This window comes from Panicum virgatum, chromosome 1K, assembly GCF_016808335.1.
Source record: "Panicum virgatum strain AP13 chromosome 1K, P.virgatum_v5, whole genome shotgun sequence".
In the NCBI taxonomy this organism is placed as follows: domain Eukaryota; kingdom Viridiplantae; phylum Streptophyta; class Magnoliopsida; order Poales; family Poaceae; genus Panicum; species Panicum virgatum.
This window is the reverse complement of record NC_053136.1, coordinates 39103624-39175712: the sequence shown is the minus strand read 5'-3', so window position 1 is coordinate 39175712 and position 72089 is coordinate 39103624. Positions and strand designations below refer to the sequence as shown.

The 72089-nt window shown below is 48.8% G+C and overlaps 1 protein-coding gene and 1 pseudogene across 1 annotated transcript; both read left to right on the top strand.

Moving 5' to 3' along the window:
• The first annotated feature begins 9191 nt into the window (after positions 1-9191).
• Positions 9192-14052, top strand: LOC120706800 (annotated as a pseudogene).
• Positions 14053-54172: 40120 nt separating this feature from the next.
• On the top strand, positions 54173-58048 carry LOC120706793 (serine/threonine-protein kinase Nek6-like). Its single transcript, XM_039991522.1, has 13 exons — positions 54173-54512; positions 54648-54714; positions 55037-55102; positions 55237-55283; positions 55390-55435; positions 55566-55646; positions 55763-55805; positions 55891-55937; positions 56292-56373; positions 56478-56527; positions 56649-56722; positions 56798-56849; positions 56927-58048. Exons 1-13 carry the CDS (start codon positions 54427-54429, stop codon positions 57779-57781), a joined length of 1596 nt encoding a protein of 531 aa, XP_039847456.1. The 5' UTR covers positions 54173-54426; the 3' UTR covers positions 57782-58048.
• The last annotated feature ends 14041 nt before the right edge of the window (positions 58049-72089 follow it).

Genomic DNA, 72089 nt, shown 5'->3' with positions numbered 1-72089 from the left:
ATACTATGTAGGGGCCATCCCACTTGGATTGAAGTTTGCCGCATCATTGGAGTGGCTGTGCCGGAGGTATGAGTTGTATTGGTTGCGAAGGTCTGCTTGATTCAGGTGCCATCATTTGGCATCTTTCGCAGGTTTTGACTATCTGTTCGGCGTCTTTCAACGCAGATGGCCAAAAGAAACCTTGCCTGAAGGCTTTGGCGACCAGAGGTCTTATGCCGATATGAGATCTGCAAAACCCAGAGTGTATTTCCTTCGATAGCTCCTGACCTTCGGCCGCTGTTATGCATTTGAGCCAGGGGGCTACTACACCAGATTTGTAGAGCTCGCCTTCTGACAATGTGTAGCTTCTTGCCCTTTGGAACAATCTTTTTTCTTCATTTTCGTCCGAAGGTTCGAAATGTCCCCGAAGATATGCCATGATTGGTGATCGCTAATCTTCGCTTGCTATGGCGTTGATCTGTTTTGCTTTTTCTTGTTTTGTGGAGGGCTTCGTAATTTTCTCGTAGAAAACATCCGGAGGTAGTGGCTTTTTGCGAGCAGCAGCCTTTGCTAGCTTGTCTCCTTCTTCATTCTAGCTTCTTGGGATGTGAATGGCTGTGAAGCCTTTAAAATATTTTTCCATGGCTCTTACAACATCTAAGTACATCTTCATTTCTGGCTTCTTTGCTTCGGACTCTTTTTCCACATGGTCGGTGATGACCTTCGAGTCAGATTTGATAACAAAATTTGGATGACCCAAAGCTTTCATCTTTCTGAGGAATAACAGCAGTGCTTCGTACTCTGTGGTGTTGTTTGTGCAGGGGTCTGGATCACTGAATTCCAGACGCGCGGCATAGCTTCGCACCCGAAGGTGACTGGATGATTGCTGCGACGCCGACTCCTTCGTTACACCATGCGCCATCACAGTGTACTGTCCAGGGCTGAACTGGGGCTTCTTCCTCGAGGGTTGGGGAGGTCCAATCCACAACAAAGTCTGGCAGGACCTGGGATTTGATGGCTGTTTTTTTCTCAAAGTCAATGTAATGTTCCGAAAGTTCTGAGGCCCACTTGCTTATTCGTGCCGAAGCTTCTCTGTTGTGGAAGAGGTCATGCAGTGGTTGATCAGTGATTGCCACAATTTTGTGACCTTCGAAGTAGTGTCTCAATTTTCTTGATGCCATGACAACAGCATAAGCAATTTTCTCTAGTTCAGAATAGAATAGCTTAGAACCTGAAAGTGCCTCTGAGGCGAAGTATACAGGCAGCTGTTTTTGTCGACCTTCGACTGTTCTTTCCACCACCAGGGCTACACTAACAGCCGTTTGGGAAGCGGATGTGTAGAGTAGGAGTTTCTTCGGGGTTAGGTGAGGTCATTTTGGTCAGGTTTTCCAAATAATTTTTCAATGTTCTGAATGGTTTCTTTTGTTCTTCCCCCCCACTCAAATTTACTGGAGCTTCGGAGAGTTTTGAAGAACGGTAAGCTTCGGTCCGCTGAGCGAGGGATGAATTTGTTCAGTGCTACGATTTTGCATGTCAGTTTCTGCACATCTCTTACAGATTGTGGTTCTTCCGTGTTTCGGAGTGCTCTAACTTTGTCTGGGTTCGCCTCTATGCCTTTTGTTGAAACAAGGCATCCTAGGACTTTGCCTTTGTCTACTCCGAAAATGTATTTTTCTAGGTTCAGGCTGAGATTTGCCTTTCGAAGGTTGGAGAAGGTTTCGGCCAGATCTGCCACATGATTCTTTCTTTCTGCACTGGTGACCACTATGTCGTCGACATAGGCCAGTATATTTCTTCTGAATTGAGGGCCCAGAACTTTCGAGGACATTCGCGAGAATGATTGACCGGCGTTTTTCAAGCCTTCGGGCATTCTGACAAAACAGTATATTCTGAAAGGGGTTGTGAAGCTTGTTTTTTCTTCATCTTCTTTCTTCATCCAGGTTTGATGGTACCCGGAGAAGCAGTCTAAGAGTGACATTAGTTGGCTGTTAGATGCATCATCAACAACTTTGTCGATTCTTGGTAAGGGGAAGTCGTCCTTCGGACAGGCTTTCTTTAGATCAGTGAAATCTATGCACATTCTCCATTTGCCATTTTTTTTACTGGCATGGTGTTGGCCAGCCAAGTGGGGTACTTCACTTCTCTTATGACCTTCGCATCGAGAAGCCTTTGGACTTCTGCCTTCACTGCTGCGACTTTGTCATCAGACATCTTGCGGAGCTTCTGCTTTTTGGGCTTTATCTTCGGATCAATGTCCAGCTTGTGTTCTATGATGTCTCGGCTGACGCCGCGAAGGTCGCTGGCTGACCAAGCGAAGACATCCTTGTTTTTGTTTAAGAACTCCAAGAGTTCGCACTCTTCTTCTGGTTTGAGGGCCGCGCTTATTGTTACTTGCCTATCAGGTAAGTGCTTGTCAAGTGACACTTTTTTTACTTCGCAGTCTTGCTGGAATGTTTCTTCTTTGTCCCTCATTGGCTCTTTGAGTGGCGGGGGTTTTCTGTCAGCTTCGACCAGATGGACATTTCTTTGTCCGGGAGCGACACCCCGTTCAATCTCTCTAGCCAATTGTTGGTTGCCTTGGACTGTGATTACACCTTTAATTGTAGGCAGTTTCATGCACAGGTAGAGCTGATGGACGATTGCTTCAAACTTGTTGATGAGGCCACGACCGAAGATTGCATTATAGGGGTAGTTCATTTCCACAACATCAAAGGTTACAGGTTCAGTCCTTGGGTTTGAGAGATCCCCGAAGGATACTGGAAGAGTTATCTTTCCTAGGGCATTTACTCATTTGCCCCCGAAGCCGATGAGCGGGACATCCGCTGGCTGCAGAAGGTTGCGGTCGATGTTCATGCGGTCGAAGGTGCTTGAAAAGATGATGTCTGCGGAGCTTCCCGTATCGACTAGGATTTTTCCGATGGTCCAGCCTTGTATATTGGCATCGATGACTAATGCATCTGTATGGGGAAAGCTGAGTAGGTTTACATCTTCTACAGAGAACACTATGGGCATATGAGACCATTGCGTTTTCTGGACGGGTCCATCCACCATGATGGAATGGACTTGTCGAAAGTAGTTTCTTCTCTGCCTTTTGTTCTCAAACTCTAGGGATGACCCCCCTGATATTGGCATTATCATGCCGAAGGTTGGTAGTGCCGCAGGCTGGGCTTTTTGGGTAGTTTGGTTTTCTTGCTTGAGTGGTGGACCTGGCGGAGGTGGGGGCAACTCTTCTTGGGTTAGTTGTGTTGTGGGCGGAGGAGGCAGCCTTGGGTGGTTTTGCTGCGGAGGTTGCCAGTTGATTAGATAAGGGTTATAGCCGAAGGTTGGCATTGCTTGGAAAGGATTGTTGAAAGTTGGCTGCGGAGGTTGGAATTGTTGTGTCTGCTGGATGGGCCAGCTGGTGTGCCCCACAAGTTTGGCTTTCTTTTCAGCTTCCATTCTTTCAAGCGTTCTTTTCTTTTCGGGGCATTGATTGGTTCTGTGGCCAGCATCTTCCCCATGAAAGTGATAGTATAATTTCTGCGGGCCTTGCGGAGGTCCGCGTCCTCGGCCTCTCCCTTTTCCACAGCCTCTGTTGGACCTACCCCTTTGGTTGTGTTCTTTGAGTTGTTACTGTCTTGTTCCTTCGTGGGTTGAGTGGAAGGTGGGATTATGTAAGGGTCAAATTCTTTTGGCTGATCCGTGTCTTGCAAAGGTTCCACGGGTAGCCCGTACTGATTTTGCAGATTGGTGTTTGTTTGATTGTTTTGCTGCCAGCTCAGCTGTTGCCTCATCAACTTTCTTTGTTCCACATGCCTTTTGTGATTTGCGTCGGACTTTGCATATTTCTCTACCTCTGCGTACAGCTCTGATAGGCTTCTTGGTGGTTCTCTGTCAAGGTGAGATGCCAATTGGCTTGGGAGGAGACCTTCGATGAATTTTGCTATTGCATCTTTCTCAGAAAAGTTTGGAGTCTGTGCTTTTTTCTGCACAAATCTCCGAAGGTACTCGGGTAATGGTTCTCTGTCCATTTCTATGCAGCTAAATTGCTGCAAGGTGTTGATGGATAATCTTTTGAAGACTTGAAAGTCTTGTTTGAGTCTTTCCTTAAGTTGCACCCAGCTTTGAATTGAGAGGGGTTGAATGTAAGAGTACCAGTTTGCAACTAGACCTTCGCATGCCATGACGAAGGACAAAGCCATGACGGGATCATCTCTGCCAGCTGAGGCAATTGTAGCTTCGTAAGTCATTATGATTTGTGCAGGGTCGACTGACCCATCATATTTTGGCAGTTGGACTGGCTTGTAGCTGTATGGCTAGGATGTTCTCTGCAAGGCAATTGACAGTGGTGATGTTGGGTCAAATGGAGGGTTTGGTTGGAAGTGTTGATCTTGGTGTATGTTGTTTGCTTGGCGAAGGTCTTGATCTTCGTGGTGTCTAGATGTTTCGGCTGCTGCTTGTGTGTTTGGTAACTCTTGCAGTTGCCCAACTTCTTCCTGCATTTTCTGGATTTCTGCTTGCATTTCTGCGACTCTGTGTTTGGCTTCAGCTAGTTTTTGGGTTTGCTCAGCTGCCCTCTTTCTGGTCGACAGTTGGTTGGCTAAGTGAGCTTTCTTCATTTCTAGGGCTCGAAGCTCAAGGTTGAGTTCATCATGCAAGTTTTGTTCCAGCTGGTAATCTTCGAGCTGGGGGGGGGTTGTTCAGTGTTTCAGCTTCGGTTGTTGTTGCTGCTGAGGCTGCTGCTGCCTTTTTGCTTGCTGCTTTTTTGCCTGCTGCGGCGGCCTTTCTTGCCTCGATGGCACGTTCTGCTTGGATGCGCTTCTCCTTCTCTAGCAATTGGGCGGAAGTTAGTTCATCACATGAGGATTGTCCGATGGGGACTTCGTGAAGGTTAGGACCTTCGGCGTCTGAGGCACGTTGGTGGTTTTCTTTCTTTGTGGAGCCATCGTAAGGTGATTTTCGAGCTAAGAACACAGGTGGGCGCGTCTGTTGGGATCCGAAACTTGATCACCAAACAGAAAGGGGAAAAGTAAGCTTCGGACTAGCATTTCAACACAAAGGAATGATATGCACAATCGTAATTGTACTATATTTTCGCCAAGTGTTCAACCCCGTACAATGGTGGGTGGGGGGTATTTATACCCCAACCTTATTACAGTATTCTAGGAATACCCCTCCGGTTACTACGAAAGTCAAGAGATTACATCAGAGATTACTCCGAATTGGACACTCCTACTCGAGTCATATGCACCATGGCGCTTGGCAACCTTTGGCAAGAACCTTCGGCGGGCTTCGTGACGTTCCGCCTCTGTCGTTTGTCGCCTCCATGTCGCCCGCTGAGTCCCGAAGGTTCCAGACGTCACCTTCGGGTGCATGACCTTGACGGGTTCCTCAAACCTTCGCCGACCAGGAGTGATTATCGTCCCTTGACGAGTTCCTCGAACCTTCGCCAACCGGGAGCAATTGTTGTCCCTGCTCTCACTGATCAAAGGAGAAAAAATGATTCTTTGTGGTTAGCGAAGGTTACCATTTTCTACGAACCTTCGGGTTCCGCCACCTTCGCGAGGGGGCGATCCCCAACAGACAGAATACAATAGTTAGGTCCAGGATTGCCAAAAAAAGGACTCACACAGCCATACCACCCACAGTTTCGTATGGCTGCACTAAGGTGATAGAGCATAGTATGCGGCCTCAAACGAAAACTAAACAATTTCACAAATCAAATTGTACCACAGAAGCAAACAGAGTTTAGTATTTTTCAGCACCATTCTTCCATCGAACTCTCCATCATGAGAAACCAACTCTCAATGTGTCCGTGGCATGTCTGTCAAACGGTGCCGGTTTCTTTTGATTTTGCAAGGCTGTACCAAAACGTTTCCTATTGGTGGTTGGGCTCCTGTACCGGACTAAACAAAACACTTCTATTGTAGGAATGAGCCACAAAATGAAAATGGGGACATGTGCCGCATAGTGTTTTGGTGCTTGCTGGTGGTCCCGTCTGAAAAGTGCTTTTTTTGTTTTTGACGATGCTAGCTAGTGTTAGTATTGATCTCCACCAGTTGGCCTAACGGCAAACTGGGCCCTTGACTCGTGTCCTGATCGGGGACGCCCAGCCCAATAGACGGCTGGTGGGCCCCCATCGCGCAGTGCCATATATAGAGGAGGTGGGGACTGCGGCACATGCTACGAGGTTCACCGCTGCCACTGTTCCCACCGTCCTAACCCTAATCCGATCTAGAGTGGGGGCGCTGCAGCGGCGGGAAGCCCACTGACGCCACCGTCCTCGCCATAGCGAGGATGTCCTCGTCGCCGGACGTCACTGCGCGCCACCTGCGCCGCTCTGTACGACTCCGTGCGACCCACTGCGTCAGCGGCCTTCAACGACCACGACAACTGGACCTAATGCCTTAGCTAACATTTCCATGAACCATATCTAGTTCTGTTTGGTTTCTTCATCAAACAAACCAAAAGCTAAAAGGAACATCCAGTTGTGCTCATCTAATGCTTGAGCTGCAGGCATCTGTCCATTCTACTATCCATTCAAATATGTGGAATCAATACTAATATATGGCCTACATCCAAATAAGAATCCATCTATGCTAGCCTTGAAGGCACAAAAGAATCTAGTGAAATGCAATTTGCCATCAACTGTGACTGTATCTGTTTCTACAACACTGTCTGGTGCTCTCATCTCTACCTCAGACTTGAATCTGTACAACCAATCATAAGAGTCAGCCCACTTGCCAAAGAGTTTGTCACATGCTCTTTGCCAACCATTTCAGGCAGTTTGGTAGTTGATTTTGATCCTATACTTGTCTTCAAGCTCATCCCTCACAGCAACAGCACCTAGATCAGGTTTCCTCTTTAGCAGAGGTATTGCCCTCTCTGCTACCCAAGCCGTTGAAGCCATCCTGCCTAAAACCCTACTTCTTGAAGCACAATTGTGGACACCTGTGTTAATTTGAATCTAAAAAAAATATCTATTACAAACATGTTCATGCTACGAGAAATAAAGGCAAACAAAACATCGAAACTGGACTGTAAAATTAATAGTTAGTTCAAAATAGTACCCTGAAACTCTTATCATCCTGAGTCCTAGCTCTAATTTTCCATGGGCATCCTGCTGACTTGCAAAATCCCCTAAACCTGGTTGTGTCCGATTTCTCTGTGCCAAGCTCAAATTCATTCACAATAGCATGGTGTCTAACTGCCAACCTCAAGTCAGACATACAAAGATAATGTGTACCTAATGACATATCAGGATTGTCCCTATCCCAATCATACACAGGCTCAGTAGGATCTTTGTCATCAATAGGAATAACAGCTTCATCCATAGCTCTCTGAAGGTCACTGTCCATGGCAGGAATTGGAATTTCTTCTGTACCACCTTCCCCACCCCTCCCATTAGCATCTCTGAATCCCATTGCCTCATACACCACTTCCTCATCAGCTATGGCATTTACATCACCATCCTTATCCTCCTCTTCAGTAATTATGGTCAGTAAAGACCAATCTATTGGAGCTATCTCCTCAAGTGGTTGTGGTGGAGGCTGTGATGGAGAGGTGCAGGTATCAACAACACCTTCTGCATTTGGTTCAGAAGAAGAACCATTCACATTGGTGACACCAGACCTAGAAGTATTAACTGTATTGTCAACCTTAGATGGACCTGATGAAGCATTTACCTCATATCCCTGTTTGGTTACTACCTCCATAGTAATATGTGCCACCCTTTCATCTCATTTCTCCTGCATCATTACCTGACATTGCTCATCCTTTCGGATTCTCCATTCTGACCCAGTATCTGTGTCCAAAACCCATAGTGCCAATGTCTGCGAAGGACCCCATATTATTTTGGTGCCAGCATCCTCATAGAACTGAGATAAACTGTACCCAGTGCTCCTATCATGCCACAATTCATGCTCCTGAGCAACCATCTCTTCCAGACCATACTCAACATCCGCCGTGTACGAACCAACGTGAAGAACTACTCTAAACGCATTGCTAGGAAGAATCCTGGCACGAATGTAAACATTGCAGAGTTAGACAAAAAAAATTGCAGAGTTAGAAAATTGTCTAGTCTAGACATACCAAGGGGGGCAACTGTCAGGTTCCATGCTCACAACTCTGGATCGAGTGCGTTCTACATCACCCGCCTATGTTGGGGACACCACACGGACGATATCAGCCGACCAAAGCCAAATCGCCCACAATGACTACTGCAACCCTAACCCTAGCTCACCAAATTGACATTTTGCAGGTGCGGGAAAGGGGGATGGGAGGGGACACTAACCTTCCTGGCTGCGCTGGGCCGTCAAGTACCTGCAAACCCCTCTTCTTCCAACCACCAGGAGCTCCCGTGGTCGCCGTCTCCTGTGGTCGCCGTCGCCGCCGCGCGAGCGCCGCTTGGATTTGGTGCGCGCTTGAGGGAAAGGGGGGGATGCGGACTGATGGCCCGAGCCCGTCCACCAGTGATGTATGGGAGGGCAGGGGCACGGTGGTCTTTTCCCGTGCCCAGTCCATGCTGGCATGCCGATGTGGCGTGCCACGAAGGCCAAAATGGCAAAAATAAAGCTCATGTTACTGTTGCGATGACAAATATGTTAGAGCCGATGTAATGATGGCAACTGGACCAGCGCCATTGGCAAGGATGGCAAAATTTTAAATTTCCCATGATACACAGGAGCGAACAAACTTTTTAGTGGTACATATATAAACACCAACTTCTTTAATGATACACAGATAAAAGAGTCATATTTATACTAGTGGACATGTTTGCATATACTAGTAATAGATATGTTTGCATACAAAACGCCCCTGGTAGAGGCAGATCATCGCTCCCAAACTCTTGGCTCCCAAACTCTTTGACCATGCGACGTGGCCACGTCAACGTGGATTTGGCACGACCTCGCTGACAGCAGGCCCGGGCAGAGTGGGCCCCACCTGCATACTGCGAGAGGCCCCCGGAGCCGCAGTAAAATAACCGAGGTTCCACAGTACTGTAATGAACCGGTCATTACTCCACATCACTGTTCATGAGGCTTCTGTTCCTCGGAAATACTGTTCACCGGGTGCTATAGTAGCAGATCCTGGCCATTTATCTTTGATCAACGGTCCAGATTGCTTCAAAAGTCGCTGGGGTTCGCTCCATTCCAAGTTTCCAACACCTCCAAGTCACAAAAAAGAGACAGAAAAAAAAGATTCCAACCCCTCCCGCTCCCGTGGCCGTGGCCATGGCGGCCGCCTTCGCCGCCACCACCTCCACCTCCTACTCCGCCTTCGCCGCCACCTCCTTCGCCGACCCCACTGCCCCCTCCCGCGCTCGCGGCATCCGCCTCTCGCTCCGTGCGGCCCCGCCCCTCGCCGCCCCGTCGTCTCGGCCGTCTCCGCCCCCCGGTCCTCTCCCGCCGCCTCGTCCCTCGAGCGCCTCCACTTCGTCAAGTACCAGGGCCTCGGCAACGACTTCATCATGGTGCGCTTCGCTTCTCTGCTTCCTTCGGCTTCCGCACCGCGATGCGCGCTGCTGCTACGAATTCGGGGGCGGCTACCGCACCGCGATGCGTGCTTATCTGGGTTGGGGGATAACCTACCTTCTGATACGAATTCGGGGGCAATCTCTGCTTTCTCGGATGCTGTGAAATCGCTAGGTTTTTCTGGGTTTGCCTGCTGATTGTTGTGTGCATTTTAGGTGGACAACAGGGATTCGTCGGTGCCCATGGTGACGCCGAAGCAGGCGGCCATGTTGTGCGACCGGAACTTCGGCATCGGCGCGGACGGAGTCATCTTCGTCATGCCAGCGGTCAATGGCGCTGGCTACACCATGAGGATGTTCAACTCTGATGGCAGCGAGCCGGAGTTGCCGGAGGTGCGTGTCTGTGTGCGTGTATGTGTGTGCCCCGTTTCATCCTGATGCTGAATGCGTGGTAACAAATGTTTCACTTCAGTGTCGTGGTCACTGTTATTCCTAGTGATTCTTCTGCGCAGATAAGTTGAGCTAAGCTTATAGCACAATGCCGGCCGAGTATTACCAGTCTCTACTGTAAAATGGGTGAAGATATTTTTCAGTCTTGTTCTTGTGAGCTTTGGCTGCACAAGGAAAAATGTAGATGCGTAGCTGTAAGTTTATTCAGTTTGTTGAAATGCTAGGCATAGGCAAATTTAGACTTAATAAAACTTTGTTTGCTCGGGTCCTACAGTGCACCTAACTAGTGTCTGGGAACTCTACTAATCTAGTCTATGATTAGAGTTTATTGCAGAAACAGTTACCTAATGTACCTATACCCTATCCACTGTTTTGCAGACCTACCAAAATTATGCTACATGTCTCACTCCCTAGCATGGACTGGGGTTGTGTTTTTAATCAATTATGACTTTTGGCTGCCTTTTGCTTTACTTTCTCACTCGACCAACTGTCAAATGGACTAAAGAATCCTTTGTCTTCTTTCAAATGTCAATTCTGTGGACAATCAGAAAATTGTTTAATGGACCTTGTTAGTGCTGAATTGTTTTCATACAATATCTGTTGATCCCTTATTTCTTATGCTTTCAGATGTGTGGTAATGGTGCCCGTTGCTTTGTTCGGTTTATAGACGAGCTTGAAAATCTGCAGGGAACAAATAGGTAAAACCATTAACGCATGGAGATTGCAGCATTGTTGTGATGCAATTAAATGCAAATTCTACCTGTGGATTTAATCACATTATAACTGAAATACAAAAAAATAAATAAATAATGTCTTGTGTTAATCTGAATCTCATAATTTTTAGCCGAGCCTTAGTCTGATACAAATATAGTTAACAAAAATACTAGACATATGATGACGCGAAATGTGTTCTTTGTTATTATCCCTAATTATAGTTTTCTTTAATGTTTCAGCTCCAAGATGCATACTGGCACTGGACTCATCATCCCTGAAATACAAAATGATGGGCAGGTGAATGTTTTTCTAGTTCTTTTAGCCATTTCATATCTACATATGTTACTGAACCTTGGTTGTGCATGAGCAAAGGTAGTCTCTCCTTAGTCTCTAGCTGCCTGCTAAGGTTCATTACCTGATCTGCGACCGATTTTTGGATATTTAAAACCTATTGCATTTTGCATACACTTCTCAGTGTGTTATCACTTATCAATATAAAATATTATGGCACTGCAATCGAAGAACTAGATAAATGGGCTGTTTCAGTCAAAGAGCACTAGTTTTAACCATGTAGCAAGCTCCACTTTTCGTAGCAGCCAAATTGGCGACCAAAACTCAGGAAATCCATCAAAGAACATGTGCATTACAGGTGTGACACTGTAAGAATTGTTGTCAGCGATAAAGTCTTGGGCATCAACCGGTAGCCAAAAAAGGTCATCTAACTTAAATGCAGCAAGCTAAAACTAAATTGCCGATCTCTAGCCAAAAGAGATCTCCTAGCTTCATTCCAGCAAACTAAAACTAAATTCAGTACAAATGTACAATAAACCACATGACCCTACTTAAAAGTACTTATAAGAGGAATTCCTGCTTCTGGTTGCAATCTTATATATTTTCAGGACCTTGCTTTCTTACTGGACATCTTTAAGCTATTGAAGTCCATTATCTTGGGCTTTCTTGGCTTTAATTATCTCAAGTGTATTAGCTTTCTATTTACTTCTGTTTTTCAAGTTCAAACGATTGATGCACTCATTCTTGTTGAACATGACTCCAACGTGTCACCCTCCAAGTCTGATTTATATTTCAGACATAATTTGGCACACTTTTATTTTTCAGGTAAGGGTTGATATGGGTGAGCCCATCCTTTCTGGACCAGAGATCCCCACGAAACTGCCAGCTACCAGGAACAAAGCTGTTGTCCAAGCTGAATTAGAAGTTGAGGGTTCAACATGGCATGTAACTTGTGTTAGCATGGGTAATCCTCACTGTGTCACATTTGGTTCGAAGGAGTTCAAGGTAACCAACTTGTAAATTCATGTTCCGTTCATGTCAAACTGCTTTCTTGTCAAAACAGATAATTTTATTATTTATTACCATATTGAATCCATGCGTTTTGCGAATCCATCTGTGAGATAGTTTTCCCTATTGAAATAATTTAATCTTTTTAAAACCTCTGTACAAACTGTCTTTCTTAGCACCCAATGTGAGTTTCATGTTTCTTGAGTCATTGGCTCAACATACGTCATTATATTTTCTACATTGAACTTGCGGAATTAGAACTTGCCAGCTACTGAAAGCACTAGTCTCCGTGATCCTTTTGTTCATTGCCCTGAAACCCCCCGCAGGTCGAGTTTTTTTTCATTGCCCTGATCAACAAGATATGTTGTTTTTACTTGCAAAATAAGGTGACAGTTTATATGATGGATACATCCATGTTAAGATGCTTCAATAGGGTTCTGCTATTTTGTTAATGTTAGATCTGACCCCCGCAACTAGCAACCCTAAGTCCCTGATTGTTTGTGAATTAGGCCACATGTGAAGGTTGAAACTGTACTTTTAAGAATTGTAATTTCATTAGTTTAACCAAGCTGCCACATAACTATAGATTCTTGTCTTGGCTGGAGTCCAACAGGTCTTGCAGGTTGATGATTTAGAACTTACTGAAATTGGCCCTAAATTTGAGCACCATGAGATGTTTCCTGCTCGCACCAACACCGGTAACTTCTCATTTCTTGTATTAACATGTGTTCTATGCATACACCCTTGCATTTGAATTATGTTTAAGTAACATTCTTTTTGCAGAGTTTGTAGAGGTTTTGTCTCGCTCACACCTTAAAATGCGGGTTTGGGAGCGTGGTGCTGGTATAATTGATCTTCCCTTAAGCTCCTGATCTGTAGCATATGCTGTTTACCTGGGAGTTAGAATATTTTTCCCATGTATATATGTTTGAATTCTACTGATGTTGTGTATGTGTCATCAGTACCACATTGTAAATTCATAATGCAAATAGCTCTAATGTATTTCTAAGTTTCAGTGATCTCTTTTATATTCATGCATTTATCACTTGTAGTGGATATGCAAAGCTAACCTATGATTTTGAATGTAGGAGCAACTCTTGCTTGTGGTACTGGTGCTTGCGCGGTTGTTGTTGCCGCTGTTCTCGAGGGCCGAGCTGAGCGTGTCAGTATCTTTTTTTTTTGTTCGGCAATTTCACTTTCATAGTTACCACAACCTGTGTTATATATTCTCTCCATTTTTTTTGGGTGATGCAGAAATGTATAGTTGATGTGCCTGGTGGATCATTGGAGATTGAGTGGAGGGAGGATGACAATCATGTTTACATGACTGCTCATGTTTACATGACTGCTCCTGCAGAGGCCGTTATTGCTCAGGTGAGTCCGACAGTCATGTTTACATGACTTCTCACGTTTGATTGCATAGCGAGCTACTTTCGCGGGCCACAGTGCCCTCGCAGCAATGTGCACGGTATAAAGATTTGAACACTTAGCTAGGTGCTCTTAGTTAATGACCTACTAAGTCAACCGTTTTCCAGTCTGACCCAGGACAATCGTATTCAGCAGGGGGAGTCCGCTTGTCCTCCAGGGCGCGGCGACTATGCCTTCCACCACAAAGCGGAAAAGATTCACTGCAGGGAGGCGGCTCGCAACGACAGCAATTGTCGTCCCGTTTGGCTGGAGGTGTTGGAGCTGATCGCCAGCCCCAACCTCATTGTGCCTCTTGCGGTGATCAAGATGGTGGCGACGGCTCTTTCACGTGGATGGATTAAGATCAAGCCCATCAGCTCCAACCTCATCGTGGTCCTCGCAGTGATCCCGATGTTGGTGATGGCTGTTTCACGTGGATGGGTTAAGATCGAGCCCATCAACGTGACCGAGATCCTCAAGTACTACAACGGTGGCGGCCGCCATGAATGAGATGAGGAGTATCTCCATCTCATCCTACGTATATATATGTATGTATGTATGTATATAGGATCACTCTATTTAGCACCCTGGGTACTAAATAGCTATAAAAAGCACATGTATGCCAGCTAGCACCCCATGTATCCTCTGTAATGCTTAATATTGTTTTTTTGTCTGTAAACTATGATTATAGAAGTTGTAATTGAGAAACCGATTTCACAAATAGATTGCTGATATTTTTACGCACAAATCAAGATCTACTGTAATTTTTTTAAAAAATTGTTTTTGCTACTATATCATATGGTTTTTACGATTCTAACAAAGGCCTTTTAGTGAGTGGCGAAGCTATGTGTAGCTGTTGGGGTCGTCGGACCCCGATGAGTTCTGCAAATTTCTATGTATAATACTGTTATATACGTACTGGACCCCATCGTCTCAGTGGAGCCGACCCCGGCGGCAAGCTCGGCTGGCTCCGCGCCTGCTTTTAGTCATATTGCAAGAAGACATGTTCCAAGACACTATATATGAAAATAATTTGTTATATATACATTTAGAATGACCGGATGCTTGAAACGCCACGCCTAGGCAGATTGAAACTTCAAACAAACTTTGTTAGCTTGGTTCCATGATTAAGTCAGGGCCGTACCTAAGATAGATATGAAGGCCTCTAGGTGAAATGCAAACCGAGGCTCTATAGTTTGGAAAAAAGTCTAAATTACTTCCATCAGCTATAAACAAAGTTCGGATAACCCCTAAACTATCGTTTGGTTCATTTTACCTCTCAAAATATGCCCTTTAGTTCAAATTACCCCTAATACAATTTGTCTTTTAAATTTCTCCATGCATAGGTGGAGTTTTAAGTTGAAATTCTACAAGATGATAGTACACATCATAAAACATGCTAGAAAAATACATCATAATTTTTTTTATTATTTTGACTGGTTAGAATAATTAATAATAAATTAATCATTGGAGTTCAAAATTATATGAAAAATAATGATGAAAAAAATATATTTTTAAAATATTCATTGTGATATCCGCTACTATCCTGCAAAATTTGAAATTAAAATTTAACTTGTGTATAGAGAAATAAAAGGGACAAATTGTATTATGGGGTAAAATGAACTAAATAACATAGTTTAGGGGGTAAACTGAACCAAGTTATAGTTTAGGGAAGTAATTTAGACTTTTTCTATTATTTTTGGAAGGAAAAATAAATGACATGATTGCTCGATGAAAAATAAATGACATCGTTGCATTAGAAATACCAATATGATAGCTGTCCTATACTCTCCTGCAGGTGCAGGTACAAGAAGTTGCCATGCATGGACGTTTCACGTTCGTGACTGAAAATCTGAAATGTCCAACCACGTTGCCTTCTCTCATCAGCGTCTGACGTCTCAAAAGCATCTCAATCCTCACCTTCTGGCCACAAGCGTCGAGTTCATCATGCAGCCTATTTGACATTGGGGTGCAAAAATTTGCTAGAAAGCAGTTTATATAAAGAAAAAAAAACTTGACCTGCGGGGGTAAGACCGCCCCCACGGCATTGTTTGAAAGGTAGAAGACCTTCTCACAGCAGGTCAAGAAAACCCCCGAACCCCTGCCTCACCCGTACACGAGGCCCGTCGCCTTGTGAGTTAGGCCGGGCTCCACAGTGCTTTGAATATGGAGCAAGCGAGGGGGTTTTTTTAACCAGTAGGCGAAAATTCGCCCCTTCCGGGAATCGAACCCACAACCTCCGGAGTGCCGCCGGACTGCCGGCGGACTGCCGGAACCAACTGGCCCGACATCCTTTGGCCAGTTTATATAAAGAGAGAGAAAGAAAGAAAGCACGGTCGTTCAGAAAAGGAAGAGGGGGAGGAAACTCAAGTAGCACTAATGATGATGATGCGTTAGCATCGCGTACCGAACCTGATGCTGCAGCCTGCAGGTAAGTGATAATTTAGACGACCGGTGTACGGTTGAGCAAGATGCATGGCCATCATCCATCAACTAGGATTAATCGAAACAAAGCCCATTTAGTTTGTGCTGGATGGGCCCGAGTCAAAAGCTACAGGTAAAGCCTACACATCAAGCGAAATTACAGAAGCGAGGCCAATAACTAACTACATGCCATGCATGATTGGGCAATTCAATCAGCAGACCTGACCCGGCCGCGGCTGATAGAGCGGTTTGGCTATGTTTCGTGTCATGCTATTTAAATGTATGGTATATATATATATATATATATATATATATATATATATATATATATATATATATATATATATATTGTTGTTATAAAAAGGGCACGTAACGGACATCCTACTGACAGTGTGTGAACGTTTGTAGCATCCGGTCCTGTCCCAATGATTTGTTGCTGGCAGATCAGATTAGAGATTCAGAGTTGTTGGAAGCCTAGTCTAGTAATAATAAGTCGATATTTATATAGTACACATCAGGGGAGGAGCATTATCCAGGTAACCGATGCGTGTTGAAAGTTGGATTACAATACATACAAGTAGTACACAAGAGAAACATCCAACTTGCTAGCTTCCATACATACGGTAACAGAGTAGGTGAAACTAAATCCAAAGTGTCAAAGCTTAACAAATGGGGAGGATTCTCCATACCCGTCGGGAGCATGGTACTCCTGAAAGGATCACGAACCCACCTGCTGCGCTCCAAGTGACTTGCTAATATACTGCTCGAGGGCATACCCACTTCAGCGCGACTCGCTGCTCGAACTCATCCGTGATCAGAATTTGCTCCCGATGCCTCCCAAATCTAGATGAATGAACGACCTATGGCATACACGCACTGCTACGATTGTTTTCTTCAACTCAAAGAGAACACACGGACTCTTGAGGCCTACCAATTGCTACAGGTGTAGTGAAAACTAGACTCAAAGAGGAGTGGGTGTGGTAATAATTGAATGAAGACAAGAAGGAAAAATCTATGACCTATAATTGCGCTGCTGGTTCATATGTTTTTCGTGGCAAATTAACGTGCACAGTTGCATATTCAAGATTTATATAGTCTCTTTATTTCGATGTACTTCGAACAGTCTTAATGGGAGATTTCATATATATTTATACTATTTCCAAGAATACCATATAAGCAAGAGGGCTTTGGTTTATAGTTGACATAGCTCCATACAATGTATTGTTTCATTCATGCCTTTTGTTTCCTAGGCTACACCCAATAGATTAGTGTTTCGTCTTTTCTCTTCATTAATTCTTTGCCACATCATCAAAAACACTAAAAGGTCACAACGTTTAATAAGATTTGAAACTCCCATTAAAATTTAAAAAGAACAATTATGGAACTTTATTATACATTTTCTGATGACATAACTATCCATACAGGGTACTGTTTTGCAATGCATGATCCTCCTGTCTCTACCCCCAAAGCTAAGGGTGAGTCTCTAGGTCCATTTCCTACGCATATAAACCAAGTAAAACCAGAGTTTTAGTGAGAGAATTAATTGAAAAACCTCTGAGACAGATGCTTCATCTGGTTCTTTGAAACATGAACATCTGTAATACGTGTCCTTTCAAAAATTAGCATGACCTAGAGAAATTAAAATCGGCTACAACAATACAACGACAAACGTGAAACAGAAGCTTGGTTTGCACACTCCTACCACTGCTTTCAAGTGTGTAGAAGCATTTAGCAGTGGTCATTTTCGTGTACTCCCTCCATACCCATAAAACAAGTCGTTTAAGACAGGATTGTGTGCTTACCAAGGAGTGATGAATTAGGTGGTATTTTTCCCCGTCTGCACATATTAAATACGGTTGCAGGTGCATTCCATATGAGAACGTTTCCTAGCTCAAACGGCTAGTGCATTGAGGTGTGAATGCTGAGGTTGAAAAGTAGGGCAGGAGCACTGCCAAATCATATTTGAAGAAGATGAAATTCAAGTCTTACAAAGTTGTGATTACATAAAACAGGAGATACACTACTCGTGAAGAGAGCTAAAAACATAAGTGATCTAAGATACATCAGGGGCTCCGCAAGCCCTGAACCGAAGGTTGGCCTCTTCCTTGATGTGCTGCATCACTGCTATAGGCTCTGCTTGCTTCCCTTCAAATATTCTTCTATTTCGTTCCCTTCCACACGTGGCTCAAATGTCAAACGCAATTATCTCTAGCTTGCAGAAGAAGCAGATGTTGTGTGGTCCAGCATTGACCAAAAAGTCGACATCCAATGCCGACATGTAGTGATGATACCCAAAAGAAGGCTTAAATATTATATAGTTCATGAGTAACTATTGTTACACAGCAGGGTGCATTATCCACTATCCAGGTGACCGATACGTACGTGTTGAAATTTGGATTGTTACAGCATACCACTCCTTCTGTTTTTATTTACATATCGTATTAGGTTTTGTCCTAAGTTAAATTTGACAAACTTTGACCAAATTTATAAAAAAGATAATAACATTTTTAATACCAAATTTGTTTAATTGGGAAACACTCCATCTGCTCCTTGTTCATCCATGGTACGGGGTGTGTCCAGCAGTGAAGCGAGATGATGGATCGAGATCACCCAATCGATTCTGCAGTCCATGGAAGCCGTCAACAGTCGCCCACAAGGTGATCACAAGACTCAAGGAAAGAAAACTGAAGAGGCTTGATAAATTAATACTAGCTCCCATACGGTCAAACATGCATTTCGAAATTCCGATGCTTCCAAGACCTAAATTAAGTTATGGACACATGCACGCACTATCCTTGTTCTCTCACCCAGCAGAAAATGGGGCTGCATGGAAGCGAAAATGTCGCCTTTGCGAAGTACTCGGAGTAACAATTAACAAATTATTCGCTTATATATGAGGCACATGAAATAAAACTTGAGGCTATCATTGGCTACCAGAGTAGGTGAAACTTAATTCAAAGTGCCGAAGACTAATAAATGGACCATTTAGCTGTGTGTTGGTCTGCTAGCATGCTAGCATAGTAGCAGCATCCAATCCTCCTCCTGAAATGATCGCGAACCTCCCAGCTGGGCTCCCACGAAGAAGATACAAGTCATACCACACAAAGCAAAAGAAGCGACAACCAAAGCCCATCGTGTGGTCGACAACAAGTTAGATCTAGCTTCAACCCCTAGCCCCAGGGATGTAGATCATCTTGCACTCCATCGAGTGTTTGGATGGCTCGGTTTATTCAGCTTGATCATCTTGTACTGCAGGTAAGGGGAGCTGCCCCTCGCTGCGACTCTTACGGAGTAGAATCCTTGTTCAAAGTTTACTCTGATAGGTCGACTCCAGCCCAACACTTGGGCCATAGAGTGTGACTCACTCACTGATTGAGCACATCATTGATCAAAGTTTGCTTCCGATGCCTCCCAAATCTAGATAAATGAACCTATATATGGCGGGCATACCCACGCTGCTACGATTATTTTCTCCAACTCAAAAGAACAAGAACATGGACTACTGCATTGAGGTGTGAGGGTGAGGGTGTATATATAGATGGAGGCGCATATATATATTAGGCACATGATTGAGGACGGCCTCTTCAGGCCTACCAATTGCTAATGGTACGGTTTAGTACTGAAAATAATTAGACTCAAAGAGGAGTGGATGGTAATTAAATGAAGATGGGAAAGGAAAACCTGATGAGTTATAAATGGTCTGGTATACTAATTTATATGAATTTCGTGGAACTTGCACGGGTTGCATAAATATACGCATATCCATCTTGGAAGCAGCTAGACAGTCTTTTCTTTTTTAATATACGCATATAAATCTTATGATGTTAAACTAGAATTACAATTAATAAGACTATATATATGTAGTTCTTGTACTCTGCTAGTCTATGTACATATTATTTTTTTTGCATGATCACATATTTCTCTAGTCCATGTGTCCCATTCATTAGGCTTACATAATCACTAACAAAAAATTTGCACAAAAAAGAAGGAAAGGTACTACTCCTTCTATTTTAGAATTTAAGATCTACAAATATGAATAAATGCATTATCAAGATATATGTTGCGGTGGATTTAATTAGTTATAGAAATTTTACTTAGAACAAAACTTATATTAGTTGTCTCGCATTTTGAAATGAGTAACAAACAAATGACAATATTCTTTCTCAAGTTTGCAGTTGCTTATCATACACATAACTCATCTTGTTCCTTTTTAAAAAAATGGAATAATTTATAATATGGCATTTTGAGCAATGCCACTAGCATATAATCGAGCACTCCTACTACCCACTACTTATGGTCAAAATGGATTCGAGGTGCCTTCCAAACCTTCATTAATCTATGCTATGAGTTGCCCATAAGTATGGATTAATCTATACTTCCAAACCAAGAAGTATGGGTTTCTCTACTCGCCCATTGCCACGGTATACTGTATGAGTAGCTTTATTTAAATATATGGACGAGAATGTGAATGAAGAAAAACTGTGAGTCAAATTCAAAATCCTTTAAAACTAGGAAGGCCACCCGCGTATTTGCGCGGCTAGATGTTACCATCTGCGTTGTCCATCCATGACTGTGTGTCTAGCAAGCGATCGAGATCACCTGATTATGTAGAGATCACCCAGAAGCTGGTCATCACAAGGATGAATGAAACAAACCGAAGAGGCTTGATAGCTTCCATACATACGGTAACAGAGTAGGTGAAACTAAATCCAAAGTGTCAAAGCTTAACAAATGGGGAGGATTCTCCATACTCGTCGGGAGCATGGTACTACAGAAAGGATCACGAACCCACCTGACAGCCCCAGCAGGCGGCGTGGTCGTCGTTGTACGGTGTACCGTCTTCCAGATGTGGCGTGGCGGCGTTGCGTGGGCCCTGCAGGCCAGGGTCTTGCATATATATATGTGCGCCAGCGGTAGTGGGGCACGTGGCGGTCCCGGCCCCCCCCATGGGTGGAGTGCTAGCGCGTGCGCTAAGGGGGTCCGGGAGTCACGTGGAGGTCCCGGACCCCTCGGGGGGGAGGTCCGGGCCTCCGGCTGATAGTGCTGAGCATCCCCCCTTGGGGGACACGTGGCAACGCCGGACCCCTTCCCGAGCAGGGGACGGGTTCGGGGCCGTTGGTGTGGTGAGGTGGAGTCCGGACAGCAGGAGTTGGTAGAATAGTAACGGGAGCCGTGCCGAGCATGTCTCGTACTACATCACAGATTCCCACAGTGTTGCCACAGCGTCCGGGATGGCGGAGCAGTGACCGGAGTTGGCGGACGGGACTCCGGTCACAGCCACTGTGGGGAATGACGGCCTGACGCCGTCTGTCCTGGGCGCTGTGGAGGAGTAGTTGGCATTTAATGCCTCCGTATGACGGGTGGGTGAGCGGAAGGGCCGTTTGTCCCTTTCATCGAGAGGTGGCCTTGAGCGAGACAGAGATGATTCGCCCCGCTCGAGGGTAGGTTCGCTACCCTCGAGCGAGGCGGAGACGATTCGCCTCCCCGAGGGTAGGCTCGCTACCCTCGAGTGAGACGGAGATCACCCCGCGGGTCCGAGGGGGGTGCGGATGGGCCGCGTGCTGGGCTTCTTTGAGTCATTTCCTTTCTTCCAGATTGGAAGGAGGCCGTAGTTCTTCGTGGGCTTAGTTGCCTAATATGTGTTTGTGTTTTTAGGGTGACTTTAGTACCCCGATTAGGGTGCCCCTAATTGTGGTCCCCGACAGTAGCCCCCGAGGCTTTGGTCGAGTCAGGGGATTCGGCCAAAGGGTATTTTGGCGATTTTACCCCTTGACGTGATCGATCGGTGCTGCGCTCCCTCCAGGCGCACCCGGGTGCTGGCCCAGCGGATGTGACAACTCGTCGGTCGGGGTAGTGCGCCTACGGAGAGAGTACTCCGAGGCGCGCGCCCCTTTTTGTTTTGTTCCGGGGACGAGACGCGTCAGCGTGCTGAGCGGGCCAGGGCCACGATGGCACCTGTTGCTCTGCAGCCGGTGCTTTTTCCGCGCTGTCCCGCGCTCAGGGTCTCGGCCCCGCTTTCCCTAGTCGCCTTGCGACGTGCCGTTCGAGGGCAGTCGGCTAGCGTCGATGCTGCGCCGCTCAGCGTCCAAGGGCTCACTTTGCTTTGTCCTGTCATGTCTCAGCACGGTAACCGAGGGTATCTTTTGCTCGTGGGGGGCTGCGCCGTCACGGGCGGTCCAAGCGTTCGCCCTTCGACAGGCTTGAAGCTTGGCGCCCGACGCAGCTATAAATAGGGGTCGTGGGACTCCCTTTCCTCTCCAACTTCCCTGCTCTTACTTCTATCATCACCTAAGTCTCGTAATGTTTTCCTTTGCCTTTTACGACCGGCCTCCAGATGGGGTGGCCTGGCTTTTTTAGGTTTTGATGCTAGAAGAATGATTGCGAGCGGCGGGGGAAAGCCAGATAGGGCGTGCGCACTACCCCTTAGCTTCAGTGGGATTAGCAGAAGAGCATTGGGCCCGTGGGGTCCTGCTTCTGTGATGTCCCTTAGCCTGAAGGGGGGTTGAGACGCCTGACCATGGCATTGGTGCTAGGTTTGGTGGCTGTTCTTCGCACCGCCCCTCCTGGCGATAGTGTCGCTCTCGGGGAGATGGTGCGGAGGATGCTGTCCGCCAGCTTGACCACCCGCAGGGTCTTTGGTGGAGGAGATGCTAGAAGAAAGCTTGCGAGGAGGGCATCCCGCTGGACCCGTGCGGTCTGGGGGCTGCCCCTCGCAATCCCGAGCAGCCTGGCCGTCGCGCCGGCCAAGGACTCAGTGCTCTTCATGGGCGCTCGCTCCTCCCCAAGACAGGGAAAATTGCCACGCAGGTGGCAATGCGTTTGTACTTTTCGACGGCTTTAAGCCAGTAACCCTTTGTGTAACCTTTGTTCACAAAGATCAATGTAGTCTCCTTCTCCTTCGCGGAGAGGACGACCGAAAGTGTATGGGTGGGTACCACCCCTGCAGGGGATTTTGGTTCTCGAATGTGTGAAGTTTCCTCCGTGGGGGCGCGCCAGCACACCCGCGGGTGTAGCCTCCGAGGCCTTGGAGGAGTGTTTGCACTCGTCCAAGGGCTATAAACGTCGCCCCGCTTGGTTGCTTCACTGAGGTGGCTGTCCAGCATCTTTTTCAGCCGACATCGGCACTCCTTTCAGCCGGCCTCGGTGTTTTTCATGCTGGCACAGCGACCCAGTGTCCGGCTGAACCATTTGTCAGGCGCGCATCAATAGTGGGGGTTTTGGTCAAACACATGGAATTTCGTAATCGACGGTCGTCGACCCATTCGAGAGTGCGGCCTGAGCCGCGGTGTGCGAGGAGCCCCCGAGCACCGTCCTGCGCAAAGGCGTTCGGGGAACCCTCGAATTTTGTTACGGCCCTCGTTGCCCTTCCGCAGGGAGGAGGGGTGAAGCGCACCATGCTACCCATGCCCGGGCCGCAAGCTATGGCTGCTTCAGTGAGCTGTTACCAGGAAGTTCAAGTGGGCGTCCGTGCCCCATTCGATAAGGGTCGGCTCATGGTCCGTGGACACGTCACATAAAGCGCTCACAAAGGTTCGCTAGGCGGGGCTCGGACCCATTCGATAGGGTCCGTGGGCTCGATTCTCTCCCTCGATGGGATCCCCCTGCTAGGCACCCTGGACTGGCCTTGAACACTGCGTAGGACATCTCGAACTCCGTGTTCGAGGGTAGCTTGTACGGCACGTCCATGAAGTCCCTGACTCTGGTGATCTAGGGCGCCTGTCGAACCCTCGACAGGCCAGGCTTCGAACCCCTGATCAGTGAGGCCTCGGAATAACGTTCCCTCGAGGGTGAAGAGCCTCCGAAAGGAATATTCTGTCATGGTTCGCCAGCGGCGCGGAGTCGCTGGTCGTGTGCGTGGGTCTTCCGCTGGTCATGGGCGACGTGGCCTGGTTCGTGTGGTGCAGCGCGGGCACGCCTTTTTAGGCGGCTACCTCGGGTAGACGAAGCGGCGCGGCCGGCTGCTGACGGATGGAACAGTCCAATAGTTATTGCCGAGTGCGCGCGTGGGAGACTCCGTGGTCATGGGGCCCAGCCGTCAACGATGGCAAAATCTACTGCATTGAATGCGGCGGATTCGGGCCATGGTGGCATATCCGCGCGTCGTGGTGAAACAAAATCGAGAAGGGGGGATTGTTTGGGCTCACCTGGCCATTTGCCTTCATCTCCCTTGCCTTCTCCACCTCCCCTGCATCCTGAGCCCACAGTCGAGAGCGAGAGGAGGAAGAAGGAGAGAGCGAGAGCACACCTTAGGCACCACATAGCTTGCTTTCCTACATCACCCCGTAATTCGAAGCAATGTCGGATGTCCGGGAGCCGTTGCCGTGGGGGAAATCCACCGCCACAGAAGCGGTTCTAGAGCAGCTGGTCGCCAACCGGCTGCTACCGATGAACATCAGCTCGGAGCGGCCGGCATGGATTCCCCCGCAGCCGGAGGAGACCAAGCCGAATCCCCCCGAGGGCTGCGTCGTGAGCCTCGTGCGTCTCCACGAGCGGGGATTCGGCATCCCTGTCAGTAGATTCATGCGGGCGTTGTGCGAGTACTACGGAGCGGAGCTGCACAACTTCGGCCCTAACTCCATCTCGCAGGCGGCAGTCTTCGTCGCTGTCTGTGAGGGATACCTGGGCATTGAAGCCCATTGGGATATGTGGATCCACTTGTTCTGCGGCGAGTTCTTTGTCGAGAACGTGCGGGGCCAGCCGAAGAGGTTCGCACGCTCCGGCGACCTGATGCTCCATTTGCGCCCAAGCCGGAAGAACCTGTACATCCCCAACAAGATGACGACGAACAACGCCGGGTGGACTCGAGGGTGGTTCTACCTGCGCAACTTCGTCAATAGGCTCCTGGCGTTCACCAATAAGGTGCTTCGAGAGAGATCAGCGAAGTGGGACTGGGGGGTATTGCCCCCAGTGCACCAAGCCAGGCTCGGAGTGCTCACCGAGGCGCTGGTGCACCTGGCGAGGAAGGGGTTGACGGCGGCTGCCGTCATCACGAACTTTCACCGGCAGAGGGTGATTCCTCTCACGGAGAGGAGCCTGCCGATCTTCGGCCTCACCCCCGGGGTCCCGGCCTCGGGCTCGAGGACGTCGATGGTGCTACTCCCCCAAGGCATCGCTGCCCGGAGGGCGAGGAACGCGGTGGCGGAGTTCCCTGACGACGCAAACGATCTCTGGGAGATCAAGATGTGCCCCTAGCCGGGGTACCTTTCAGTGGTGAGTCTCGGTTTCGATCCGTTATCGATTTGTACTATCCCTTTCCCCACTCCCTGACTCTTATTTGATTGCGTTTTGCAGGAGGTGAGCCGCAAATGCCACCCCTCGAGGCCTCCGATCCCGAAGGAACGCGAAGTCAACCGCTTGCACGCAGAGGCGGTGAAGAAGCGGAAAGAAGCGGCGGAGGCGGCTGCGACATGAAGAGGAAGAGGAAAGAGAAGCACGACAAGGCATGCAAAATCGCACGCGCGGAGGGGAAGCCGCGGCCCGCTACGCCCGAGTCCACAGATGAGGAGGAGGACACCTCGGATGCCGAGGTCAACCTTCTAGGTGATGACGTGGTGGCAACAGGCGCGGATTCTCTGCCGGTCTATCAAGAGGCTGGCGACGAGGATGCGCCAGTGATGCTGCGTGAGGCGAGGCCCGCACCGGGGTTGTTGGTGGACCCGCCCCTCGCGGGGGCGGAACGGAGGTCGCCCATGCCAGCGGCGGGGCAAAGGTCGCCCACGCCGACGGTGGGCGGAAGATCGCCTACGCCCGTGACAGAGCGGAGGTCGCCCCAGCCGGCGACGGGTGAGGGGATCCCCGCGCCCGCGATGTCGACGGGCGGCGACAGGTCCGCGGCAAGCGCGGGGACGCCCGCGCAGACGGCCTCGAGGCTGCAGGCTGATCCGAGGATGACACCTTCGGATCAGTCGTCGAGGGGCATCAGTGTGCCGCGGGCCCGAAGGAACGGCACGGGCAAATGTAGCATGAGCGCCCGGTCCGGGTAAGTGGTTTTGGTTTTATTCTTTGCGTTCATTTAATCGATCCCCCAATCCTGCTAATCCTCAGCCTTTCTTCCCCGATTTCCAGCTCTGGGGCTGTTGCCAAGGATGCAGCCCCGCTCGCGCCGGCCAAAGCCCTCAAGACCGGGGCACGTGCCACGACGCACTCGGCGCCGCAGCCCCCGCCCGTCTTAGATGTTGTGGCGGAGGCCGCGAAGCTGCGGGAGGCCATGGCTCGAGGGGCCCAAGCGGCCCAACAGGCTCGAGCGCCGGGGAATGGGTGCAATGCCGGCTAGAGTGGCGTGGAAGCAGCCGCTCAGGCCGACGCCATGGGGGAGGCCGGCCGGGGCGGCGCAGATGACGCCACCCGGCCGGACGTCGAAATCGAGGCCGGTCGGAGCGACGCGGATAGCACCGCCCGGCCGGTCGCAGAGGAAGGAGCTGGTGGGGACGCGCTGGAGCGCCCCGCCAGCCAAACGGAGATGGAGACCCTCATCCCCGAGCCCCCGAGGGCTGGGGTCGAGGGCGTTGCGGAGGAGTAGTCGGCGCCGAGGGCGCCAGTGGCGGAGGAAACCCGCATCTCGGCGCCTGCAGAGGCCCGGGACGAGGGTGTCGTTGCGGCAACGACGGCGCAGGCGGCGCCGGAAGTGTGGTGCCTGTGGTGCAGCTGCCGGATAGCAGCGAAGAGCTCGGGGACTCGAGGGACATCGACCCCGCTACTGCGGCAAGTGCCGTCGATAAGATCGTCGAGTTTACGTCGGCCTGCGAGGAGGTGCTCAACGAGGGGACGTCCGAGGGCCCCCATCACGGGGCAATCATCCAGTCCGGGGTCCCCCCCAGAGTTTTTCCACGACGAGAGGGAGGAGGAGGCCGTCTGGCAGGCGCAGATCGAGGCAGGCTCTCAGATTTTGAACCACCTCGATCGCGCCCTGGAGCTCCATAGGACGACGGATTACCAGATCAGTCAGGTAAGAGGCTCCCTCCCAGGAATCGTTCATATTTGGCCTTGATTTCATTTGTTTTACCCACGCCTTTCCTCTTGCAGCGGCTGAGGGACATCTCGCGCAAAAAGAGCGCCGAGATGACCCGGTTGTACTCTCAGGTGCGCTGGCTTGGGCAGCACAATGCTGGCTTGGTGCTCCAGAACATCGACGCCAACACCAAGATGATGGATCTGGGGGCGCGTCAGCAGGCGCTAGAAGAGGAGCTAGCGCGGGCCGCCGGCGAGCGTGACGTCCAGAGGGCCGCAGTGGAGCAGAAGGCTCAGGAAGCCGAGGCGCAAACCGCTGAGCTACAGCGCACTAGGACGGCGCTCGAGCAGAAGGAAACCGAGCTGCAGTGCAAGGAGGCCGAGCTCCATTGCAAGGAGGCCGAGCTCTAGCGTGAGAAGGCAACCGTTGCCACGCTCATCGGGACTCTCGAGGAGAAGGGAAAGGAGGTGGCCATCCGGAACGCGGAGGCCGCCCTCAAGGAGAAGGAGAACTCCTTGTCTTCACTTGAGGAGGCCTCCCGAGTCCAGCAGGAGGAGGCACAGAAGAACATCGCAGGTGGGTGCTTGAAATTTCGCTGTTGTTGGATTCTAGTTTTTCACAGCTTATCTTGGTTGTTTTGATCAGAGCTGAGGCAGAGAATGGCGGACGAGACTGCGGCGAAGGAGGCGGTCAACACCGCGCTCATGGCGGCGCAGGCGGAGTACGCTGACCTAGAGCGGACCGCTGTGAGCGTGTGCCAGGAGCTCGAGGGGGAGGGCGCCGTGTCTGGTAGCTCGGTGATCAGCCGCCTGCGAGCGCTAGGTGGCCGGATCACCGAGCACGCCAATAGCACCTTCCCCCTCGGTGTCCTGCGAGCCCTTGCCATGGCCTCGACGCACTATATCATGGACCTCCAGAGGGTGTCGTCGGGGTACGTCGTTCCCAACGACGCCGATGCGGACGCCGCGTCGGCCATCATGGACGACGCCGACGCAGCCGCCGAGGAGTTCACCACAGTCCTGACCGGGAAGCTCGAAGCTGACATCCCCCCGATAGCCGAATTCGATGCTGCTGCAGACCCGCAAAGGGGGGATGATAACCTGTAGGGAGACTGGGCCTCGGAGCCCATGTAATGAATTAGTACTTGTCGTGATTGTACTTGTACATTAAGAAATTCGTTATCGTTAAATCGATAGTGTGGCCCATCGAGGCCTTGTGCATTCGAGCCCTCATTTTCTTTACTCTACTTCCATGTTCTCGTATGCGACTTTGGTAAACTTCTACGAGGAATTTCGCATTCATAAGCGACTTTGGCGTGGGGTGGTGAGGGGGTGTCGTATCTCTGAGGCATAGGCTGCCCCACGACTCGGCCGGCCTCGTACCGTAGTTACTTATGCCTCGCGTCCGTTTTTTCCAAGTGTACGAGAAGCTTAGAGACGGAAATTTTTCGAAAAAAAATGTTGGCGATTTTTGGGGACGTTTGGGGGTTCCCCCGCAGTAGCCCCCGAGGGAGGCTTGGCTTTGCCGAGGGTAAAGCTAGGCGTACCTCAGTGTTCATGCGCATCCGAGCCCCCGAGGGTCCGGAAGGTTCCCAAAAAATAAACAAGTAAAGCATACTTCTTTATTATTTCGGGAAATCGAAAATGCGAGTACAAACGATGTACAAATAGCTCGGAACTCTAAGGATAGAAGCGACGTAGCTGCTGTATATTCCAAGCATTGGTGAAGACTTCGCCGTTTTTTGTTCGCCAGCTTGTACGTGCCGGGCTTGAGCACCTCGGCAATGATGTATGGGCCTTCCCACGGTGGTGAGAGCTTGTGGCGGCCCCTGTTGTCCTGTCGAAGCCTCAGCACCAAGTCCCCTTTGTTGAGGTCTCGGCGCCGGACTCTCTGCGCTTGATATCTTCGCAAAGACTACTGGTAGCGCGCAGAGTGTAGGAGCGCCACGTCTCGAGCCTCGTCCACTTGATCCAGCGTGTAACACCCGGTTTATAAAAGAACACAAACCGAGCAATCATATACGTGCCAGGATCAAGTCACACGTATATACAACAGAATGAACAGTATATCATAGCACATATCACGTAAAAAGACATAATAAAGCGAATACGAATGTTATTTATTACAATAATGACATAAATGTCTGATACAGCGGAAGCGAAGTACAAAATACGAATAAAGCTCTCCGAAGCTGAAGCAGGGCGCCACAGGGACGTCGACTGGGAGACGAAGCACCCAGAAGTCCTCGTAGTCCTGGGAGCGCTGGACGAACTCCCTCGTGTCGGCAGGAACTGAGCAGCAGTAGCGTAGCCAAGAGGAAAAAATAGAGAAGAGGCAAGAGTGAGTACACAACTTGTACTCAACAAGTATAACACAAACTATGAGGCTCTAAGGTTGGCTGACTCAACTGCATTAGCTTTTAAGTGTTGGCAAGATTTTATTTAAGCTATTTACTACTAGTTGATGAATTACCATTAACCCAGTTACATAGTAATTAATCAAGTTTAATCATACTACTACTGGGAACCAAACCAAAACCAAGCCACCAAGGTAACCCCGAGAAGCACCTCCCTCGTCGGAAGGAGATAACCTCACTAATCAAAAGGAGGATCTGGGCCGCTCATAACCGTGAGCACGGCTAGTATACCAGTTTTACACTCTGCAGAGGTTGCACATCTTTACCCACAAGTCGTGAGCTACGCCAGTTGTTCATCACACTTCCTTAGGTGAGATGGCCAGCGACTCACTACGAGGCCTTTAAAAAGAATCCCGTTGGTAAGGCGTAACCGCGAGAGATAGGTCGGCGACGATGGGGCCCACCTCCGGGGGTACAAGCACAGGAGCGCAATCCAAGCACAGACCAAGCCGGAGGAGCAGGGACCATTGAAGCTTACTACTCTTGCCCCGCAGGTAAGTTACTCCAAACCAAAAAGATCTAGTTATTACGCCAAGTCTATCCCATTCTAGCCTTGTGGTAGCGCTGTTGTCCCAGGTTGTCGCTCTATGAACCGGTCCTTATGGAGAGTGGCCAACCAGGCAGTAAGCACCGTGCTGGCCCCCTAAACCATGTTTCTAACAAAAGCCAATTTTAACGAGAAGTGAGCCACTCAAGCCACACAGAGTGCCACTCTCAGAATTAAGTTCAAGTATACCATTAATCAAATTAATTAAAAAGGACCAAAGTGTGTTATAGCGCAGCAACCTAGCACAACTAACCAAAATGCAACCCAAAGGTATATTTAAAGGATATAAACTGGCTAGGAAATCCTTAAAGGCATACAGTATTAAAATGCAGTATGAAATTGTATTTAAAGTGATAGGTTGTTCATGTTATACTTGCCTTCCTCGTACTGCTCCTGCTGCTGCTCAAACTGATCCGAAGACGGCTGCTCCGGGTACTGGTACTGGGGCTCCTCAGGTAGCTCAGCGTCTACTCACGAACACATGGCCAAAACAATGCACGAAAATAAGCATACAAGCAAACATTATCAAAAACTATGAAACAGTACATCAATACATAAAAACAGCGCACTAAACTACTCTAATACTATTCTACGCGTTACAACGATCGCGTGGATATAAAGAACGCTAAAAACGGAGCTAAAACGCGTAAACTAGGCCTAAAACAAGTTCTAGGGGCTTATTTGTAAGAAAACTGAAGTTCCAGGGGGCTTTCTGCTAAAACCAGGGACTGAAACGTAAATAAAGCGTAGCTATAGGGGCTAACGTGCAAAAACACAAGGACAGGGACGGCGGGTTCAATTTCTGGGAAAGTCAGGGGCCTAAACATTAAAAACAGGACCTATACGTAATTAGTTTTGAAAAAGGCTGGACCGCGGGTTGATATTAACAAAAGGAAGGGGCTCTTTAGCAAAAGTTCCGGCCGAACCGGTATGCACGATTCTAGGCCGCTGGATCTCGATCTGGTGGTCCAGATCTGATCGCATCGGGTTCTAATCGGGGGCGTTTACTTTAGATCTGACGGCCCAGGGTCTTCGGGCGTGGGGGCGGCGGCGCTGAGTCGCCGGAGTTAGATTCCGCGGCGGCGAGTTCGTCGGGGTAGCGATTTGGGCGCTACAGGGGGTTATTCGGGCCGCTATCTGGTGCAACAGAACGGGGGCGACATGCGTAGTCCACTGGGACCAAAAACGGGGCACGGCGAGGCTCTGCGTGATGGGGGCAACTGCGGTGGCGGCTCCGCGCCGTGAGGTTCGCCGGCGAGCGGGGTTCTAAGGGCGCCAGAGGCTACGGGCCACAAAATCTAACGCCAAAAGGACCGGGGAGGGTTGCGGGTGCTCACCGGGGTTTGGATCGAAGAAGGTGGCCGGTGCAGAGGGTTGGCGTCGAGGCCCGGCGGCGGGATTCGGGCGGCGCAGGGACGGAGCTCGTGGCGCGGTCGCAGGCGTGCAGCTCCGGTCGTCCTGACCCCGCGGATCGACGTGCGAGGGCGCTGTGAAGCCAGAGGGGAGGTCAGGCGGGCCGGAGATGCGCCGGCGGTGAGTAATTAGGGCGGCGGAGGTTACCTGCAGCGGCGCCGAGATCTCCCTGGCGCGGCGGAGCAGAGCAAGGGCGGCGGCTAGGGTTTGCGGCGCTGGAGTAGGATGGGGGGGGTCCGGCTTGGGCGTTTAAAGGGGCCGGGCTGAGATCGCGGCGGGGCGCAGCGGGATAAGGATCCCGGCGTCCTCGCCGGTGATCTCGGGCTCTGTTTCGCGGCGGGGAGGAAGGAACGGGGGAGAGGGAGCTGGCAGATGGGCCCGGGACGCAGCGGCTGTGGGGGGGGGGGCGCGGGCTGACGGGTGGGCCAGCGCTGGCAGGTGGGCCGAGGCGGAGCGCTGGCGCTGAGCGCGTGGAGCGGAGGCAGGCCGCGGGGAGCAGGCCGGCGCGAAGCTGACTTGCGGAGGGATGGGCCGCGCGTGGGGAGGCGCTGGGCAGGCCGGGGGGGGGGGAAGTGTTGGGTGGGCCACGGGCCGGACTGGGCCGAACGGGAGAAGGAAAAGGAAACGGGTTGGGCTGGGCTGGGTTCGGGCTGGTTTCGGGTTTCTATTTTCTGGTTTTCTTTTCTATTTCAAACACCACTTAAATCTATTTGAATTCAAACTAGAATTTGAATTCAACTCCTATGCATTCAAATCAAACAAAAATAAAGCCATGCACCAGCATGAATGCAACAACAATTTAAACCTATGATAAATTTTAATTAATTAGGAACAAAAATTAGATTAAATGCCAACTAAACACAATAAACCTTAGAAAATTAAATAAGGCCAATTAAATTTATTAATAAATACTGAAATTTAAATTAGGGTGTTACATACCCTACCCCCTTAAAGAAATCTCGTCCCGAGATTTAGCTGGGCTGGCTAGCAAAGAGATCTGGATATGTCTTCTTCAACTCATCTTCTCGCTCCCATGTAGCCTCAGCTTCACTGTGGTGACTCCACTGAACTCTGCACATCTTGATGCGCTTGTTCCGAGTAACCCTCGCTGATGTCTCCAGAATCTTCACCGGATGCTCAGTATAAGTCAGATCCTCCTGGACATCTACTCCATCCAGGGGTGCCTGCTCCTCGGGTACTCGCAAACATCTCTTCAGCTGAGATATATGGAAGACATCATGAACTCCTGAGAGGCTGAGAGGTAACTCCAGGCGATAAGCAACTTCGCCTTTCCGCTCTAGCACCTTGAATGGCCCCACATACCGAGGTGCTAACTTCCCTTTGACATTGAATCTACGGATTCCTCTCATCGGAGACACCTTCAGGTATACATAGTCACCAACACTGAAAGTCAGGTCTCTCCGTTTGCCATCAGCATAGCTCTTCTGCCTGCTCTGTGCAATCCTCAGATTTTCTCGCACAGCCTGAACCATCTGCTCGGCATCATCTATGATCTCAGGGCCGAAGAGCTGCTTTTCACCAATCTGATCCCAATAGAGAGGAGTCCTGCATTTTCTGCCATACAATGCCTCGAAGGGTGACTTCTTCAGACTGGCCTGATAGCTGTTGTTATATGAGAATTCAGCAAATGACAGGCACTTATCCCAACTAGTACCATACTGGATAGCACAAGCTCTCAGCATATCCTCCAACACTTGGTTGGTTCTCTCTGTCTGCCCATCTGTCTGAGGGTGATAAGCCGTACTGAAACGCAGCTTCGTATCCAGAGAATCATGGAGCTGCTCCCAGAACCGAGAAGTGAACTGAGACCCTCTGTCAGATATAATCTTCTTCGGCACACCATGCAAGCAGACAATCCGAGAGATGTACAACTCTGCAAGTCTAGCACCGGAGTAAGTAGTGTTCACTGGAATGAAGTGAGCAACCTTCGTCAGACGATCCACTACTACCCAAATAGAGTTGTACCCTTTCTGAGTACGAGGCAATCCAACAATGAAGTCCATAGTGATTTCCTCCCATTTCCACTCTGGAATCTTCAAAGGCTGTAACAGACCTGCTGGCCTCTGGTGCTCAGCCTTGACACGCTGACAGGTGTCACAAATAGCCACGTACTCTGCCACTGAACGCTTCATCCCATACCACCAGAAGCGTTCCTTCAGATCATAATACATCTTCGTGCTGCCCGGATGAATAGAGTATGCTGTATCATGGGCCTCACTCAGAATCAACTTCCGAAGATCATGCACATCAGGCACACAGATCCGGTTCTTGTACCACAAGGTACCCTGATCATCCTCTCTGAAATGAGGAGCCTTGCCCTTCTTGAGCAACTCACGAATCTCCTGCAGCTTCTCATCATCTTTCTGATGCTGCCTGATCTCTGACTCTAGAGTCGGTACTGCCTCGAATGCTGCACTCGAAGTATGATGCAAGAAGCCCAGACTCAACTGCTCGAACTCCTCGCATAACTCTGGAGACATCTGGAAAGCAACAGCCATGTTGACATAACTCCTTCTGCTCAAAGCATCTGCTACAACATTGGCCTTGCCCGGATGGTAGTGAATCTCCAGATCATAATCCTTGACCAACTCTAGCCATCTTCTCTGCCGCATATTCAGCTCATTCTGCGTGAAAATATACTTGAGGCTCTTGTGATCAGTGTAGATATCACACCGCTGCCCATACAAGTAATGCCTCCAAATCTTCAGAGCATGCACAACTGCGGCTAACTCGAGATCATGAGTAGGATAATTCAGCTCATGCCGGCGTAGCTGCCGTGAAGCATAAGCTATCACTCTGCCCTCCTGCATCAGAACACACCCAAGACCATCCTTCGAAGCATCACAATATACCGTGAACCTCTTCGTCTGGTCTGGCAGAGTCAGGACTGGCGCCGTAGTCAACCTTTTCTTCAGCTCATCAAAGGCCATCTGACGCTCATCAGTCCATACAAAAGCCACATTCTTCTCTAGCAAAGAAGTCAAAGGCTTTGCGATCTTGGAGAAATTCTCAATGAACCTCCGATAATATCCAGCTAAGCCCAAGAAAGATCTGACTTCCTTCACTGTCTGCGGTGTCTCCCACTCGAGCACATCCTTCACCTTGCTCGGATCAACAGCAATGCCTCCCTGAGAGATAACATGACCGAGGAATGGAACCTCGTCAATCCAGAACTCGCACTTGCTGAACTTGGCATACAGCTGATGCTCTCTCAATCTCTGCAACACGAGTCTCAGATGCTCCTCATGCTCTTCTTCTGTCTTAGAGAAGATCATAATATCATCAATGAAAATCACCACGAAGACATCCAGATAATCCATGAAGACCATGTTCATCAGATGCATGAAGAAAGCCGGGGCATTAGTCAAGCCGAAGGACATGACTGTATACTCATATAGCCCGTACTTGCAGGTGAATGCCGTCTTCGGAATATCCCCAGGACGGATCCTCAGCTGGAAATAACCCGAACGAAGATCAATCTTCGAGAATATACGAGCACCTCGAAGCAAATCGAAGAGATCCTCAATACGGGGCAGTGGATGCTTGTTCTTGATAGTAACTGCATTCAGCTCCCGATAATCCACACACATCCTCTTCGAGCCATCCTTCTTATCTACTAACAGCAACGGAAAAGCCCAAGGAGAGAAGCTGCGACGGATATAGCCCTTGGCTAGCAACTCATCAATAGTCTTCTTAACTTCTTCATGCTCTATAGGCGCCATACGGTAGGGCCGCTTTGCAATAGGAGCTGTGCCAGGCAAGAGATCAATACAAAACTCAATGGCGCGTTCAGGCGGCATACCTGGCAGATCATCCGGAAAGACATCCGGGAATTCAGACACCACGCGAATACCGTCCGTGGGTCTAGCCTCCATCTGATGAAGAAATCCAGAAGGCTCTACTGCACTGATAACAACCTCTTGGCCACTGGAAGCTGATAACAAGACTGTCCTCTGAGCACAATCTATACGAACTCCCCATTTGGCCAGAGTCTCCATTCCCAGAATGACATCAATACCCTTGGTGTCTAGCACCATCAGATCAGTACAGAACTCTACTCCCCTCAAAGAAATACTGACTCTCGGGCAGTAAGTGTGAGACCTCAACTGTCCTCCCGGTGAAGATACTAACAGGCACCTCTTTAATGTGCTAGTATGAATACCATGATGCTCGACAAAAGACTGAGTAATGAAGGAATACGTAGCACCAGTATCAAAAAGCACTGTAGCTGGATATGAATTAACCATGAACGTACCAATAACCACGTTGGGAGCCTCGGCCGCTGACTCGGCCGTCACGTGGTTCACCCTGCCCTGTGCTGGCGCCCTGGGCTGAGCTGGGCGTCCCTGCTGTCCCGCCTGCGCCTTCCGGGGGCAAGCGTTGGCGTAGTGCCCCGGCTGGCCGCAGTGAAAGCAGGTGCGAGGAGGTCCCTGAGCCTGCTGTCCGGTAGGAGCTGCCGGACGTGGAGCCTGCGGTGCTGGTGGAGCTGGTGGAGCACGAGCCGGAGGTGCTGGTAACCTCGGGCCCTGACCTGCCTGCTGCTGTCGAGGCGGGTACTGCTGCGGTGGCCTCTGCTGGTACTGCTGAGGAGGCCGGTACTGCTGCTGGTACTGCTGGGGCTGCTGGAGTCGTGGACGAGTGTTGCTGCCGGAAGCAACGGGGACAACCTTCCTCTTCTTGTCCTCCATCTCCAGGTGCTTACGCTCAGTGTTGAGCGCACTGTCAACCAGATGGTTGAAGTCGTCGAAGCGGAGGTTGAGCAGCGCGTACTGGAGGTAGTCCTCAAGACCCTCCATGAAGTGCTCCTGCTTCTTGCGGTCATCCGCAACCTCGGCAGGGGCGTAGCGTGCCAGCTGAAGAAAACGATCACGATACTCCGTGACCGACATAGTCCCCTGAATTCACAAAGACAGATAGATATCGGAAGATTAACTCAAGATTCATAAGGATAGAACAAGGGGCATTAGCTCAAAAGAAACCGCTGAATGATTATATTTAAGATTACCTGCTTCAGTGCAAGGAACTCCTTCTGCTTCATCTTCATAACGCCCGCGGGGACGTTGTGGCTGCGAAAGCGCTCCCTGAACTGGAGCCAGGTGAGAGCCTCGCGGTCGTGAACTGGGTGGGACTCCCACCAGTCCAAAGCTGCCCCTCGCAGCTGTCCTGCTGCGTACAAGACGCGCTCACGATCATCGCACTGGGCGATGTCCAGCTGACGCTCCACTGCACGGAGCCAGTCGTCGGCCTGAAGAGGGTCGGACGTGTGAGAGAACGTCGGCGGGTGACCCCTCAGGAACTCAGCACGCCTGTCGCGAGGCTGCGGCGGTGGAGGAGGCGGAGGCTGAGTGTGAGCGTGCTGAAGAGCCTGAACGGTGTTGTTCAGGGTAGCCATCATCTGCATCTGGAGCTGGAAGTACTGCTCCGGAGTCAAAGGCGGAGGCATCGGGATCCCAGTACCCTGGTTGTTCTGACCCTGCTGCTGGCCAGAACCTGAACCGGTGCTCCTGGTGTTCACCATCTGATTTGAACAAAAGATTTCACGAGTAAGGATATTGCAGGAATAAATTCAGATGGATATGATAACTCTTTGCGGAAAAAGACTCAGCCATGATAAAGTAGACAGGATAGAGTTGATGGTTTTACCCCCAACGATCTAAGTCATTTTATTAATTAGTTAACTTTAACATCTGAGTGATTTTCTTTAAACAAATTTAAACTACTAAGCTATGCAATCAGTCAAAAATCCAAATCAACCATGTAGCATAATAACAAGCAGACAATTTTCACGATTTAGCCGAGTTTAGCAATAGACTCGACTAACACAACGCGTCGCAGAACGTGCTATCGTATTATTATAAAAGGGTCACCTAGCTAACTCATGGTGGTCGGATGACTGATTCAGGCCAAAATCTACGAAACTATTCTTCAGAGGGAGAAATCAAGGCAAGAAAGGTAAAAAGTCAAAGAAGTCAAGGGGTATAATAGTAAAATAGTTTCAGCAGACAAGGATTGGTGAGAAGAAGTCCTAAAACTCGACCAGTTCTATCTAGGCTTCGTCCTACAGTCGATATGGGTCTGATACCACTCTGTAACACCCGGTTTATAAAAGAACACAAACCGAGCAATCATATACGTGCCAGGATCAAGTCACACGTATATACAACAGAATGAACAGTATATCATAGCACATATCACGTAAAAAGACATAATAAAGCGAATACGAATGTTATTTATTACAATAATGACATAAATGTCTGATACAGCGGAAGCGAAGTACAAAATACGAATAAAGCTCTCCGAAGCTGAAGCAGGGCGCCACAGGGACGTCGACTGGGAGACGAAGCACCCAGAAGTCCTCGTAGTCCTGGGAGCGCTGGACGAACTCCCTCGTGTCGGCAGGAACTGAGCAGCAGTAGCGTAGCCAAGAGGAAAAAATAGAGAAGAGGCAAGAGTGAGTACACAACTTGTACTCAACAAGTATAACACAAACTATGAGGCTCTAAGGTTGGCTGACTCAACTGCATTAGCTTTTAAGTGTTGGCAAGATTTTATTTAAGCTATTTACTACTAGTTGATGAATTACCATTAACCCAGTTACATAGTAATTAATCAAGTTTAATCATACTACTACTGGGAACCAAACCAAAACCAAGCCACCAAGGTAACCCCGAGAAGCACCTCCCTCGTCGGAAGGAGATAACCTCACTAATCAAAAGGAGGATCTGGGCCGCTCATAACCGTGAGCACGGCTAGTATACCAGTTTTACACTCTGCAGAGGTTGCACATCTTTACCCACAAGTCGTGAGCTACGCCAGTTGTTCATCACACTTCCTTAGGTGAGATGGCCAGCGACTCACTACGAGGCCTTTAAAAAGAATCCCGTTGGTAAGGCGTAACCGCGAGAGATAGGTCGGCGACGATGGGGCCCACCTCCGGGGGTACAAGCACAGGAGCGCAATCCAAGCACAGACCAAGCCGGAGGAGCAGGGACCATTGAAGCTTACTACTCTTGCCCCGCAGGTAAGTTACTCCAAACCAAAAAGATCTAGTTATTACGCCAAGTCTATCCCATTCTAGCCTTGTGGTAGCGCTGTTGTCCCAGGTTGTCGCTCTATGAACCGGTCCTTATGGAGAGTGGCCAACCAGGCAGTAAGCACCGTGCTGGCCCCCTAAACCATGTTTCTAACAAAAGCCAATTTTAACGAGAAGTGAGCCACTCAAGCCACACAGAGTGCCACTCTCAGAATTAAGTTCAAGTATACCATTAATCAAATTAATTAAAAAGGACCAAAGTGTGTTATAGCGCAGCAACCTAGCACAACTAACCAAAATGCAACCCAAAGGTATATTTAAAGGATATAAACTGGCTAGGAAATCCTTAAAGGCATACAGTATTAAAATGCAGTATGAAATTGTATTTAAAGTGATAGGTTGTTCATGTTATACTTGCCTTCCTCGTACTGCTCCTGCTGCTGCTCAAACTGATCCGAAGACGGCTGCTCCGGGTACTGGTACTGGGGCTCCTCAGGTAGCTCAGCGTCTACTCACGAACACATGGCCAAAACAATGCACGAAAATAAGCATACAAGCAAACATTATCAAAAACTATGAAACAGTACATCAATACATAAAAACAGCGCACTAAACTACTCTAATACTATTCTACGCGTTACAACGATCGCGTGGATATAAAGAACGCTAAAAACGGAGCTAAAACGCGTAAACTAGGCCTAAAACAAGTTCTAGGGGCTTATTTGTAAGAAAACTGAAGTTCCAGGGGGCTTTCTGCTAAAACCAGGGACTGAAACGTAAATAAAGCGTAGCTATAGGGGCTAACGTGCAAAAACACAAGGACAGGGACGGCGGGTTCAATTTCTGGGAAAGTCAGGGGCCTAAACATTAAAAACAGGACCTATACGTAATTAGTTTTGAAAAAGGCTGGACCGCGGGTTGATATTAACAAAAGGAAGGGGCTCTTTAGCAAAAGTTCCGGCCGAACCGGTATGCACGATTCTAGGCCGCTGGATCTCGATCTGGTGGTCCAGATCTGATCGCATCGGGTTCTAATCGGGGGCGTTTACTTTAGATCTGACGGCCCAGGGTCTTCGGGCGTGGGGGCGGCGGCGCTGAGTCGCCGGAGTTAGATTCCGCGGCGGCGAGTTCGTCGGGGGTAGCGATTTGGGCGCTACAGGGGGTTATTCGGGCCGCTATCTGGTGCAACAGAACGGGGGCGACATGCGTAGTCCACTGGGACCAAAAACGGGGCACGGCGAGGCTCTGCGTGATGGGGGCAACTGCGGTGGCGGCTCCGCGCCGTGAGGTTCGCCGGCGAGCGGGGTTCTAAGGGCGCCAGAGGCTACGGGCCACAAAATCTAACGCCAAAAGGACCGGGGAGGGTTGCGGGTGCTCACCGGGGTTTGGATCGAAGAAGGTGGCCGGTGCAGAGGGTTGGCGTCGAGGCCCGGCGGCGGGATTCGGGCGGCGCAGGGACGGAGCTCGTGGCGCGGTCGCAGGCGTGCAGCTCCGGTCGTCCTGACCCCGCGGATCGACGTGCGAGGGCGCTGTGAAGCCAGAGGGGAGGTCAGGCGGGCCGGAGATGCGCCGGCGGTGAGTAATTAGGGCGGCGGAGGTTACCTGCAGCGGCGCCGAGATCTCCCTGGCGCGGCGGAGCAGAGCAAGGGCGGCGGCTAGGGTTTGCGGCGCTGGAGTAGGATGGGGGGGGTCCGGCTTGGGCGTTTAAAGGGGCCGGGCTGAGATCGCGGCGGGGCGCAGCGGGATAAGGATCCCGGCGTCCTCGCCGGTGATCTCGGGCTCTGTTTCGCGGCGGGGAGGAAGGAACGGGGGAGAGGGAGCTGGCAGATGGGCCCGGGACGCAGCGGCTGTGGGGGGGGGGGGCGCGGGCTGACGGGTGGGCCAGCGCTGGCAGGTGGGCCGAGGCGGAGCGCTGGCGCTGAGCGCGTGGAGCGGAGGCAGGCCGCGGGGAGCAGGCCGGCGCGAAGCTGACTTGCGGAGGGATGGGCCGCGCGTGGGGAGGCGCTGGGCAGGCCGGGGGGGGGGGAAGTGTTGGGTGGGCCACGGGCCGGACTGGGCCGAACGGGAGAAGGAAAAGGAAACGGGTTGGGCTGGGCTGGGTTCGGGCTGGTTTCGGGTTTCTATTTTCTGGTTTTCTTTTCTATTTCAAACACCACTTAAATCTATTTGAATTCAAACTAGAATTTGAATTCAACTCCTATGCATTCAAATCAAACAAAAATAAAGCCATGCACCAGCATGAATGCAACAACAATTTAAACCTATGATAAATTTTAATTAATTAGGAACAAAAATTAGATTAAATGCCAACTAAACACAATAAACCTTAGAAAATTAAATAAGGCCAATTAAATTTATTAATAAATACTGAAATTTAAATTAGGGTGTTACACAGCGAGTCTTCGCGGGCTCGCTGGTTCTGCTGCTCTTGATAGGCCTTGAGCCTTGGTGACCCGTACTCCAAGTCCGTGGGGAGTATGGCCTCGGCGCCATAGACGAGGAAGAACGGGGTAAAGCCCGTGGCTCTGCTTGGGGCCGTCCTTAGGCTCCAAATAACCGAGGGTAGCTCTGTGAGCCACCTCCGGCCAAACTTGTTCAGCTTGTTGAAGATTCTTGGTTTCAATCCTTGAAGGATCATGCCATTGGCACGCTCCACTTGCCCATTCGTCTGTGGGTGCGCCACAGCCAACCAGTCCACACGTATGTGGTAACTATCGCAGAACGCCAAGAACTTCTTGCTTGTGAACTGGGTGCCGTTGTCGGTGATGATCGAGTTCAGGACCCCGAACCTGAAGACAATATCAGTAAAGAACAGAACAGCTTGCTCGGATTTAATCTTGCAGATGGGTCGAGCCTCGATCCACTTGGAGAATTTGTCGATTGCTACCAACAAGTGGGTGAAGCCCCCAGGCGCCTTCTACAGCGGGCCGACGAAGTCCAGTCCCCACACGGCAAACGGCCACGTGATGGGGATGGTCTGCAGAGCATGGGCCGAGAGGTGCGTCTTTCAAGCGTAGAACTGGCAACATTCGCAGGTCAGCACGATGTCGGTGGCGTCGGTGACCGCGGTGGGCTAGTAAAAACCTTGTCGAAACGCGTTACCCATGAGGGTTCGTGGCGCGGCGTGATGACCACAGGTGCCAGCATGGATGTCACGGATCAGCTCCTTGCCCTCGGGGATGGGGATGCATCGCTGCAAGACGCCCGAGGGACTGCGATTGTTCAGCTCGTCGTCGATTAGGGCGAAGGACTTGGCTCGCCTAGTGAGGCGCCGCGCCTGAGTGCGGTCCGAGGGTAGGATCCCTCGAATCATCCAGTCAAGGTACTGGGCGCGCCAATCTTGTGAAGTGGGGGCCTCGACGATCTCCATTGCTTCGGCCTCGTCCGTGGAGGAGGTCTCGAAGTCAATGTCCATGGGCTCGGCCTCGTCCGCCGGGGGGTTCCCGCCGGAGGGCCCGGCGTTCAAGGGGCCTGGCTCCACTTGATCCTTGAATTCGACGGAGGGCTTGGTGATGTCGCGAGCGAAGATGTTCGGGGGGACGGTGGTCCGCCCCGACGCGATCTTGGCTAGTTTCGTCGGCATCCTCATTGTACTTGCGCGGGACATGGTTGAGTTCTAGGCTGTCGAACTTGTCTTCAAGGCGGCGTACTGCTTTGCAGTATGCCTCCATCTTCGGGTCGTGGCAGTTAGACTCCTTCATCACTTGGTCGATGATGAGTTGAGAGTCACCGCGTACGTCGAGGCGTTTGACGCCAAGCTCGATGGCGATGCGGAGGCCACTGAGGAGGGCCTCGTACTCTGCCATATTGTTAGACGCAGGGAAGTGCAATCGTATTACGTATCGCATGTGATCTCCGAGGGGGTGAGATGAAGAGGAGGCTAGCGCCGGCGCCGGTTTTCATCACCAACCCGTCGAAGTACACGGTCCAGCATTCAGCCTGGATTTGTGGTGGAGGTAGCTGAGTGTCCGTCCACTCAGCCACGAAGTCAGCCAAGACTTGGGACTTGATCGCTTTGCGGGGGGCGTAGGTGAGAGTTTCTCCCATCAGCTCCACGAACCATTTGGCAATTCTACCCTCGGCTTCCCTATTGCGGACTATCTCTCCTAGAGAGAAAGATGAGACCACGGTGACGGGATGGGCCTCGAAGTAGTGGCGCAGCTTGCGCCGGGCCAAAACCACTGCGTATAGTAGCTTCTGAATCTGCGGATAGTGTGTCTTGGTTTCAGACAACACCTCGCTGATGTAGTACACCGGCTGTTGGATAGGTAGAGCATGGCCCTCCTCTTGTCTTTCGACAACGACCACCGCGCTGACCACTTGGGTCGTCGCGGCTACGTACAGATAGAGGGGCTTGCCATCCGCGGGTGGCGTGAGAATGGGGGCATGAGTGAGCGATGCCTTCAGCCTGTCGAGGGCTTCTTGAGCTTCGGGGGTCCACGTGAAGCGCTCGGTTTTCCTCAGAAGTCGATACAGGGGTCCACGCGAGATGAATCGGCTGAGGGACGCTAGGCATCCCATGACCCTCTGTACCCCCTTTAGGTCTCGGATCGGTCCCCTCCGAGTGATGGCCGAGACTTTGTCAGGGTTGGGTTCGATGGCCCGCTAGGAGACAATGAAGCCCAAGAGCATGCCTCGAGGGACTCCGAACACGCACTTCTCGGGGTTGAGTTTTACCCCTTTGGCCCTTAGGCAGTCGAATGCGATCCTGAGATCAGCAACCAAGTCATCCGCCTTCCTGGATTTTACAACGATGTCGTCGACATATGCCTCTATGTTCCGCCCGAGATGGTCCCCGAAAACGTGGAGCATACACCACTGATATGTAGCTCTGGCGTTTTTTAGGCCAAAGAGCATCGTGGCGTAGCAGTACATGCCGAAAGGCGTGATAAAAGAAGTCGCGAGCTGGTCGGACTCTTTCATCTTAATTTGGTGGTAACCGGAGTAAGCATCAAGAAAGGATAAAAGTTCACATCCCGCAGTTGAATCTATGATTTGATCAATGCGTGGCAAAGGAAAGGGAACCTTCGGACATACTTTATTTAAACTAGTGTAGTCTACGCATATCCGCCAACTCCCATTCTTTTTCTTCACTAATACAGGATTAGCTAGCCACTCGGGACAGAATACTTCCTTGATGAATCTGGCTGCCAGAAGTTTCTGCAGCTCCTTGCCGATCGCCCGGCGCTTGAGCTCGTCGAAGCGTCGCAGGCGCTGCTTCACCGGCTTGGAGTTTGGTCGGATATCAAGGGAGTGCTCGGCGACCTTCCTCGATATGCCAGGCATGTCCGAGGGACTCCACGCGAAGATGTCTGCGTTGGCGCGGAGAAAGTCGACGAGCACCACCTCCTATTTGCTGTCGAGGGTGGCGCTGACCTGCAACGCCTTGTCGTCAGAGCGATTCGGGTCGAGGGGCACCTTCTTGATACCCTCGGCGGGTTCGAAGCTTCCCGCGTGTCGGTGCGTGGAGTCCAAGGCCTCGCTTGCCATTTTGTCGAGGCTGGTTGTGAGGGCCTCGTCCTCCGCTTGAGCCTCCGCGTGCTCAACGCACTCGACATCGCACTCGTAGGCGTGCTCGAACGAAGAGCCGACGGTGATGACACCCTTCGGACCCGGCATCTTCAGCTTGAGGTAGGTGTAGTTGGGGATAGCCATGAACTTGGCATAACAGGGACGACCAAGAATGGCGTGATAGGATCCTCGAAACCCCACTAACTCAAAGGTGAGCACTTCCTTGCGGAAGTTGGCTGCCGTGCCAAAGCAGATGGGTAGATCGATCTGGCCGAGGGGTTGGACTCGCCTTCCCGGCGCAACGCAATGAAATGGCGACTTGCTGGGGCGAAGCTTGTTCAATCCAATCCCCATGAGCTCCAAGGTGTGGGCGTATATGATGTTGAGGCTGCTGCCTCCGTCCATGAGCACCTTGGAGAAGCGGGTGTTGCCGATGATGGGGTCGACAACAAGCGGGTACCATCCCGGGTGCGGGACGTAGTCGGGGTGGTCTTCGCGGCCAAAAGAAATGGTGTCCTTCGACCAGTCGAGGTAGGATGGCGTGGCCTTGGTGACGGAGAAGACTTCCCGGCGCTCACGCTTGCACTGCCGAGAGGTCATGTTCGTCGTTGGTCCTCCAAAGATGAAGGAGGAGTTCTCCACCAGGGGGAACTCCTCATCTCCACCTTTGTCGCCAGCATCCTTCTTCTTGTCCTCGTCGTGATGCGCGATGTGGTTGTAGTACTTCTTGAGCATTTCGCACTGCTCAAGGGTGTGGTTGACCGAGCCCTTGTGGTAGGGGCACGGCTTCTTGAGCATGTCATCGAATAGGCCGCCTCCCCCTCGAGGGGGGCCTCGAGGTCCTTTGCGGTCCGGAGCGGTGACGAAGGCCTCGTCGGAGTCTTCCGCCTGCCCCGATCCATGCTGGATTGGTGGGGCCTGCTTCTTCTCTCTCTTCCCCCACTTTTGTTTCTTGGTGGGGGCGTTGATCTTGGCGTTGCCGCCCTCTGTGCATCTTCCTTGAGTTTGTTCGGCTTGTCGTCGAAAATGGCACCAAATGCCTCCTCGCCGGCGGCGTAGTTGGTGGCAGCGTCGAACAACTCGTTGGTGATGGCGGGACGGCTTCACGCAAGCTCGTGCACCAGGTTCCTACACGTCGTGCCCTCGAGGAAGGCGTTGATGACCTCGACGTGGGTGACGCTGGGGAGCTCAGTTCATTGCTTGGAGAAGCGCTGCACGTAGTCACGCAGGGACTCATTGGGCTTCTGGCGACACCCTTTGAGGTCCCATGAGTTCCCAGGGTGCACGTACGTGCCCTAGAAGTTGCCCACAAAGATCTGGACCAAGTCGGCCCAGTCGTGGATCTGGTCCGCGGGCAAGTGCTCGAGCCACGTTCGTGTGGCGTCAGCAAGGTGAAGGGGAAGGTTGCGGATGATAACTGCGTCTTTGTTGACGTTCACTAACGCCCCCGATTTGTATACCACAAGCGCACGGTTCGTGGTAGCTTTTCCCTTAGAGTATTCCCCCAAGGTTTATCAATCCGTGGATCGACAATGAACTTACTAGGGTTTTCCATCTAATCTAACGGATCTATCCTAACATGAAGCATTAATTGCATATAAAAGGTGAACCTTTGATAGATATGAGTGATGTACGAAGGTTGATCTCATCCATGAACATCGGTAAGGATAAAGCATGACCGAAGGCATGACTAAACCTATCACACGCATTCTAGTTGTAGTTCTAGCTAAACAAGTAAGCTCAACATGCACCTCATCCAAAGCCTCTTTAAATCAAAACCTCCAATCCGATCCCTCGATACCCAACCTACTATGTGGAGACGGCCTGTCACGACGCCCCTCTTTTCAACGGGATACCCTGAAGCAAGTCGAACCCCTTTGGGTAGATCCGGTATGAACTCCTAGCCACCATAGCTACAAGAACACCCCATGCAATCTATCTCGAGAATAGATCTAGGAATAAGCGCACCCAAAGCAAGAACGAAATCGAAAGAGGAGAGACATGATCGCTAAATAGATCGGATGACATGAAGACATTACTCACATAATAGATTCGTTTGGATCGCCACCACCGCGTATACACCATTGACGACTCCAACTAGCTCATGAACTCCACCATGACACAACCACGCAGGGAGGCCATGGCGGCTAGGGATGGCCTAAGCCATCTCCTAAACAACTTCGAAGACTTGCGGCGGCCGTCGTCTCCCTCCGGTCTTGGCCCTAGGTTTTCGTCGAGTTCTGGTTGGATGGATTCTTCGAGTTGAATAAGGTGCGAGCTATTTATAAGCCGAGGAAGCCACCGGTCGAAGGGGAAGGCAAACCGCCTCAGAAAAGGGCTAGGCCGGCCGGCCCCATGGGCCTAGGCCGGCCGGCCTACCCCTTTTCGGGATCGCCTCGGTCTCATCTTTGGCGTGTAGACTCCTCGCATCTTCTAGAGTTTCTGTCCTTCACGATTGCACCCCTTTAGACGTCGTTATCTTCGAGATTTCTTTGAGGAGAAGGATAGGATGGAAAATCCTTCCTTAAATATCTCTTTGCTTTGCTTGATCCCGAAGTATCTTGATCTCATCTTCGTGGGCTTGGTCCTTTGGGCTCTCTTGGAGGATGGATGTGCATGAATGTGCTTCGAATCAACATGGGCTTTGGTCCTTCCTTTGGGCTTTGGCCTTCGTCTTTCTCTGTGTTAGCGCTCGATCACGGGCCTCGTCATTTCATGCTCCAAAATAGGCCAAAAACCTGCAAAAATGAAGTTCCTCCAAAATATATGTGCATATGTGAAAATGACCAATAATTAGGCCGGGGTTAGGACGGTTAGTGATTTTGATATTGAATTCATGCCATTATCAAGGATAAACAAGGGATAAAACGGATACTTAAGGAGCGCCAACAGTCTTCTGTCGCACCGCCCAGCTGGCATGCTAGGCGGTAGTCGTTGAGCCAGACTGTGGGATCGGTCTCGCCCGAGTACTTGACGAGAGTGGTGGGCTGTCGAAAGCGCGGGGGAAAAGGAGCGGTTCGGATTTCCCGGCTGAACACCCGGGTGCCCGGAGGTTCCGGTGACTCGCCCTTGTCGTGCTCGGGATCGAAGCGTCCACCCCGTCGAGGGGTGTACTTCCTGCCGTTGATGACGTATCGGGTGTCGCCTTCGCCGGCACGCCCGCGCGTGTCGTGGAGTCGCTCCCTTGCGGGAGCCTTTCCGATGCGGTCATGCACCGAGGGTGCTTTCGTGTCATGCGCTATGACTGCCTTTCCCTTCCCCCCTGGTGGAGTATGCACCGAAACCTCGTGGTCCTGGCGTGCAGTCTCACCGGGCTGCTTCGGGACCATCGAGCGCATGCGAGACGCAGAGCTCTCGGCCTGCTGCACAGCAGCTTGCTCGATGAGCGCCTGTGCTTCGCGGCGCATGTTGCGACCCGAAGTCGTCGATGGCTCGGGCATCGCTTGGAGTAGGTAGGCCGCAGTGACGAGTTTTTCGCCGGCCGTTTTCTGTTCCGGAGGTTTGTCGACGTTGTCATCGGCTAGGATCCGCTCCCGGGCAACGCGTGCCTCCGCCTGGGCATGTGCGCCACGCATGGTGCGCTGTTGCTCGAGTGCGGTGCGCAGCTCCTGAGTCTACCGACGCTACTCGTCGAGCTTGGCTTGAAGCTCCTTGAGCTGCGCCAGCTGTGCCTGCCGCGCCGCCGAGCTTGACGAAGAAGAAGGGGCCGCAGCCGGCACCACCGGTTGGTTTGCCTATGCGTCTGCCCCGCCGTTCCCGTCATCACCCGGAGCGTTGTCCTCCTGCCCGTCTGCAAGCTGGACCATGAAGTACTCCCGGGCGGGATCGTAATCCCCCTCGCTGGAGTCCTCAGAGCAGGTGAGGCAGTAAGCCGCCGCGAGCTGGAACGAGCGGAAAGCTTCGGGGTCGCGGACCCCGAAGTAGTCCTCGGCCTCCTCGGCCATGAAGTTGTCCATGAAGAAGCTAATGTCGTCGGCGATCGAGCTCGCCGTCTCGGGGTAGGAGTCGTTAGGAGACGATGTGATGAGGTTGCGCATCGACAGGAAGTGATGACCCGGCAGATCCTCATACTCGGCGAAGTTGGTGCTGGACGAAGAGGCGTAGGAGGCAGCGTTGCGCATCCCAATGGGGAAGGAAGACGCCGCAGTCGCGCCCCCTGGGAGGCACTAGGGCTGCAGTCGATGATGGTGCTGGCGTAGCTGGCGCCGAAGCACGTGATGACGAAGCGGTGGCCCCGTCGACCGCGATGCTGAGCCGTGACATGGAAACCTCAACCCACGTGGGGGAGCTAAGGCGTGCCGCCCGGCGCCGCTCCACGCGCGCTTGTCGCGAGTGCTGGCCCGAGCGCCTGTTGCGCCGAGTCGGTGAAGTCGGAATGTCAGGGTTGCGTCTGGGCGAGAGGAGCTCCATGAGGTAACCGTTGCCGGTTGCTCTGAAATCAAGACTCCCGAACCAGATCACGTATCCTGCTGGGAGCAGATCCGAGACGCCCATGGGGAATGGGTTGGATCTGCTCGCCATCCCTGGAGATCAAATGGGAACAAAAGAGAAAATGTCACGCAGCGCCCCTACCTGGCGCGCCAACTATCGGTGTCATGACCCGGCGGTCCGGACCCAACTAGTAATGCTGCGTGTTTCCTCATCCCAGATGTTGATGCAAGAGGCAAACACAGTAACGCACGGGTTTATCCTGGTTCTGGCTGTGGGGCCGTACGTCCAGCAAGGGGGTGTGCGAGGGCACTGTATTATCTTGCACCGGAGGTGCCTGTAGTAGGGGGTACAGGCGAGGCGAGAGGGAGGGAAGCTCCCAAGTCTCTGCTAGAGAAGGAGTTGATTGAGGCGTGTGCCAATATCGGAGGCTTAGTGGTGCTGAGTGTTGCGTACTATCGTATGGTTCTGACCGCAACCCCCTTAAAAGAAGCCCGCCTCCTCCTTTTATAGACACAAGGAGGGACAGTGTACATGCGCAGGGGATCGTGGAAGTCGTCGTCTTTCCCCCGAATCGCGGGGGTGCAGTGGTCGAGCACTGTGGGAAGTACACTGTGGGGCATGGCGTCGGCCGTGGCAGTCGTCCTGGGCATCATCCTCAGCCTTGCGGAGATCGCGCCGGCGTCCTGACAGCCCCAGCAGGCGGCGTGGTCGTCGTTGTAGGGTGTACCGTCTTCCAGATGTGGCGTGGCGACGTTCCGTGGGCCCTGCAAGCCAGGGTCTTGCATATATATGTGTGCCAGCGGTAGTGGGGCATTAGTAGCATTTCATACATCTTGTAGATTGATACTCCCTCCAGTTTTTATTTACATGTCGTATTAGGTTTGTCCTAAGTCAAACTTAACTACTAACCTCCGTTCACGAATACTTGTCAATTTTGACATTTACTATTGCTACTTTGACCGCTAATTATTTAAAAAGTATCCAGTTAATGAGAACACTTAGAGTATCATTGTATTTTGTGTCAAGAATAGTTTAAGTATGACACATGTTTAAAATGGCATAACAATGAATTTATGAGAAAATTGAAGGTCAAACTTTAAATAGTAAAGTCAAAGTTGTCAATTATTTGTGAACGGATGTTAGTAACTTTGACTAATTTTATAGAAAAATATGACAACAACTATATTATCCAGCATATGCACTATCAACATATACTTCACGGTGGATTCAATGAAACGAATTTGGTGTTGTAAATGCTATTATTTCTTTCTATAAGTTTGGTTAAAGTTTGATTTAAGATAAGCCTAATAAGACATGTAAATAAAAACAGAGACAGTACAAGATGTCTGCACGTCTTCTCTCATCGTCTTAGCTCCTGACATCTTCTCAGCTCTAAGATATGCATGCTGTTTTTTTTTTCTTTTTAGGACACGTATCAATAAGCATCTTAACACTCACAAACGTCGAACTCATATTCAACTGTTGAAGATTGATCGAAGAGCAAAACTAGTACACATCCATGTCGTGCTAGAATGCAGCCTCCAAGTTTTGGGAGAGGAACAAAAGCACGAGATTAAAGTTCTCTCCAGTAAACGGGACACACCACTGGAGATTGGACGTGAAGTTGTGAACAATAGTGAATTTTCAGTCCAAACAAATGATTAACAAATTAACCCCCAGCTTCTTTCCAAGCAAATGGCTGTGGGGACATAAGCTCAGCTCTCACTAATGAGAATGTTGTTATTTTGGTATCTAGCTAGGAAGGAGAGTTTTATAGAGCAAAGATAACTTGGCATTGCAAAAACAATGGAAATGTATAGCATTTCTTTTCTTTAATGTCACTTTATAAACTTTATTTGGTTGCGAACTTGCGGGTAAGCAATAATTAAGTTGATAGCCTGTCTAGTTCTGGGGTGGCCGGCCGGTTTAAGATGGAAGGATGCACCATCCCCATCGATCACCTGAATCGATCAATTCATAGGCATCAACTAGGAAACCAACCCCATTTAATTATCTAGAGTTGTAGAGTAGCACAGCATTACTAGCACAATTGCTAGCACAGATCATCCTGCGAACAAGCCAGTGGCTCAGTGGTAGCGCTCGCAGTGGCGAGGCTGCCCACCCAGGTTCCAACCCCGTCGGGGCGTCCTGGGGTCGCACGGGGATTTAATTCCCAGAGGGGTAGTGGGGCTCGGGTGTGCGTGTGTGTGGGTGCGTGTGTGCGTGTGTGAGCCCCCAGGCGCGTCTGGGACTCCTCAGCAGTCCACCTGCGTTTGAGCGCGCGGTCGATGTGGGTGCCCATACGAGTTCTTAAATGATTCTCCGGTGCTTCTGGTTCAAAGAAAAAAAAGCACAGATCATCCTCCTGGAAGGAACGTCGGCCGGGCGGCTCCGAGCCAAAAGCCTCGCTCCTCGTGCATACCAAGCGAGAAAAGAAGCACAACCAAATCAGACACGCATGATTAGGCAACCAGCAGCAGGCAGCCCGCTGAAATTAAAGAGAGTTTTGGCTAGGCTTCATGCCATATTTTTTATGGATTGTTTAAAAATGATGGCATTTATTTTTTAAAAGGGCACCGAAAAGACATCATACTAATAACAGACTATGATACTCTAGTTGGAGCATTCTATATATCTTCTTGCCCCCAATGATTTAATTTGTTGGCAAATCAGAATCAGATGTGTTGGATAATAGTCAAATAAGCCCATATAGTATCAGGGTGCATTATCCAAATGAGCTGTACATGTTTAGAGTCGGATTAATATAATATAGTTTACACTATATCTAGCCTCAGGGCATGCATGACGAAGAATCGAAGATGAGCTGTGTCCTAACGACGAGACAATATATTTCCATGGTGACAAAAAAAAACCAGGTGTTTCTTTTTTGGATTGGTGCATTATTAATTGCGGCGTAGAGGTTGGCTCAAGTACAACTTTCTCCGATCATAAATAACAGTCTAATAAGTCAAACTTTTCTAACTTTCACCGTAAACATTTAAATTTTGTATAGATTTAAGTATAAGATTCCTTAAACTAACTCAATAACCCTCTGCCATTTAAGAAAAACGCTTGAAACAGTATTACATATTTGCAGAGGTCAGGCTTAATACTTTGTACATTTTTAATTTGTTACTTACAATAATCGAACAACTAACACTAATGACAGTGTCCGAGCAGGGGAGTACCATATGGTCGGACCTGATGCTGCAGGTAAGCTATACATAATAATTAAGGTGACGGGCTGTCTGGCTCAGGGTGGTGCGGCCCGGCGTACGACCGAACAGGACTACTGGTGATGGATGCACCGTCAACAACACCTGACTGCGCCCGTGGGCATCAACAGGAAACCAGCCCAGGCTGTGTTCACTTCCCCTAAATTCCTCCAAACTTTCCATCACATCGAAATATTAAATATAGCAAATGATATATGCATGAAGTACTAAATGTAGCAAATAAAAAAACTAATTGCATAGTTTTGATGTACGTTGCGAGACGAATCTTTTGAGCCTAGTTAGCCTATAATAAGACAATATTTACCACAAACAAACGAAAAGTATTACAATATGCTACAGTGTCCGATGTGACTTTTTCTACCAGATTTTCGCGGATCTAAACACAACCCCAGTTTAATTTAGGTAGGTAGACTGGCATGCATGCATATACTCCAACTAGGGGTGTGTTTAGTTCCCACCAAATTTCCAAACTTTCCATCACATCCATCATATCTCCTATCACATCGAAACATTAAATATAGCAAATAACTCATGCATGGAGTACTAAATGTAGTTAAAAAAAACTAATTGCATAGTTTTGATGTACATTGCAAGACGAATCTTTTGAGTCTAGTTAGGTCATGGTAGGACAATATTTACCATAAACAAACGAAAAGTGCTACAGTGACTGATGTTACTTTTTCTCTCCTTTTCACCTCATCTAACACACAGCCTAGGATGCCAGTATCATCATCCTGCAGGAAGAAGGAACGCTAGTTGGGCTCCGACTCAAAAGCTACAGATAAAGCCATGCTAACAACACACCAAACGAGAGAAGCGACAGAGCCAAATGCCCACGCGCATGATTAGGCAATCAGCATTCAGCAGCCGGCGCTGATGGAGGGGGGTCGGGGGGGGGGGGGGGGGGGGCGTCGTTTGGCTATGTGTTCATGTCACATTATCTACGGCTTGTTACAAAAGACATCCTAGCTAGTACTGACAGGGTGTGATTATTGTTGGAGAGCATCCTATCCTGTCCTAATGCATGCATGATTTGGTGGGCGAAGCAGAGGTGGTGTCTGTCGGGTAAGTGTGTACGAGGTCCAAATACCATCCAAATGAGCTGTGCCTGTACACATGTTGGAAGTTCATACTAGCAGTAGCAGTATACATGCTCATCGTGAAACCACAAAAAGAAGCAGCAGCACAGCAGCAGCAGAGTTGTAAACAAAAGACGAGCTGCGTCCTGACGAGCCGACGATAGATGGGGCAGCATTTCCGGCCGTGACGGGAGGCGCAGCCAGCAGTGCTTCATTTTGGGTTCAAGCGCAGGGCAGCGATTATTTTGGGTTCGGTACGGCCGGTGCGTATTTTTCGGGGCAGGGGATCATCGATGTGACCACGAGACGTAGTACTACGCAGCTGCTCTCCACACCACGCAACAAGTGTACCGAACAAATCTGGATGTTGACTTTGATGGCGGCGGATCCGGTTGCACGCGGCCCGAGGGTCGAGGGCACCATTTGCATGTGGCTGCCGCTACGACTACCAGTGTTGTGTGCAGTGTGCTCCTCCTACTCTGCCGCCGCGTGAACGGGGCGCTGTGCTCAGTTGGTCAGGGCGAATTGATTATACGGGGATGAAACCGGATCCCGGATTCACTGAAACGGAGCACATGCTTGTGGCAGCGCGGGGTTGCCCGTAAACAGTTTTGCCCGTAAGAAGGTGGAGTAGGCGGAGAAAAAACCAACTCTGTTTGCTCTAGCTCGGGCTCCACCCTTGCTACCGGAGCCCCCCTAGAGGCGTCCATAGTCTCATCACTCTCAACGACAGTTGTTGCCGGCCAGTGGGCAGTTTCAACTAGGGTAGTAGAGGGAGAGAGAGAGAGAGAGTTTGTAGTTGTACTTCGGAACGTGATGGACCAACACGGCCGGTGCAAAGCGGCCACGGCCCCAGAGGAAATGCAGGGGTTGGAAGACTGAAACTCCAGCGAGGAGAGACTAGATTAGGCAAAGGTTGCTTCCTTCCTTCCTTCCATGTGGACGCACCATCGAAGGAACCATTCACACCTTCCCTTTAATTTTTCACGGGGAAAGGCATGCGGCAACAGCCGGGCCCCACCACCGCCGCACTACCACTCCACGAGTGAGCAGCCAGCCATCATCGTCCCTGCAGTAAAAATTTGGCGAAAAGGAAACCGCACTACCACTGTCACTACCACTACCATAAGTGAACTGCACTACCCAAAAAAATTTTGCGAAAAGAAAATTTTATATGCATGGAGTACTAAATGTAGTCTATATGCAAACCTTTTCAAAAATGAGTATAACTTTTCGCGACGAATCTAATGATGGTAATTAATCCATAATTTGCTGCGGTAATGCTACAGAAATCATTCTCTAATTGTGCGGTCAAAGACCTCATTAGATTAGTCTCGCGAGTTTACCAAAGATCCTGCCGATGATTTTGTAATTAAACTTTATTTAATACTCTAAATTAGTAGTTAAAGATGTAAAAAGTTTTTGCGAAATTTTTCTCGGTCCAAACCAAACATGGCCATAGATTGACACAACCGAGCACAGAAAACACACACATCATGAGATCACACATCAGAGGAGGAGAAGACGAAGGAAAGGGCCCATCATCCACCTCTCACCACCTGCGCCCCGGGCCCCCCGCCGGCGCGAGCAAACGTTCCCTCCACCACTCTCCTGCAGCACGCCGCGCGACGTCACCACCACGCCCGGGAGAGAGAGAGACGAGATGCCCGCGTCCGTCGATGGATTAATCAGCCAATCAATCAATCGACAGCGGTTTGGTCAGTTCCATGACCAGCACGCCAGCCGTAACCACCACCCTAATCCCCCCGTGATCGCCACGCTAAGCGCGCCCGCCGATGCAATTAACACCCGTCCCGTCGGCCGGTCTCCGTCCGCGTCGCCGCCTCTGCCGGGCGGACAGGCTACCCGACACGCAGGAGTAATACGGCGAGAGCGGCAGGGCGCGCCCGCCATCATTGGCGCGGCTCCTCCCCCTTCCACACGCGTGCGCCGCAGCGCAGCACAAATAATCACGAGCCCCGCGCGCGCACCATTCCACTCGCGCACCCGCCGCGGCCGTCGGCTCTACTAGCTCGCAACGGCAGGAACCAGGAGCAGGGAGAGGGGATGGAGCAGTACGAGGTGGTGGAGCAGATCGGCCGGGGCGCCTACGGCTCCGCCTACCTCGTCCTCCACCGGGCCGAGCGCAAGAGGTGATTCACGTTTCGCCGGACAGACTCTATCTGCTCTGATTGATTTCTCCGCTCTCCCGGCGATTCCCGGTTCCTCCCCTCTCTCTCTCTCTCTCTCTCTCACTCTGTTGTTGCCGCCGCCGCCGGTTGTCGCAGGTACGTGATGAAGAAGATCCGCCTCTCCAAGCAGAACGACAAGTTCCAGCGGACCGCCTACCAGGAGGTAAGATGATAAAAACCCTTCTCCGATTGACTCGAATCTGTTCCCCATTCCGCTCCGCCGCCAAGCACGCAGAGTCTGCTCCGGAGGCGCCGCCGGCCATGCCCACGCCTGCATATGCACCAAGGCAAAGCAGCCAGCGGCTGCTCCTAGCTCCTGCAGTAGCAAGTAGGAAAAAAAAACAGTTATTGATCCATGAGAAGGAACGGAACAAACAAAAAAAAAATCGCTGTTTTTTTCTCGAATTCGCGCCCGATTCAGTTCATTCTCCGTTCGAAGAAGCAAGTGACGCGGGTACCTGCTCTTCTCTCGCTTCCCGCCGCAGATGTCCCTAATGGCAAGCCTCAGCAACCCGTACATCGTCGAGTACAAGGACGGTTGGGTGGACGAGGTACACCTTCCGTGCTAAATTCGGTTCCTTTCGCGGTTTCGCCCAATCCTTAAACTCCTTCCCCATGCTCCACCGCGCGCATGTGTCGCGTCCCCACGATAGCGAACTCAACCGGGTTTATTTGGTGGTTGCAGGGGACCTCCGTCTGCATCGTCACAAGCTACTGCGAAGGAGGCGACATGTAAGCGACTCCCCTCTCTCTTTTTTCTTCTTCTTTTGGTAACTCCATTGCTGGTAGGAATTACCATCCATCTTGTCCTAAATTAGTACCAACATTGGAATTGCAGGGCGGAGAGGATCAAGAAGGCAAGAGGCGTACTCTTCTCTGAAGAGGTAATAAAAGCTGTTAGTGTAACTACAGAACTAGATAAAGTATTGGTGGAATTTACAGCTTCACCCAAAAGCAATGGAGATTGATTCAAGGTCCTAAACTTATTACCTCTGCCTTCTCATGTGATGCTAGAGGGTCTGCCGGTGGTTCACACAATTGCTCCTCGCCCTTGATTACCTGCACTGTAACCGGGTGCTCCACCGCGATCTCAAGGTAAAAACAAAAAAAAAACAAATAAATTTACCATCGCTTGCAAGTTTGTAGGTCAATTTGTTAGGTATCGAGAATCATCATACTCACCTAACATCTCATCTCCTGCTGCCCTGCAGTGTTCCAACATTTTATTGACAAGGGATAACAACATCAGACTTGGTAAGATGCAGATAGTGTGTGCAAGTGCTAAATTACTGAGTCAGTCTTTATCAAATAACAGTATAATTTTCCCTCTCCTTGACAGCTGACTTTGGGTTGGCGAAACTGCTCATGGAGGACCTTGCCTCATCGGTACGACTCACCCACTTTCAAGTTTCTTTTTATGTGAATCAGTAAATGTACTAGCAAAACACATTTCGGGTAGGAATTAGGACATTATACTCAATTCTTGCACTAATCATGTACAGTTCGCAAACTGAAGGACAGCATATATTATTCCATGATTTTTGTCACTAGTATGTCCTGTATGGCATTTGATATTTCAATCACATTATGTACAACAGATTTGGCAAATGAGTGGGATTGTTTCAGCATATTCCCACTAAAATATCCCAAGGCCCAAGAACATGCTGAGCAATATTTTGATGAAAAGAGCTCATAATGGCTCTGGGTTCACAGATTAAATTTCAATGCATGCAATTTCAGGTCGTAGGAACCCCAAACTACATGTGTCCAGAAATACTAGCAGACATACCTTATGGATACAAATCTGACATATGGTCACTTGGTGAGCTCCCCATACTTCTCTTAAAAGTTAGCTTCTGGTCTTGTATTATGTATGCATGTCAGAAATAAACAGCTGTGGAAACCCTGTTTATCTTTTACAATCAGGTTGCTGTATGTTTGAGATTTTGGCACACCGCCCTGCATTCAGAGCTACAGTAAGTGCTGATACAATACTGCTAAAGGATAACTACTCCAATATTTGTACAGTCTGGGAAGGACATGACAGCTAAATGCTAAAGGAAACTTATGAACTTTTTCCCTTTGTATTTTGTGAAGGACATGGCAGCATTGGTTAACAAAATAAACAGATATTCAATATCTCCAATGCCCCCAATATACTCATCAGCACTGTGAGTACCTAATCTATGAGTGCCCGATTAGTAGATTATAAAAAAGAATCTACTAAACTAGCTTTTCTTTCTCAGGAAGCAGATAGTGAAGAGCATGCTAAGGAAAAATCCAGAACATAGGCCAACTGTAAGTCTAAAAAAGTCAGTTAACTGTTTCAATCAAAGGCACCGACACAAGACTAACATCCCCTGAAAATTTTACAGGCTGGAGAACTATTGAGGCATCCACACCTGCAACCATATCTTGCCGAATCATGCAGCTGTTCACCAATCTATCTTCCAGTGAAGCCCACCAAAAGTAACCTGGGAGACAAGCAGTCAAGGAAGCCAAGCAATGGCAGAAAGAGAACTGTCAAAGCCAATGGATCCAACGGAACATTAGAAACTGCAACAGAGCACAATGTGGAAGGATACAGCTCCACAAACTTTTCTGACGTATCAACCATTGGTACCCAGGAAGCCTTGATTTTGCAAATGCCGGGGGATCTAGATGCCAGAAACAAAGAGCCAGAGAGCAGCAATGTTTTATCACTTCAGCATGCAGAAGAGAACTTGATGGCAACAACTGATCGACAGATTGATTCGCCCATACGTCTTAAAGCTATAAGAACCAGCAACATAAAAGATGAGGCCCCCGTCAGTGCGTCAAATCAAAAACCTGATGAGGCGCCAATACCAAATGAGGAATTGACAATTGGAGTTGTGCAAGAAGAAAGGAAGGATGTGAAGCCACGCTCTTATCAAGTACCAAAGCCAGGCTCAGGTGACACAACTATGACAGAGGAATCATCACCAATCAGCACGCTAAAACTCGTGCATACAGAAAGCACACCGGCTGAGTGGGATCATCTGAACATAGTTCAGCAGAGAGCCGACGCTCTGGAGTCACTCCTAGAGCTTTGTGCAAAGCTCCTGGAGCAGGAGAGGCTCGAGGAGCTTGCAGGTGTTCTCCGACCATTCGGCGAAGGAGCCGTGTCGTCTCGAGAGACAGCAATATGGCTGACGAAGAGCCTCATGTCGCCACCGAAGTTTGGAGAGTCCCCAACAAAGCTTCTGTAACATTAGATAAATTTGAGGATTTCATTTTCAAAACCACGTGCTATTTCGAGAGTGTACATAGCTTCTCAAGAATCCATGATTTGTGATTAATGAGGCTTGAGTTTTATTTAAAATCTTGATGTATATGGTTTGCATGACACTGGGCACTGTGTGCGCCTGCAGACTATTTATCGGCTATTTATTATACAAAAATAGCATGTGCTGCTTGTCTGCTTCTACAAACACTAAGTCATGTAAATTTTCATTCCTCATAAGAACTCCAAATCATTGGTCGAATGTAGTTTTCATATAGCCTGCTAACAGGAATGACTGAATGTCTGAATGGATACACAGAATCAGTTCTGAATTTGGCTGCGGCAATGAACAGATCGAGGCTGTTCTGAATTCGCATCGTTTCATTCTGATCTTGCAACACCGAACGGCAACCAAACAGGCACATTTCCTCGTGATGTCTCGTAGTAAACCCATACCGCGGAGTACCTGGCTGTCGGCAGACTAGTGGCTCTGTGGCTGGCAAGTGGGCCAAGTGGCAACGGTCCTCTGCAGATGGAGTGCGATCTTGCCTGTGTCATGCTTCTTGTCTGCAGATCAACTATCAACTCCCTTTCGTGGACAGGCTTGCCAGCCTTTTCTTCAGCAGCGCAGTGAAAGGAGCGCCCTTGCCGTGCTTGGAAGCCACAGCCAGCAGGCTCTGTACTTTGTACCTTTCACCTTTGCAGGAGGGGAATACGGGGAAACGCCTCGCTCCCCTCACCTCTTCCGTTGAATCGTTGCGCCGCGCCATGCTTCCAAGCTAGGCCAAGCTAATCCTTTCCTTTCCTCTAAGGATTCGTCGTCATCCCAGCACGGCTCCAGCGCACGAGGTAGCTTGCTGTACGACGGTCAGGAATGGATTGCTGAACTCTCACTCTGGAGAGGGCATTCGGGAGTGAAACCGGTCGGTGGGACGCTAGTTGTTGAAATGTACTACGTTGAGCAAACGCGAGGGTGGTTGCCTGGTTAATTACCGAAGGAGGTGGAGTATCTATCGGCTCCACTCCGGAGGAGAGGAGGAGACGGTGTTCACGGCGCAGTTCGGACGGCGGCGACGGCAGACGAGCCGCTCCACCCACCCAGCCGACCAAGCCAGTTAAGATGTCACATAATTATATTTTTAATTTTTTTTAAAATTGTATATTCAAATCAAAATCTGATTTTATCACTGTGTTACGGGATTTTCTAATTTGTGGCCGACTGTAAGGAGGGATCTGTATGGTCAATTTCCGACCAATTTTTTTTAATAACTTTTTATCGTTTTGTGACAAAAATTTCTTTCAGAAAAAATATTTTGAGAAATAGGAAGAGGGGAAAAAATTTATGAGAAAAAAATTGAACATCCAAACAAATAAAACTTAGGTAAAAAAACTTTTTTCGTCCCAAAAACAAAAAAAACTCGGGTAAAAAAATTTTGTAAAAAAAAGTGCATCAAAAAAGGATTGTAACATAAAAAATCATCAAAAAATAAAAGAAAAAAACTGCATCTCCCCCGCCGCCGGCGCCGCGCCACCACCTCTGTAAGGATCACCGGGGTGTCCGACCCTAGAGGGGGAGGGGGTGAATAGAGTCGCTAATCGTTTTTCTATCCTAGGGCTCAATCTAATTGCATAAGATAAACCTAACACATCCTACACATGCTAGTTATGACTAAGGTTTATCTATGCTACCCTCTACTTACCCCAAAAGACTTGCAACCTATAGCCAATCCTAACCAAACTAACTAGGAAAGTAAAGGAACGCAAGATAGAGTAAATGCGGAAACGTAATGCGGTAATTAAAGCGGTAATGGAGAGGATATGCAAACTCCCGTGAAGACACCAAGACACACGATTTAACGTGGTTCGGTTAGGACACCAAAGTCCCTCCCTACGTCCACGGCCACTTGCTCACAAAGAACAAGTGGGATGCCGAGTCTCTTCGCTTGATCACCGTCTTGCCACGCCTCCAAGGCTCCCGACAAGCAAAGGCTAAGTGACGCCAAGTCACAAAGACGAGGTCACCGCCACCGTCTATCTCGAAGCGTCACCACGGCACCGTCTTCACTATCTTAGAGCTTTAACACCAAGTAGGGGCCTCCTTCCCCGCACAAAGTGTCGTTGCCACTCCACACTAAGTCGGAGGGTCACACGACGAGTACACAAATTGATTGCCGCAGCAAGGCTTTCTCTCAAGCTAGTTCTCTCAAGAACTAAGCCTAAACAAGCACTAAGCACTCTCACAAATGTGCTTAAGCCTATATGATGTACAATGAAGCTCTATGGTGGTTGGAGATGATCTTTAGCTCTTGTATACTTCCTTGAACTCCAGCACTCTCAAATGACCCGGCCTTAGGGGTATATATAGGCAGCCCAAGCAAATATAGCCGTTGGAGAAAAGCTGCCAGAAAAACGCTTAACGCCGGTTAATCCGACGTACCTCCAAAGCCATCGTCGATTTAACCGGTGTATGTAAACTGCTACTTGAAAAACTAGCCGTTAGCAATTAACCGGTGTATCGCCGGTTTAACCGATGCAATCAACCGGTGTATGTAAAATTAGCGTCGGTTTAACCGGTGATTGTAACTTCTTCACGTTCCTCCAAAAACCACCTCTCTGGACAACTGAACCGATGCAATTGACCGATGCATCGTCGGTTCAACCGGTGTATGTATTTTCATCGGTCTTCGTTTGGCAATGCACCGACGTATGCATTTTCTTCAACGTCGGTTAATCCGGTGAGTGTATCTTCAGTTTCCAGCTTCTGGACAATTACACCGGCGTATGTCTTTTCCTTAACATCGGTTCAACCGGTGTATTGAATTTCTTCAGCGGAACCCCCGTAGGGGTGGCCCTTCGGGCCTTGCTACGTCTCTCTTCTCTTTGTCATCACTTGAACCTAAAAGGCTGAGAATAGTCATCTTAACAATCACATTAGTCCAAGTATTGTGTGTGTCATCAATCGCCAAAACATTATATTGAAATATGGCATGAGAGGCCATTTTCGCTACAACCTCCTCCGGCGCCGCGCCACCCAGCCGCCGCTGCCGCGTCCCCTCCGCCCCCGGCGCCGCGCCACCCCGCCGCCGCTGCCGCGTCCCCTCCGCCCCCGACGCCGCGCCAGTTCCGCCCCTGCCGCCGCCGCTGCCGCGTCCCCTCTGCCCCCGGCGCCGCGCCACCCCGCCGCCGCTGCCGCGTCCCCTCCGCCCCCGACGCCGCGCCAGTTCCGCCCCTGCCGCCGCGCTGCTTCTCCTCGGGAGCCTCCCTGTTGGATCTGGGAGGGAGGAAAGGGGAGAAGGAGGAGAGGAAAGTGAGAGGGATAAGGGGAAAGGAAAAAAAGGAAAGGGGAGGGGGAAGGGGGGAGCCGGATGGCATGACATGTGAGGGGAATCGTCCGTGAGTTTTGAAACTCACGGGCGACTGCAAAAGGAAAATTGAGTTGTGTTACTTACGACGAATCTTCAAAACAAGATCACAGTTGGATGATTTTTTGGGAACATTTTCTCGAATGCAGAAACAATATTCAAAAAATATTACAACTTATGTGATGGTTTAACCAACAGTCACAGTGCGACTCTTAATATTTCCGACCAACGCGCGCTGGGAGGCTGGCGGCACTGTTGTTCCAGTTTGGGCCCTATATTTTTTAACAGAGTTCCAGTTTGGGCCTTTGGTGACCGGTGGGTGGTGAGGCGGGCGGGGTTGATGTTTGGTCTGATAGATGGAAGCCCATGAAGTCCGGTGCCAGTCACTACTCATTCTGCTGAGGTCACAGTTTACTCGACCATTGGCATCTAAGGCTAAATCCTCATCTGATTTTCTTTATTTTTTCCCTTATTAGGCGTAGACCGAATCGTCACCGGAGGCAACCGGAAGAGAAGAGAGACCTGGTCCGCTAGCTACCCTACAGCGCTGAAATAGCAACTCAAAGTAGATAATCGACATTGTTTCTCTTAAAGCGACAGGCACGACAGAGAAGACAGTAGTAGGTTTCAACCCAAAAGGTAGAGACTAGAGAGGTGCTCGACCACAGCCTCAGACAATAAAAGCACTCTCGGTCCGTCAGCCAAAAATTATGCCCCTAGCTACACGATACCACCGTTAGCATGAATATTATTGCTGCTACGAGTACTGTATTTATATATAAACAGTTAGCAACAGTATGAGTGGGGGCCGGCGCGCATGTCGGGAGTGGCAGCAGCAAATCCAGGACAGCATCTATGTAGCCGGATACAGTAGCGACATGCATGGCGACTATCGATGCGCTTGGCGCCTGCCTTGGTTATGCTCTTAGGCTGGTTCCAACGGGGTCGGTACCGACCCCGCCGGTCGGTACCGACCCGGCTACCGACCCCCGCCGGTCGGTAAGCGCGGAAACCGAGAGCGCGGGGCGGTAGCGCTACCGACCGGCCGGGCGGTCGGTACCGACCGGCGTTGGAGCCGCGCGCGGTCGGTACCGGCCAGTCGGTACCGACCCGGCGTCCGGTCGGCTGCCACATGGCGCTCTGTGATTGGCCAACGGCTGCCACGTCAGCTAGCCGTTGTAATTAGCCGTTTTTTGACCGTTTGAACTCCAAAAAATTCGAAAAAAATTCCAAAAAATCACAAATTTCGTCCCCAACTCATCTATAAATAGAGAGGGCTGGTTGGAGCTCATTCCACACCTCTCACTCCCCATTTCACTCACTTCCTCACCCACGCCATGTCTTCTTCGAGTTCAAGCGACGGGCTAGGCGATGCTCTCTTCGCCGCCGTTGAGGATACGATCGCCGCGCTGAAGGCGCAGATGGAAGCTTCATCCTCAAGACGGCGGGGTCCTCGTCGCTACATCCATCGTGATCGCGAAGACGCTCACACCAGGCTGCTCAACGACTACTTCACCGACAACTGTATCTATCCTCCCAACTACTTCCGGCGAAGGTACCGTATGCGTAGGAGTCTTTTCCTACGTATTACGGAAAGGTTAGGTGAATATTCTTCATATTTCACTGAAAGAGTTGATGCCACTGGACGTAGAGGTTTATCTCCTTTGCAAAAGTGTACTGCTGCCTTGCGCCTGTTAGCGTATGGCATAGCCGCAGATTCGATCGATGAGTACCTCGAGTTAGGTAAATCTACTGCTTTAGAGTGTTTAGAGAATTTTTGTGAGGGCATCATTGAGTGTTATGGGGCTGAATTCTATCGTCGGCCTACTGAGTCGGATCTTCAGCGTCTACTAGCTAAGGCAGAGGAGCGTGGGTTTCCTGGTATGTTAGGGAGCATCGATTGTATGCACTGGCAGTGGAGCAATTGTCCAGTGGGTTGGCAGGGCCAATTTACCAGGGGGGACATCAAGCATCCAACCATCATCCTTGAAGCCGTAGCCTCATATGACCGTTGGATCTGGCATGCCTTTTTTGGTGTTGCGGGATCCAACAACGATATCAACGTGCTCAATCAGTCCCCGTTGTTCACTGATGCCATTAGAGGACAGGAGCCCACGGTGCGCTTTACCGTGAACAACCATGAGTACAATATGGGATACTACCTTGCTGACGGTATATATCCCTCGTGGCCGGTGTTCATGAAGGGCGTGCCTCTTCCACAACTGGAGAAGCATCGCTTTTTTTCAGAGCAGCAAGCATCAGTGCGGAAAGATGTTGAGTGTGCATTCGGGATATTGAAGAAGAGGTTCAACATACTCGCCATTCCCGGACATTCTTACTCTCAACGTACTCTTGGGTTGATCATGTGTGCTTGCATTATTTTGCACAACATGATCATCGATGACGAGCGAGGCGGATCGTTTGACGAAAACTATGAGACTGTCACTTCTTTCGTCGGACCAGCGATCCACTACAACGCACCGCCGAGTCTAGCAATTCGCCTTCAGAGAGAGGCCGCGATGACATCAGGGCAAGTATATTCACAGCTTCAGAGGGATTTGATTGAGCATGTTTGGAACAAAAATCATCATTAGATTTATGTAATTTTTTTATTCTTATGTAATTTCCTTTATTTTAAATTGTCGTGTAATTTTTATTTCGAATTTTTATGTAATTTCCGAATTTTTAAATTTAATAAAATGAGGTTATTGTGTCCATTTAAATTATAAAAGAACGCGTTCTGAAATGGTTAAGTCTGGAATGGAAAAGCTGATGTGGCGCTGACGTGGCTGTGGGCTGAGGCTGCAGGCTCACTGATGGAGCGCTGGGGTCGAGTGGGCTGGCGAGAGCTGACGTGGCGCTGATGTGGCTGTGGCTGCGGGCTGGGGCTGCAGACCCAGTGTTGGAACCAGCCTTATCGGGGCGTCTATTCATATGGCTAGTGCGACTAGCAGTTGTATCATCTTAGCACATCCGTTGAAGGTAAATGCTCCAGAACAAAATAGAATATTTTAAAACAATTGTTATTTATATTATTTTTTTCGAGAAGCTATTTATATTATTTTGAAACATTTTATTTTTATTTATCTTGTTCGGAACATTTTTATTTTATTCTGGGACATTATTATATTCAACGGATGTGTGCGATGATATGGTGGCTAGTCGCACGTGTGATGAGTAGACATCCCGCTCTTATCTGGAGCCTGGAGGGAGGAAAGTAAGGGATCCATCGTCCATCCATGATCCATCAGGTGGTGGTGTGGTAGCTTGATTAGCCGCGAAGCAACAAAGCCGGATTGGGCTTCTTTGCATTCCGATGCTGCGTTGCTCTCAATCAATCTCATCAGTCATCTCCTCCCCCTCCTGGATAATAAGAGAATAATTCAGTCTCGTGCATGCATCGATGAGGATAATAAGGCCTTGATTGATCATCATGGAGTGAGCGCACAAAAGCAAAAGTAAAAACTAATTAGTGGGTAGACCCCGCCGAAATTGTAATTTTAGCTATCTAGCATGGGGAATTGTATGTGAGCATCTAAAATTGTGAGTACACACAAGCAAAGTAAATTTAAGCATTTTGTTAATTATTTTAACTAGCACGGTGCCCCGCGCAAATAGCGCGGCAGCTAGTTTTATTATTTATATATTTTTTTAAAAAAATTATTATTATATAGTTGGTTTTGTTGATTTATTACTGTTGTTTTGTCTAAATTGCCCGGATTGAGGTGTGGTCTTTTTTCCTTGTCACCACATCATGTGTTGTGCAATATGAATTTACGCTAAAAGAGAATACAAAGAAACATCTTGTAATTTTAATTTTAGTCAGAGAGTCTTAATATTAAGAAGGAGACATGGCTGAGTTAACAGTTTTTATATTACATGTTTTATTTCTAAGAGAGGTTGGCATATCAAAGCATTTAGTGAAAATGATTAAATTATTTATAAATGGAAGATACAATGGTTGCAATTTGAATTACTAACTGAAATTTTATGGTCTTATTGTGGAAAGATGGACCTGACCATCGAAATTCCAAGTCCACATGCCGTTAGCCTTCATTGTAATGATCACCCCATGTCTAAAGTCTTGCTTCTTCCGAATCCTATACTTACGACCTCTTTAATTTACCCTGTGGCCGAACTATATCCAATCTCCATATATAATGATTAGCAGGGTGTTCTCTCTCCTCCAATGTGCAGTTTTTTTTGGAGCGTGAAGGACAACAATTGTGTCCCTGTTGCCACGCCTTCATGCATATTTTTGCACCATATATTCCCCTAGGTGGCTGGTGGCATGAATTGATATGGCGTCTGAGTCTACATAAACTCCGTTTCCATGGTAACTACCCCGGTTGCCCAACCACACTATTTTTTGTTGTTACTGGTCGGCTGATGTTCCAATAGGCGTCTAGGCAGCATGTATGTGAGCCTTGTCACTTCGTATGAAACCACCAAGCCACCTGCCAGGGTCTACTATGAGATCTTCATAAACGGGAGATGAAAACAAATCAAAGTTACAAAGAAGCCTTTTTTTCTTCTTATCCTTACTCCTTTGACCAAAAGTTTGTCACGCCAACAGTGTTGATTCATCTATCTGCTCTTGACCTTCCAAAGTCTGCTTTGATCTACTCGGAGTGCCAAATGAATCGTTCGTGTTGCTTGCTTTCGCTCTGGCCATAAAACAGATCCTTGAACTACTTGTGGACATTCCTATGTCTAGGATGCCAAAAGCTACCAGTATGACGACGGCCGCAGAGATGCCGAATTTCATGTCCTAGCTTCTCAAAGCACCGAGCAAGTAACTATCCGAGTTTGCAGTTGCAAGCTTGACGATGATCAAGCATGTCACCAATATCTGAGTGTGAGTGCTATCACCACCAATCAAGCACCATACATGCTGCAGCAGTCATGTGCATCTCTTGTTCTAGCATGTCAGTTTGGTATTGGCATAATACATTTATCACAGAACATCGACCGACGCAAAGCTCGGATGCGTTGAACTCCACCAGCTCAATCTCACTCCCTCTCCTCTTATTTTAAATACGTATTCTTTCCCCTATATTCTTGTCTTGGTTGCCAGCAAAGGATGTCTTGACCTCATGTAGCGCAAGCTACCATGCAAGGTTGACCACCGTTTAATATTTTGTCACCTCCTCATATGGTCACCAAACCATGGGTGGTGGTGATTGGTTTTGGCTCGATTTTGCATCTGAAGTACCACGGCCAACATCTTCAACTCACTCTTGTATGCTTGCATGGAGATCGATTTTAATTCAAAATTTAGCTTTCTATTTCAATAGATTGTTTTTCTATTTTTAAAATTCTAAACTTAATATGTATATTATTCGTAATTTATATGAATTCTTTGCATAAAAATTTTATATATGTATTATTAGTCATGCTTGATTTGGATTCTTTGAATAAGTCTAGACCATTAGATCTTCATAAAATCCAATGGTATAAAAAAATTTAGATTAACATGAGAATATCTAGATCCACTCAATGAATGTCGTGGCTTCTTTTAACAGCCACTTACTAATATAACACGTAGAATATAGTATTTCTTTAGCTAGTTTTCTTTCTAATTTGCTTCTTCGCTATACAAATTAACTACTGTTTTTTATTTTTTTTCTATTTAATTAGTTGTATTTGATATAAACTTTTGATCAACTATTAATTTTCTTATTTTTCTAATTCTGAATTGAACTATTTAGTAATCATATTTAGCATGAACTCTTCGATCATGTTTTAATTTCTTTATTTTTAAAATCCAAAATCAGTTATTTATTAATTATATTTCATATGGACTCTTTAGTTTTTTAAACCGTTATTTGTTTACTTGTATTTGATATGGACATATTGGTCAACTATTAATTTTCTTATTTTTTTTATTTCCAAATTTAACTATTTAGTAATTGTATTGAGTATGGACTCTTCGGTCATGTTATACTTTTGTTATTTTTAAATTCCGAAATTAGCTATTTATTAATTATATTTGATATGAACTCTTTGGCCAACTATTAATTACCTTATTTTTTAATTCCGAATTTAACTAATTAGTAATTGTATTGAGCATGGACTCTTTGGTCATGTTCTAATTTATTTATTTTTAAATTCTAAAATTAGCTATTTATTAATCATATTTGATATGGAGCCGACTATTAATTTCCTTAATTTTTAATTTCGAATTTAACTAAGTATTTAGTAATTGTATTGGGCATGGACTCTTCTCTATTTCTTTATTTTTAAATTCCAAAATTAGCTATTTATTAATTATATTTGATATGGACTCTTGAGTTTTTTTAGACCGTTAGATCTTCGTAAAATCCAACGGTGCAAATTCTTTTCTTTTTTAGATTAACATGGGAATTTCTAAGACCTCTCGGCCAACGTGGTGGTTTCTTTAAATATTATTGTATTAAGATAATAGATTAGTCCTACGTACATGGTAAGAGCATGCAAAGGTAGATTATACAGGATGCATATATTTTGACACAAACTTTTCTCTTTGAGCTGCAATATTATGCTCGCCTCTGCAACTACGTCGGAGTAGACGCGCACACGCTTTCAGCTGGGGCACCACCCCAAGCTACCTCCTGAAAGCTTTCCCATCCTCCGGGTCTGCATCAAACAGTCTCTAGATAGGGAAGAAATTGTTCCATGGCCCCCACACCCCACAAAGCGAATAAGCATCTATCGATGATCATGCGCGGACACGAGATCAAAAAAAAAAGAAGAAGAAAAATTAAAGCAGGACATGACCACAACTCCTCCCCCAACTGATGCGTCAGGCCGGCGGATCAGCAAATCAGCCCAGGCTCCGCACCTGTGTTGCATCCACAGCCACAAACGATCAAAAAAAAAAGATCAACCAGCAGCTTTGGAGTCAAGCTATGGAAGATAGATATCACGAACCCCGGTTGATAGTAACCTGCAACACATCCATGCATGATTTACCAATTACCGTGCATGCATCCACTATCAGAGGAACTGTCCAGTTCCACTTTAGTTTCTTGCATGGATTGTGGAGGAGAGGATCATTAGAGTATGTTGTGTTATTGTGGTGTGGCTTTAGGTATAGTGGGTCGCATAATTAGGCGTGTATGGGCCATTAAACCCCTCTGCTAAGTTTAGTGCATGGACACTTCATGCGTGCCCCACTAAGGAACTACACAGACCAGAGGTTTCTGGTTGGGGTTTAGTCTAGTTGCCAATTGCTCCATCATGTATTCCATCTGAGGCATCCCCTGCCCCAGCTTGAAGAAATAATGTTGGGAAAGAAAACAAAACCTAGCTTATTTGCATCCCTTGAGTTTCTTCACATCGTCCTTGCAAGTCCCAGGGCAACATATAAAAGAGCCAATGGGCACCCAAAGGTACTGAATGTTTGTCTTGTGTGGACTAGTGGTTGGGCATCAATGTTCCCGGGGCGCTGAAAAGTCGCCTCCTTTTCCGTCCATGCTCCCAATGTTGAAAAATTAAGCAACTGCATGATTAAATTCTGAAATAAATAAATCATAACCATGACTAGATCTAGCATGAACAACTCTATCATACTAGTAGCAAGACACAACCAGATCATGATCATCTCAGCAAACATGATGAAGAACTGGATTAAACAACAGTATACATACTGAGTTTTAGCCTTCGGAAAGATGAAAGGCGCTGACGGGACGAAGACGGTCCTGCGAACGGAGTGCAGCAGATGACGTCGCAGATGACGATACGCCGCAGCACCAGACTTGGACGGAGGGCGAGCCGTGGCGAAGATCGTTAAGCAGTCGCGCTGGGCGCTTCCCAAAAACCTTATTCGCCCTCTCCCGGTGCAGAATCTCAAAGGAGAAAGGTTCCGGAGACCTGCTCCCCCGTTCGCCGGTGCACGCCGACGCTCGGGATGGAGAAGACTACGGTGGCGGCGCAGCAGCGATAGGAGGCAAAACTCTAACTCAGATTAGATCTTCTTATGAATTCCCCAACCTAGGGGACTCCACGTATAGCAATCTATGGTGCACTTTTTCATGAGAGAGGTGGTCCGTATTTATTGGGACACAAATCCCCTACACCCTCATCCATTAGTAATACGGGACTAATAGATGGTGTACCTCCTCTTAGCGCTAAAGGGCCTTTGAGATTTATTAGGATTATTTATATGGGCCAAGCCCATAAATCTAACAATCCCCCACCAGATCTCAAATGCCCATTTAGAGATTCGCCTGTTTCTCACTACCGTTTGATATACCGGCATTTCGGTGAGGACTGTTAAGTTGAACTCTCACCTAGAGCTTCAAGCTACACTTATTCACAACTTAAACAATGGACTACGCCTTGAATTGCAAGTTAGATGTGAACAAGTTTCATTCAAAGTCATAACCAGTACACGACTGTCAGTAGCCTACTCCGCGGGTGGAGCATATACGTCATACTCTCTGGTCTCTTTATGAGCTTGCTAAAGATTACCCAAGTCTCATAGACTGCGACATTCAATAGTCGGGCTCATATAGGTGTGTTTCTTTCAAGAGTACTCTGTAGGACAGCATCTTTGCTTAACCAAGCCAATAGAAACACATTAAGGCACATAGCCAATCTATCATATAGCATCTGAGAGTATTGCATCTTGATCTAGAGAGGGTTTATAAAGAAATTACTCTCCTCAGTTATCCAATAGCTTGTTCTTCCCAGGTCCTAATTCACGGGATCTCCGATCACATAGGTTAGGTTGCTACTATGGTAACTATACGGGTCTCAAACCCATCTCCCTTGATGCACCTTCTATCACATTCCGTGATAGCCCTTTTGTAAAGGGATCTGCCAGGTTTTTGTCTGTTTGAATATAAGTTACACTTATTACTCCGGAGTTTCTCATCTTCCTGACAGACTTCAGTCGTCTTTTAACGTGTCTTGCTGACTTTGCATCATCCTTAGCACTGTTCACTTTGACTATCACCGTTTGATTGTCATAGTTCATAAGGATAGCCGGCACTGGTTTCTCAACCACAGGCAAGTCCATCAAGAGCTCACGCAGCCACTCTGCCTCAACAGTGGCTGTATCTAAAGCAGTAAGTTCTGCTTCCATAGTTGACCTCGTCAAAATGGTCTGTTTGCAAGACCTCCATGATATTGCACCCCCTCCAAGGGTAAAAATGTACCCACTAGTGGTATAAAGCTCATCAGCATCAGATATCCAGTTCGAATTACTATATCCCTCAAACACAGCAGGGTGCCCAGAATAGTGAATCACATAACTATAAGTACCAACTAGATAGCGCATAATCGTTTCAAGTGCATGCCAATGATCAGTACCCGGGTTGGACATGAACCTGCTCAATTTGCTCACAGCAAAAGATATGCCGGGCCTCGTTGCGCTAGCTAAGTACATGAGTGAACCAATCATCTGGGAGTATCTCAGCTAATCTTTCATAATTTTTTTGTTCTTTCGGAGTATCACACTGGGATCATAAGGGGTTGGAGAAGGCTTACTATCTACATAGCCAAAGCGACTCAATATCTTCTCCACATAATGAGATTGCAAAAGAGTAATCCCATTCTCACCCTTAATCAGCTTGATGTTTAGAATCACATCAGCTTCTCTCAGATCTTTTATATCAAAACTCTTTGATAGAAAAGACTTGACCTCATTGATCACATCAATATTTGTGCCAAAAATCAGTATGTCGTCTACATACAAGCACAATATGATTTCTGAACCCCAACCATAGCGATAGTACACACATCTATCAGCCTCATTTATGACAAAGCCTGCAGAAGTTAAAGTTCTGTCAAACTTCTCATGCCATTGCTTAGGCGCTTATTTCAGGCTATAGAAAGACTTCAATAATTTACACTCTTTGCTTTCTTGACCCTTCACTACAAACCCGTCAGGCTGATCCATATAGATCTCCTCATCCAACTCTCCATTCAGAAAAACTGTCTTTACGTCCATCTGATGAACGATAAGACCATATGAGGCAGCCAGGGAAAGAAGTGCTCGAATAGTAGTCAATCTAGCAACCGGTGAGTATGTGTCAAAGAAGTCTTCGCCTTCTTTTTGTGTGTAACCTTTGGCCACAAGCCGAGCCTTGTACTTCTCAATAGTACCATCAGGCCTAAGCTACTTCTTTAACACCCATTTATAACCCACAGGTTTACAACCATAGGGTCACTCAATGAGTTCCCACATACCATTGGATAGAATCGAGTCCATCTCACTTTGGACATCTTCTTTCCAATCATTTTCATCTGGAGATACATATGCCTCAGCAATGGTAGTGGGTGTGTCTTCCACAAGGTACACAGTGAATTCATCACCAAAAGATTTTGCAACCCTTTGTCTCTTGCTCCTCCGAGGAGCTTCACTGTCATCCTTCTCAAGGATTTCCTCACGCTCTACAGGTTGTTCAGAAGTCTCAGAAACAGTAGGAGCAACACGTTCAGGAGTTATCTCAGAAGAAAATCTAGAAGTGCTATGCATATCTTTCATTGGAAAGATATTCTCAAAAAATGTTGCATCACGAGATTTCATAATACTATCAACATGCATATCAGGTACCTCAGATTTAACTACTAAAAATCTATAAGCTATACTCCTCTGAGCATATCCTATAAAGACACAATCCACTATATTAGATCCCAACTTGCGCTTCTTGTTGATTGGAATATTTATCTTTGCCAAACATCCCCATGTGCGTAAGTAAGAAAGCGATGGTTTTCTCCCCATCCATATCTCATATGGAGTCTGTTCTTTATTTCTGTTAGGAACTCTATTCAGGACATGACTCGCAGTCAACAAAGCCTCCCCCACCATGCTTTAGATAAACCACCAATGTCTAACATGGTGTTAACCAAGTCAGTCAACGTGCGGTTTTTTCTCTCAGCAATCCCATTAGACTCGGGTGAGTAGGGAGGCGTCCTCTCGTGAATAATGCCATGTTCCTCACA

What these genes read in the sequence shown, in the direction of transcription:
- LOC120706793 (XM_039991522.1), top strand. Translation starts at nt 54,427, where the DNA reads ATGGAGCAGTACGAGGTGGTGGAGCAGATCGGCCGGGGCGCCTACGGC. An exon ending in AGCGGACCGCCTACCAGGAG is followed by an intron (nt 54,715 to 55,036) that starts GTAAGATGATAA and finishes TTCCCGCCGCAG; the next exon opens with ATGTCCCTAATGGCAAGCCT. An exon ending in TGCTCCACCGCGATCTCAAG is followed by an intron (nt 55,647 to 55,762) that starts GTAAAAACAAAA and finishes GCTGCCCTGCAG; the next exon opens with TGTTCCAACATTTTATTGAC.